This window comes from Onychostruthus taczanowskii, unplaced genomic scaffold (genome assembly GCF_017590055.1).
Source record: "Onychostruthus taczanowskii isolate IOZ18803 unplaced genomic scaffold, ASM1759005v1 scaffold2, whole genome shotgun sequence".
Lineage (NCBI taxonomy): Eukaryota > Metazoa > Chordata > Aves > Passeriformes > Passeridae > Onychostruthus > Onychostruthus taczanowskii.
The window spans coordinates 5,581,665-5,653,753 of NW_024499239.1; the positions used below are offsets into that span (position 1 = coordinate 5,581,665).

Genomic DNA, 72,089 nt, shown 5'->3' on the forward strand with positions numbered 1-72,089 from the left:
AAGCCGAGAGAAGAAACACGCGTTATCTAAGCGCTGGTCCCGCCGGGACGTGCCCACTCGCCCCCACGGCCAGTCAAAGCCTGCGAGCGCGGAACCTGCGGTGTCTGCCGCGGCCGCGGTGCTTTTCTGCCTCGGGTTCGGGTGTGTTGTGCGGGCTTGCTGGGGGCATGTCTGGCTACTTTCCCGCCTACATCTCCGGAGAGGACCGGGAGGAGGGAGCAGCCGAAAGGAGACAAGAAGGGAAAAAGAAGAAAAAACCTAAACCCCATACCCTTGCGTTTTGCACGCCCTGGCGCATTTCACAGCGCAGCACGGCGCATCGTCCGCCTCCCGCCCGTCCCCCCGGGCGCTCCGCGGCCGCGCAGAGCCGCCGGCAGCCGCCGAGCCTGCGCCGCTCGCGTCGGGGCGGCGCGCAATTCCCGCGGCTGCCCCTGCGCGCCCGGCATGCCGCCTCCTCCAGCACGGCTGTAGGGACTGCGGCTGGAGGGGTGTGCTCCCTCTCCTGGGGACGAACGAGGGATGGCGGATGCCCCGTCCCCGCGGCTAGGGCCGCCCCCCTCAAAATCTCCATCGTGCCAGACGTAGAGACGCGCAGCCCCGCGGGTGTCCGTGCACATCCTCCTGTGCCTCTGCTCCCGGCTGCGGGTCTCCGCTAGGCAGGGAGGACCGGACCGGCTGCGTCTCTGAGAGTCGCCCTCTGAGTAGCTTCAAAAATAGAAATATTTAAATGTATATGTGTAGCTTTAAACATGTATTTAACATTTTATACATTTTGCCTATTTATATTTACATGTATATGTACATACGTAAGGTCTGGTCCATTTCCCTCTTTGGAGAAAAATAACCAAATCAATGCCACCCTTTCTCCCAGGCATGTTTCCCTTCTAGTAAAGGAGGCTCCACCTCTGCTAGGGATTGATTCGTCCAGCAGTTTTTAGGATAATTTATGAAGCAACCTGATGAGCCTATTGGGCGAGTTGCTCGGCCCTTGCAGAGTGGGTTTCTACCTGTTTGGGTGTTTTATTTTATTTTTTTTTTCCCCCTTCCCCTCTCCTCCCCTCCTCTCCCTCTCCCTGCCGTGTGCCGCGGGGTGGTGGGATCGGTAGGGTCGCAGTTTCCCAGGCTCTCCGGAGAAAACTCGGGCAAGGGAGCGCGCCTTCACGCTCATGGATGCATGGGGGGGCCCCGCGCCCCGCTGGATCGGCCGCCGCGGGGCTCGGCTGCTGCTGCTGCTGCTGACCGTGCGCCTGGGGAGCGGGTGAGTACGGCGGGGACGCGCCCCTGCCCCCGCCGCCGCTCCGTACCGCGAATCGCGCCCAGGCTGAGCCCGGGGGCTCCGGCCGGGGGCCGGGGCAGGGGCAGGGACTGGGGCAGGAGCAGGAGAGCAGGCGTGTTGCGCCGCCAAACTTCGGCCAGAAAAGGTGTCGGTGCTGCCGCTGTGGCTCCCGCGGGCGGCTGCGCCGGGAGCCGGCACCAGCAAAGTAAAACTTAAGCCGCATCCCACTTGTTCGCTGGGCGGGTTGCTTAGTCCCGGCTCTGCTCGGCGCTGGTAAAGCCCCCGGTGCCGAGGGCGGCCCGGTGCCCCGAGCCCCCCGCGCAGTGCCGCCCGTCCCCGCGGCGGCTGCGGGGAGAGGGGCCGGGAGCGCGGCTGGCGCTGCTGCGGCTGCTGGTGCGGGGCAGCCACCGCGGCAGTGGGACCTGTGCCGGGCCTCCCGCACGGCACCGGCTCCTGCCGCTGCAGCGCTCGGGAGCGGGATCCGCCTCGCGCGTGGGATGGAGCAGCGCAGCTGCTCAGGTCCCAGAAGTTGGAAACGTGCGTTTTAAGGGAGAGTTAGAAAACTGAGCTGGAGACCTCTGAAGAAACAACAGTATGGTACAGCTGTGGACATGTGTTATTAGTACCCATAACAACGAAAAGCAACGTGATAATTCAACTCCATTAATGATGCAGAGCTAATATGAACCATTCCACAGGTTTCACTCATAAAAATCACAAAGCAGCACTTTAGGTATAAATAAAGGATATTTGACTGTTGTCCAGTGTGTGTTTTAAATGGAAGACGAAGTTATCATTCTACAGGATATAAAAATGTGCAGTGTAAAGGCTGGCAAAAAAAAAAGGGAAAAAATCTATTAAAAATTTTGAAGTCCATCATACTTTAGACCCCTTCCTCACACTGAATAATGTTTGAGGTATGTTGATCTCATCACATCTCTCATCTTCAGAAGGCTGCTGTGTTATCCTAGTTGAAAAACCACTGATTATAATTTTCTTAACCTGTGTCTTTTAAAACCTTGATAAATTATGGAAATGTTTTTCAAAGGCATTGATGAAAATGATATCAGTGCAGCTGTGCATCTTCAGAATGTTTCTTAATGATCATAGTGTACCTCAGGTGTGAAAGAAATTATCAAGTGGTTTGAGAGAAAAGAATATGCATGCTAATTTATCAGTTCAAAGACTTTGTTACAAAGGAGGAGAACTACCTAAAAAAAAAAATTTGCTTTGCTTGTCAGACTGTGGGATTATAAAACTAGGTGTAGATTACTATGGATGCATCTCATTAACATTACAGTTTATAAATAAGGTGATAAGAAGTGAGAAAAAGAGGTAACTTACATGCATTGTTTTGTTCTGTGTTCCAGGACATCTCAGATAAAAGGGAACCTTTGCTATGAATATCCATGTATCTGAATCAACTGTTTTCGGCCTTGAAACCTTGACTTTTTTTTTCAGAGGCTACATGGAAAAATGCTGTTTGCAAGATTTCCCCCCCCTTCCTTTTTTTTTTTTTTTTTTTCTTTTAAGTGACCTCAGATGGACATGGGGTGCAGATCACGATTCTCTGGTATGTAGTGCATTGCAATTCAGGGGTGTTTCCGGGGATCTTAAGACCTCTGTCACTCTTTAAAGTCTGCTCCAAAGTAGGATGGAAATACTATTTATCTGCTTCTTTATCTGCCTCTCTATAGTTTCAGCCCAAGATTTTCCTTGAAGCTCAAACTAAAACAAAGGACTAATGCTTTTTCTCAAGAGTAGACCAGGCTGAACCAACTCTGCCAGTTTTTCTAAAACTATCTTGCAGGAACCAGTCTGCCTTTTCAACACATATTTTTAAAAGGATGCAAATTGCATCATTTTTAGTATGCATGTATACACAAAGTACTTTGTGCTGACTATGAATAAAGTTGCTTCAGCTGCAACAAATGGAGCTAAAGCAAGGATACTGGAAGCTGAGCCCAACCAAGAGTTTATTCTTTTGAGATACTGCTCCAGAAGCTGTTCCATGACATGGCACCAAACATTACACCAAAGTCTGGGAACTCTTTCCCATAAAGGAGTTGTTTACCTCCAGTTCTTCACCTTCAGCACTTACAGGTCAGAATGGCCAATGCACTTGATGTAATTTAATGGGTCAGTATTTTGAAGGACTGTGGTCAATAGCAGATATCTCTTCTGTATCAGAAATTGGGCTGTGAGCCTTTCTACAAGATGTGTGCAGGGAAAGAGTACTTACCCAGCAGTCACTGTAGTCCTAAATGTTCGGCAAACCCATTATTATTGTTGAATTCAAATAAACAGATAATTGATAGGCAGAGCATAAGAACTGACAATATAATTAATGTTATTTTCTTAGTTCCACCCATGCAGGTACACCATAACTGTAACTTTTCTTTTAATTTATACTTCTGTGCTGGTCAGCATGCCTAAAAGTATATTGTAAGCTTAACTTAATTTTGGCCATAGCTTCCCTTTCATTTTGTAGTCTGATGTTTTAAAAGCAATTATAAATGCTCTATTGAAATGCAACTGTCAGCAGGTACAAATGTCAACTGATATATTCTTTTCAAAGTATCTGTTAGGAAAATATATAATACAGCCTACGTTTTCCTCTCCTATAAATTTCTGGATCAGAGTTAAGCCTGTCATAACAGTGTTGGTTTCTTAGTGCTTGATAATAGTGATTTACTGTTTCATTTGAACATCTGTGGTGTTTATTCATTATTATCCTCACTCTTACGTTCTTTGTTCATGATGTGACAACAAAGAACTTGTTATTCAGCAGTCCCAGTGGTTTAAAATACAGTTTATTTTATTGAAAGTTTGTTAATATTTTCTTTTTTTGGTATGAAGTTTAAAGGGACCTAAATACTGAGAAATACTTCTATTCTTTGCACATAATCTTCTTACAGCGGTTTCAAGGAAACCTTCAAACTATGTCAATCTGTTAAATAGTCTCTCAGCAAATTGAAACAAATTTTCATTTACTTTTAACTTTCTGTTTATTAAATATGCCTGATGTTAAAAAAAAAAAAAAACACCTTTGCTGCATATTCAAGCTTTTTTGAGCTGGACAGAAAAGTTTACAGGTGAGCACTTGTTGAGCTTGTTCAGCTTCTTTTTCTGAATACACAAGTCTGTCTACAGAGTAGATTACAAGGGCATCAGGAGAATAGGTGTTTTTTCTTTGAAGCTCTAGAGGAATTGTATTAGTAGGGGTCAAACAGAACACCTAATAGGTAGGACCACTTAAATGGACTAGGTTTATGCACTGTTTGAAAGTGAGTTGCTTTGGTTTGGGCTATCATATATATAAAAACTAAAAGAGTCATATGTGTTGAATTCACAGAAAACCAAAAGTGACCGTCTCAAAGTCCTTTTTTGTAGTACCATTTATGATAGAAGAAAGTAGTGCTTTTTGAATTACCTGCATTACTCTTTCTTGCACTGCATCCTAAATTGATCATGTGAGTAAAATAACGATATCATAACTTAGTTGGTAAAGAGCAGCAGAGACAAGTACTAATTATAAGTGATTGTAACACACTGACAGGAACCTTTCAAAGGCTGGTGGATGACAATGACACTAACTTTTATTTCTTAACAAATTCTCTGAATAGTAATAATTTGTACAGAGTAATTCAGATGCAACTGAATTAATCTGAAGGTGACACAGAAGTCCTGATTTTGAATTTTTACTCATGTGAACACTATTTAAGATTGAAAATAGTGTGGTGAGTTCAGTGGCTTACAGGCCTATTAAAAAAATTGATTCTATATATATATATAAACCTAAAATGGTAAATCATGGAGCAACACTGAATAGAGGTTACTAGGGAGACTAGGAAGGTCATCAGGAGTTCAGCAGAACAGAACTTATTTCAGTAAAGGGGGAAATTTCAGTGACATGCATATGATGGAAATAGTTTCTAAAATATGCTTTAATTGGGGATTTTCCAGTCAGTAGGATTTATTGAGATAATCTGATCTTATATACGAATGTATAAAAGGCTGGACAAAACTAGAGATTTTACCCTGGCATCTCTATCAGGTTTGCTCCTTCAGTTTAACTAAATCCCTGCATACAGACTTGGTGAGGAGGAATCTGATGAAATATTAGACAGTATTTCTAGTCTGAGGTTTCCTCTGGCTCCCAGCCAGTGGATCTCCTGTTCCCAGTGCAGCCTGCTACACCTGGCTCAGCCACTGGATTCCCATGTCCATCTGTTCGTGGGGAAATCCATGTCCTCTTTTATACTTCTGGTTCTGCAGGGTAGCCTCAAGGTACAGACCAATGGCTGCAGCTGCGCTTCAGGAACAGAGTATGGTCTGCATCCATCTGCTCTTCAGCAAGATAACCAGTCATCAAAGCTCTCCTTGTTCTGATTGCCTCTGTCAAGTTTTGCCCTGACAAGAACTCAGAGCATCTGAAGTGAATCCTGAAAATTATTAAAGGAATCAGCATTTTGGTCAGAAAACATCCTAGTGCCTTTCTCTTTCCAGCCTAGTCTTTCATAATATGTTGTAGAAACCTCCTCACCTCAGGGTGACAAGAAGCTCCAGTGCGGTCAGATTCCAAGCAGTTGTTGCAGGATGAATGATGTAGTCCAAAATGAAAGTTCTGTACAGATGTGTCACAACTGGAGATGCAGAGTGGAAATGTCCAGTGAATTGGGTTAACCCATGCTATAGTCATACAAACTGATCTTCAAAGCACATCCTGGTATATGTAGTTTAAGAGACTCCTTGATAGCTGCTTACATTCTCCTCTCACATAAGTAAACTGAGATACCTGCATTTATTCAGAAGATATTTAATTATTTGCTTAACCAATTTTAAGTGCTTTCCAGTTTCTTGTCTGAAGTAGAAATACACACAGAATATTGCTTCACTACTATTTCATACTGCTTAGATGCTCTCTCGCAGGATTAGCTCCAATACTGTTGAGGTGTAACTCATGTTCTTTTTGCCTTGGTTGTCAAATCCTTTTCTGTGTCACTACATTCATGTCTGGTAAGGTGTGAATGGCTAATTCTGTGTTTCTAAATTTCTATGCAGCAATTTTTCTTTGTTTCAAGGAAGAGAGACAGACTTAGTGGGTAGGAAGAATTGAGGTAGAACAAGATACATTCCCTTTTGATTAAATTATTTGATGTCTCAAATAGATTGTTAGTCTTTTCCTTTAATACGGTTTTCTTCTTGTTTAAGGCAGTGTACCATGAGGGATTAAGTGCTATTAATATTAGTAGTAATGTAGTATTATTGTTCAGTTTTTCTTTCTAAATAAAATTCACCTGGATAGAATTTATATTAGTAAAATTTGTAGCATCAAGTGTCCATTTAGTTGGTAAACTGCCAATGTAAGTCACAGTTTTTTTTTTTTTTGTTTCATTGTCCAATGTTAAATTTGCGTGACGGAATAAACTATGTAGATTTTTTTTAAAGTGTCCTCAGTGCTTTCTCTGAGGGAGAACAGTTCTTAATATCATCACCATACAGCCATTGGATATGGATTGGGTTGTGTCAGACCTACTGCTGGTGACCTGTGGACCTTGGCCTTATGTTCTTGCTTGGCCAGTGAGGGCCGTCCAGCTGATGGCCTGTGGGTTGTGTCCAGCAGGGGACAACTCTGACTACCCTAAATTTTAGTCACCCTCTAATGAGAGGTGTAATTCTCCTGTTTTAAAGATATGTTAATGTAATACAAAATAAGTTACATCAGAGAAGACAATTCTGTGCATAGAGAGACACAGCAAGCTTTTGATTACATGGTTTCGGTATTTCCATTATTCCTTACAGAGTATATTCACCTTTCTATACAATTATTCATTAACTTAAGTGACCTTTGGATTAGTCCATAATTGCCTAATTTTACACTAAAATTTTGGTAGAACCTATTAATTTTATTTCTATTGGGTACATGTTGTCATTGCCTAGTTATTGTAGTTGCATGGCTTTTTCTGTAATTTCAAGCCAAATTTACTTATATGCTGCAATTACAGTGTGTGATTCAATGCAAGTCTCTGGTTCTGTTGCTGCTTCAGTCCATGCATATTTCTTTGGCTCTTGTGGGAGAAGGATGGTACCTGCTCACATGTGTACCAGAATTTGGATCTATTTCAAATAACTTTGGTTTTATGAAGGGTTGTAGTAGATTTCTTGTCACCTGAAGATTTTGCAGGAAATACGTGATTAATTGTGTTAGAACAGATGTTCAAATGGATATGATGAAATACCATCAGCTTAAGTGACTGGTAATGCCTTATAACGGATTGCTCATTTAATATATTTTTTGAGATGCTGATGATATTTTGAGGTAGAAAATTGACTTTGCAATTTGATGAATTTTATAGTTAGTGTGGGATGACATTTAATTATGTTAACTTCTTTTTATTGAGGTTATGGTTCTCAGCATTCATTTATCAAAGGTTTGTTTTAAGTCTAGTTTCACTGTGGAAATTGTATCTTGGATCAAAGCACTTAGCCCATCAACAGTGTATCTGCTCATTTTGAGTTTGATGACAATTAACCTTTCATCAGTCAAGTGTAGATAGTGTGTGAATGGTGTGCTGACGTGTGACACATGGATTTATGTGTTCCTGTCTTTGTATCTTTGTGTGATGATCAGTCTGAAACTTGCAGGAGATCTGGTACTGCCATGGTTAGTGTGTGTTTCACGTATCCAGAGAAGTTATCAGCGCTGTGTCCTTCCTTAGCAGTTTGGGCATATTTTGACCTTTCTTTAATACCTGTTGTTCCTCTTCAGTTATATGGACTTAGGTTCTATAATTTGATTTGGTTATCCTCTTACCTTCTGTTCAAGTCTTCATTTGTTTCCTGCTGCTTTGTCTAGATGAACAGTGGACTGTGGCTGTTAACATTGTGGTTATTTGATTGCATGGTATGGTCAAAACCCACAAAGAGGGTAAAACTTACCAACTGAGAAAACAAGATTGCACCTCAAGTCCTGTGTTCAGTTCTGGGCCCCTCATTATGGGAAAAAACATTGAGGTGTTGGAGTGTGTCCAAAGAGGGGCAGTGGAGCTGGTGAAAGATCTAGAGGTTAAGTCCTGTGAGGAGTAGCTGAGGGAGCTGGGGTTATTTATCCTGGAGAAAAAGAGGCTCGGAGGGGGCCTTATCACTCTCTACAGCTGCCTGAAAGGAGGTTGTAAAGGTGAGGGTCAACCTCTCCTCTCAGGCAGCTAGAGACAGGACAAGAGGAAATGGCTTCAGACTGTGCCAGGGGAGGTTCAGGTTGGACATGGGGATGAATTTGTTCTCAGAAAGGGTTGTTAAGCATTGGGAGGGACTGCTGTGCTGGGAGGTGGTAGAGTCACTGTCCCTGGAGGTCTTCAAGAAACAACTCTGTGGCTCTTGATACCATGGTCTCGTTTACAAGGTGGTGATCAGTCAAAGGTTGGACTTGATGATCTCAGAGGTCTTTTCCAAACTAAATGGTTCCATGATTCTGTGAAAAGAAGACATCATACAACATGTTCTTTAAGTTTGTAATCAGAAAATGAAATTGCTGCAAGGAAAGAGAAGTGAGAAGTGTGTCCTATTTTCTCCCTTGGGGTAGAGCAAGAACTGCTCAGAACCTCAGGAATGATGATTTTAGCATAATGTTTCTTGAAGACCTTTTTTTTCCATCGTGAAATATTACTTTTTTACCAAGTGCATGTGTTTGCAGATGGGGCTGCTGTTCTGAGGGAGCAGGAGAGCCTGGGGTAATGGGTTGACAGGAACATTATAAAATTCATCAAGGGTGAGTGCTAAAGTCCTGCACCTGAATGGAAAGCCCCCCTCAGCAGGACTGGAGCTAGCTAGCTTGGGAGCAGCTCTTCCAAAAGGACCTGGAGTTGCTGTTTGAGAGCATGGCAGCTTGGCAGCAGGGAGGGCCAGCAGCCTCCTGGGCTGTGGGATCAGGTACACATTCAGGAAGTTGAGGAAATTGACTGTCTCCCTCTTCTCAACACTTGTGAAACTGCATGGAGATACTGCATCCAGTTCGGGGCTTAAACTGAAGGGAGCTCAGGAGAGGATACCAAGCTGGTCAAGCAGGGGCACCTGTCCTAAGAGGTAAGGGCTGATCTGACTGGAGAAAAGATGTCTTTGTGTGGATTCAGCATCAGTCCCCATCATTTACTGGGAGATGATCCAGAAAACTTAGGTAGGCACTTCCTAGTGGTGCATGGTAAGAAAATGATAAACAGTGGTGATGAATTGCAGCAGGGAAATCTCAACTAGATATAAAGAAAAATATCACTAGGAAGATCATTAAACAGCAGAACAAGAAGTCCAGTGAAGGTTTGGGATGTCTTTCCATGGAATTTTATATACCAGCTGCATTAGGCAAGCACCCTGGTCTAAATTCAGAATCAGCCCTTCTTTGACTAGAAGTAAACTTCTCAAGATCCCTTCTAAATTTTATGTGAAAACTAATAATTCCTCTGGAAAATTACACAAATCATCTTGTATTTTTTGTTTTGTTTTGCTACTTGTGCAAAGTGATTGCTCTCTATAGTGTAGGACAAAAAGAGGGTTTTAGAAACAGGTAGTTTTCTGCCTCAGGTCTACAAAACTGAATATTTTTGTCATCACATATGGAGATAAAGACATGGTCAAAGTAAGATTGCTATACTAATCAAGCTCAATATGTTTTAGAATTCAGCAGCTCTGAAGTGGTGCAGAGAATTACCTGTACTTCTCTAGACAGATGTGAGAAAAATTGTCAATTGATTTCTGGACTGCAGCTTGATAGGAGTAGAGGCAGCAGTTACACTGATCTGACCATATCAGTGTTTGGATGAACTTTCAAGGAGAGAAGGTAAACTTTGAATTATGTCAGAAGACTGATGGATAAAGAATATCTGAGATGCTTTGAGTCTTTATGACAGTTTTGTGAGATCTGTAAAATCCATTTGAATTAATAGCATTTGACCAGTGTAATTTCAAACAGTATGCAGCATTATGTGAAAATTGACTTGGAGAAGAGCAATTTGTGTTGATCTCAGAACAAAGTTGTGCTCCTGGAAGATAGCTTTAATAGTATTTGTTGTTCTTCTTGTTGTAAATCAACATTTCTATAAATATTCTTTGCAGTCACATTGTGCCTTTATTAAGTGCTCAGAGTTAAGTTCTTATTCTGTTATTGCTATGATTGTTCATTTTTTTGCAAGAAAGCTTATTTAATACCAAGGGAACTTTCCTATGTAGCTTGTACTTCTAATCTAGTGTTCAAGTGTTTCTGTGTAGGAATTCCTAATATTTTCCACACTTTTCCCTGATAATTAATGTCCAAATTAATCCCTTCACTAAATACCAAGGAAGAAGAAGGGAAAGAAGAAGCAGAGGAGGAAATTATAAACAGCCAGACAAATATGAAATTAAAAAAAGAGCATAAGACACTATATGTATTCAGAAGAAGAATCAACCTAAGAGTATGTGGTCAGTGTACTGGAAAAAGATACAGAGAATAAGGAAAACATACTTCAGTGGGAGAGAGAAATACATTTTGACACACAAAAGAATATGCCCAAGTCTGGCAAGGCAGAAAGGGTGGGAAATTGATGAAAACATTGGAGATGGAATGGGGAGAAAAAAGATTTTTGTCAAGATAATGTCTAAACCAGTTTAGGAAGGATAAAGAGGAAGGACTATAATATCAGTGGCTCTATAGTCCACAGGATTACGGGGAGAAAGTTATGCTTTTTGGACACATATTTTCAGTAGCTGTATTTTTTTGCTTGCAGTTACTTTTATTTTCCCAGAAAATTTCTGTGACACATAAAGCATATCAGTGAAGATGCTGATGATGAAATGCAACAGTTCACTTCCACAGAATTATAACAGAACTGATGACTATGAAGTCAGCCATAAAGTCTGAAAGATAAGTCTTGAGAGATGTTTAAACATTCACTACTGACAGCTAGCAGTGATAGTGAGCTTTCAGGAAAGTCTTTTCTAGAAAAATGGAATTGAGTTCTGTTTTATGAGTCATGACTATGTGGTCCTAATTATTTTTGCTATTTGAGAGCAGTATTTGCATACCTAAAGAGATGCTGGTAACTTCTCATCTTCTGACGATACTACAAGTCTATCTGACATCCATGTTTTATCTTAAGGAGATTCAAGAACATATGCAAATATATAATTTAAATTTCTGACATGAGAGTAATTATTCATGCCTTCCACATTGAAGTTGCATTTTTCTCTGTATTTAAGGAACTTTGCTCTGCTTCAGGCATTTCTTAAACTTACCATCCTGCCAGAGTTCAGATTTTCATCTGCACTTGGTCCTATGCCTTGGTCATTCACATGACATGACTGAGTACTTGCATTTTTGTCTTCTGTACCGGAATCATCACCATCCTCTGTACAAATATCTAACTCTGGACACAGGTGCATCAGTGACGATGTTTAGCTTTTCAGCAGAGCTTTAGGTCTTTTTCCATGTGTGGAATTTGGCTAGGTCAGGTGAGCTCTGACCTCACATTGATGGGGCCATGAAATACACTTTACCACATACAGGCATATAATGCTGGGTGTTCTGGAGCAAGCTAGTGTCTGATTAGATGATCTGTTGGCAAACTTCCCTGGGAACCTTACCTGGTTTGACTGACTTGTTATGAAGGCCAGTCTGGTTAAATGCACTATTTTGACAAACCTGCGAAGCAGTATTGTTGCTAACAAAGTAATGTTATGTTAAAGTCATGTTTACACTTAAAGAAACATTTTTGTTTGTTTTTTGTTTTTTTTTGGTTTTTTTAAGCAATACAAAATAAAGGTTAAATTGTATTATATGTAGACAAAGGACGTATCCTGGGGAACACAGCCAATGAATAACAGCTGTCTCATGGCATGTTTCATCATTTAGGTAAGTGTCACTGTGCCCTACCCATGCTGGTAAAACTCCTGAAGCAACTGAAGATCCTCAGGTAAACGAAGTAACACAACTAACCTTGCTGTTTTCATTCACATATGTAAGGTGACAAGGAAAGAAGTGTATTTGTTTTAGCTCTGTCAGCATAGAAATTATCTGAAACACTTACTTTCCTCCTTATTTGTTAACTAAATAATCATCAGAGTATTTCTTATACAGAAGAATCACTATCTCCAAATAGACAAGGCTCCTGTGAAGGTTGTCTAAACCTCATAGATACCAAGAGCTTGACTGAGTTGCTTGTGCACAGACTTAAAGCTTCAGCAAAGATAACTCAGGTTCCTTGACAAGTCTCTTATTTTCCAGATGTATAGGTTCCCTATAAATCAGCCCATCTTGGAAGACTGGATATCCTTGTGTGCGTTAGATAGGAATAGGAGCCTGGGAATGGACAACTAAATTGATGCTTAGCCATATTTAAATACTCTCACTTATGCCATACATGTACTTCTGTGTGTAATACTTTGACATGCATGATCCAAATAGCAGTCAGAACACTTCCACTATATTCATTTTTCCTCCAGTTCATTGCATATCTTGACATACGTTAATTGCAACACAAAGGTCACCTGACTGATTTTTCTCATATTTAATGGAGAACAAAAACCTATGATATTAATGTCTGAAGAGAAGCATGTTGCCTGATATTTAAAAGACTTATTTAGTCCTTTGTCATTTGTGCCCAGAAATTTATTAGTCATGGTAATGTTTCCAGTTAGTTGAAGGACAGAGAGCATAATGGGGGCACTTTTTGCCTAATTGCTGGTAGCTGTGTACATGCAGTTTACTGTTGAGTTTATGAGGGTAGCTGAAGTATTACAACAACAAGCTTCTTAAGAGGTGAGGTCTGTTTCTTATTTATAAAATCATTAAAATCAGAATTAGCACCTGCATTAATAGACATGAAGTAGCACTGTGCCATGGAACGGAAATGTTTTAATGTTTGATGATGTATTTTTTTTCTAGATCATAATCTGTCCAGACATTCTGAAAAAGACAGTGAGTGAACTTAGCTGGAACAAATATATTTTACAGTAAATGGAGAGATGATCAAGTATTATGTTCTGTGTATAGTGAAATAACCTTTAGATGAACTTGGAAAGGAAAAGAATTCCTCTTTAATTAAGCTTGCCTTTCTTCTTGGGGTTGTGAAAGAGACAGGATAGTGCTACCATTAAAGTGGAAATGGAGTTAATTGACATTAATCTTCATAGGTTTCTTAGATTTGTTTTAATGGCAAAGAAGTAAAAAGGTCCTCAGCCCAAGTTAACTGTCACTAAATAATTGAATGGCATACCTGAATTTAACATTTTGTTTTCTGGTTTGGAATGAAGTTTGCTGCCGTCTGTTTTTTCTTCTATCCTGTTCCAAACCATGGAGAAAATGCTGGAGATACCCAAAAACTTGGTAAAAGAATAACAGTTCTGACCCATCTTGTTTTCTAAAGTGAGTGTTTCTTTATAGAACATGGTCAAGCAAGGTCGATTAACTGATAACAGCATCTCAACTGATTCTGCAGAGTTTTTACATCTGAAGGGATTTCTATCTTTAAAACAAACTAATTCAAATCTGTTTAGCATGGCAAATGTTGGTAATTCAGATTCCTAGAAGTGAATATGTACACAGTGCCTGTCCTGTTGCCTTCATATGACTAGGTGCTCTTTTGAGGGAGCTTTGTGCAACTCCTTCCAAACCAACTGGATTGACAATTCAAGTTGGCAGGTGGTGTGCTCTGCTTCATTGGAGGGTGTGCAAAAGACTTTCTCTATATTCTGGTCACTACCTTATTCCATCTAGTATCATTCATTCTTAGCACAGTCTTGTTGCGGCACGTCAGTGGCTGTGGTTTAGGAATGTAGAACTGGGTGCCATCACGTTTCAGAGATACTATAGTCTTTACTGCACACTTGGTGGTCTTGGGCATGTTTTAAAGACAAGTTTAGAAGATGGTATTCAGCTAGTGAGATCGGTTGATCTCAGTCGATCACCTGTGAAAAGGCTGGTAAGATAGGAATAGAGTAAGAATAGCTGTTTTCACCATGTAGAACAGCAATAATTCAGGTCTTCCACACGTTTGGTTACATCATTATCTGATTCATGTTGGTTCCTTTGCCAGTTTAGCAAATGGGTTAGTGAGTCACAAGCTCCTGTTGGTCTTGTGTAGTAGTATAGAAGTCAATTGTGTTTCTTTTCATGCGGTTGGCACTTCTTTCAGGGTACAATATTTCCTGGATAAAATCAAGTAGTTCCGTGTAAATAGTCAGAAATGCGCATTTTAAATCAAGACTTGTCAGACACCAAGTAAAGAAATGTTGCCTCTAATAAAACTATCTTCTTAAATGGATTTATTTACTGGTGCCTGAAAAAAATCACTCAGATGTTGGGATGGAATTTTTCCCTCTCCCCCTGGAATTGAATTAATAGCTTTCTGTAAGCCGTCATTGTATACCTATTTGTAGTTCAGAGTTTTAAAACTGGAGGAGGACTAGAGATACTCCAATTCACTAAGACAGAAAGTTAAAAAATGAAAAGTAAAAACCTGAAATCTGTTTTTATTTGCATTTTTTCTTCTTGTTAATTTCCAGTTAATTTAAATATATTAAATCATTGAAAAGAGCCAAGTGGAGATCAGGTTGCTCAGAGAGATTTTGCAGCTTCCATTTTTGGATGTCTGCAATAACCAACGTGATCAAGCCATGAGCAACCTGCTGTGAACTCGGAGCAAGCCCTGCTTTGAGCAGGAGGCTGGACTAGAGAGACCTCTCATGATCTCTTTCTGACGTGATTTGTCCTGTGAATCTATAAATAAAATTAAGGACTCTTTGAAATGTCAAGATATTCAAGTGACTGTGAGTTGAGGTGTTGTGGTTGTAACTCCTGTTTGGTTTAGGTGGTCATGGCTTGACCTCTTGTACTTTCCATTTTGGCTAAATGTCTGCTGTTCTTAATAGCATTGTGGAAAAAACTAAAGCAGAACAAAGTAGTGTCATAATCACTTCAAATTCTCTGCAAATAACTGGGCTGATCCAGAGAATCAAGTGCCCTGTATATGTAAGGAACTCTGTTAATTTCACTATACTTTCTACTGTTTATGGGATGGAAGGCAAAAAGAGGAAGGTCAGTTTTGAGGTGGTTATGTGTCTTTCCTTGGGGAGCTAGTTATAAATTAACTTTTAACTCATCATCATCTTAATGCCTCTGGGAAAAGGCTGGGATTGCCTCTGCACTCTGAGCAACTCTAAGCTAATTTATAAAGTAATTAGGTGCCAAAAAGTGCAAGCAGACCATAAATAGATATAATAATAATAATAAAAAAAAGATGTGTGGCAGCAACACATGAAAGAAATAGGTAGCTCTGAGGGAGAAAGAGTGTACATTTACAAAACTTAGCTTCCTAGTTTTAGTGCTCCCATTAGTGGAATCCTGCTAATGGGAAATGTTAAATATTTAATATCTGACATTTCTCTATGTAGTGCAGTAAAGATTAAGTATTTTATGGTGCATTTCAATTTAAAAGAATGAAAGCACTTTTCAGGCTGTTACAGGGAAGCTGTCAGTGAGCCTTGTATTTAGACTGCATATTACTTTCTGCTATAATAGACTCTTTCAACTTGTTTGCAGCAAGCTAGGTATGAAAGCTCTGATATCTGAGCAGTGCCTTTTGTTCATCCTCTGGAAAACTATTGAGCTGTGGCAAGGTTTCACTTCCCAAATTAAGTAGGCATGCCAAAACCACTGAGAGTTTCCACAGCCATGACAGTTTTGATTTTCAGTGAGACTTGCTAGTGTTATCCAAGAGGTGATGCCTTTCTATTACAGACGGGTTTGAGGCATTCCCACAAAGGGCTGCAGTAAAAGGCAGGCATGCCTTCTCTCACTCTGTCCTTGCCTGACTTTTTCTGTCCTTTCTTCACATGGAACATACTGGTGGTCTTCTTTCCTGTAGTAAATCTGCTGAAAATTTTCACTCTTAGTTTCGAGGGCATCATATGTCTGTGTAATTTAGAAGCCCTTAATAAAGCAGTAACATTTTTAGTTTTGGTGTACAATGTGAATTGGCACAAGGATAGTAATTTAATTCCTTTCTTTTACTGGAATATTGTGCTTGTGTTAACATTGGATCTGATTTACAGGGGCTGCATATTTTCTGTAATTGCTAGCCAGTGCCCATTTGTGAAGGTAGGTTGTGTGACTGTTAGTGCTGTCAGTCTTGAGTAGTTTGCCTGACCTCAAGCCCATAGCATTTCCTTGAAATAAACTGGATGAGTAATATAGGTTGCAGTTTTTAGCACTGGAGGAATACTGAAGTCCATACTCATTTGATTGAAATGGGAAGAAAACTACTTTCAGGCATTCTTTGACCTTCTGGTGATATCTGAGTGAATTTTCAGATGCAACCAAGGTATTGCAATTTTTTTTAATGATCTAGGGATTAATTGTCTACTGCTGCTTATCTAATTAAAAGATAGGTAATAAATGAATGTGTAATTATTTCCCTTGTACAATTGTTTAATCTTGATAAAATAGGTAGCTAACAAATGGTCTGAAAATGGTGTACCATTCCTTTCAGTTAACTATACCATGTATACATACAGATATATAATTTGCATATGACTGCAGCTTCTGCTTCTGCTAATGCTTAGTTGTAGCACATGGGTGTAATGTTTGCTTGCTTAAAATGTGAATGGAGTTTATTAAGTATACAAGTCTTATTTTTTAACATCATATAACAAAGGCTACTAGGAAGGAGATTCTGTTGATGCTCTTTTAAGTAGCATGCAATAAGTATGCTGTTATGAAGATTAAGCATCTCTTAGAGCATCTCTCAATATCAGCATCATTGCTTGGAAAAAAATGCATGTAGGGAAAAGCTTTGGAATAGCACTTTTGTTTTAAAACAGGAAAAGGCTGACGGTAAGATGATGCCTGCTGCTGCTTTTGTGGGTTTGACTCATGGCTTGAGTTTTTCTATATGGGTGATGTGTAAATGCCTCTATTAACACACTCTCCACCATCATAAAACAAAATGTTGGTAAATATATCTATTGTAAATAAGGGCCTGCTTCTTTTGGCACTAGAGTGCATTTGTGTTTGCACAAACTATTCTAAGTAGTGTTCAATATTTTTATCTCTTTCTTCTCCAACTCTTGTTTATTCAGTTTCACCGTGTCTTGTGTTTTTCCAAACCTTGGTTGTTTTTTTTTTTGTTGTTTTATTTTTTTGAATCACACAACATAGAGCTGATAAAGCAGATGATGAGGACGATGAAGATCTAATGGTGAATAAAACATGGGTCCTTGCACCAAAGATTCATGGCGGTGATGTAACTCACATATTGGACTCCTTACTTCAAGGATATGACAATAAGCTTCGGCCAGATATTGGAGGTAAGCTCATAAAATGATTCTGTGCAATAGAAAATGTGAACTAGAGATGGTGTGCATTTGTCAAATGCACTATGCTTATTCCAATATTTGAAATTCAATATAGCAAGCTAAATATAAGAGTAATAAAATACAGTCATTTTCTGGAACTAGTAAAAAAATGTTCTGTGCAAGATAAGACTTCATGTTCTATTTATAATATTTTTTTTTTTTCTTATGGAGGGTACTGGTTTTGGGGGACAGTGAGCAATCTGTAATAAGTCACTAAAAGGCAATTATAATTTGCTTTGTTTAACAAAGATCTTCTGTCAGAAAGAATTGTAGATATAAACCAGCCATGGTCATTTCAAAAATTTATCTTAAGTCTTTAGGGCTTCATTAAAGAATTATCCCTAGACATTTTATTCTTACTGTAAGAAATTCATTGTGTTTATTTTGAGCAAATATAACTCAACTCAACTCAATTGTCTTCTTCCCTTAGCTAAGCTTTTGAAAAAAATTTCAAGAGTCTAAAAATATAACTTAGGAGCCATTTTTTAGTGGAATATAGGAAGAAAAACTGCATTGTTATAGATCAAACTTTGCAGCTATATGAAGGCAATTTTGTCTTCCAATAGTCAAAGCTTCAATTTGCATATAACTATTAAGCATAAATACCTGGAAGAATCTTGTTTTGAAAACACGTAATACATGAAACTGTGCCAGCTCCTTGTATGCAGGATCAAATAAGAAAAACAATATATTTTCTCTTGGTTTGTTTCCTGAAATGTGAAGGAAGAGGTGGAGGACATAAGTATTTGTGATGTACCTGGCATTCCCTACCAAAGGAATGCCATGTAAGTCTGTAAACAGCACCACAATCTAGACCTGTTTCATTTATGTATGGGAAGAAAAAGACACAATCTCAAATTATGCCTCTTCCTTTGAAAGCTTCTGACAAATTGTTTTCTTTCCCAAACTTCTTAGTTCTGTTTTATTGGTGACTGTTATCTTAGAGATGTTGAAAGGCAATAATTCTCTCCCTGTCATAATATAATCACATATGAATCTCATAAAGTTTGGTTTAAGTCTTTTTCTTCATGTTCATTTAATTGAATTACTAAAAACATTTAGACAACATGAAAAGTCCTCCAGCATGTTTTTCCTTAAATTCTCAATGTGTGACAAATGTATAGCTTACTGTTGGTTTTTCCCTGTTTGATGCAACAGACAGAAAAGTGATTGTGAGGAAATGAACTGTCTCTTCTAGGATTCCTTCTAATGATTAGCTTGTAGGTGGGGATGAAAGAAAAGAGAATTCTTTTTCTCTTCTCTCCCCATAAAACTTACAAGTAAATGGAACAGATACAGAGGAGGAATTTATTCTGACATGTCAAATGCATTTAGATGGGCATGGAAGAATTTTGATGCAATTCTTGTCTTTATTTTTCTGGTTATATTCTGAGTCTTGATAGAACAAGAACTGTCTTTTTGTGAGTAACTCAATGTACAGCTTTTTGGATTCAAAATATCAGTTCCCAAAAGAAGACACTTAGTTCTAGCTTCTCTCTCATAGAATGTACCTCTTCTCAAAAGTTCTGTACCAGTGTGACCTTTGCTATCTGGGGCCTGCATCCATCCACTATACTGGAACATAAAGTTCATGAATAATCAGCCAGAGTATAGAAAAAAGGAAACATTTGGGAGTATTCTCTTTGTTTTGAAGAAATGTTAAGTATGATTCTGCCACAAGGAAGACATTTTGGACAAGATAAGATGAAATTTCTGACTTCAGGTGAAAGCACTGCATTCTGTCCAGTTGTTTGGGAACCGCAGCAGATATTTGACAGAAAAACAAAATCAGGCTATAGTTTATTCATCTTAATCTGCTTCAAATATGTGGATAAAATCTAGTGTCAGATTCCTTTCTTCAGAGTGTATGTCAGTTCTTGTACAACAAGGTTATTGAACTGGAATTTTCATTATCTTTCAAAACATTAGAATCCCACAGAACATTCTTACGATTGGATTACAAAGCTCATTTACAATAGCAACATTTTTTGTTTTGAACTTGGACTGTTTGGGTTTGAATCCGAGAGCAGAATTTAGTTTTCTTCCTGGTATTGACACAGAATTTCAGCATCTCACAGTGAGATAAGAGTTTCATTGTTGAACGTGCAGTTAGCTGAGGGACATGCTAAAGAAGAGCCAAATGAAAATTGGAAATTTGGAGGCAATACTGAAATTTAGTAGGGGAAAACCACTCTGTCATTTTCTGTTTGTCTCATTCAAATATCCATGAGTTGTATTAATTACTTCACTTCTTCCCTTTGCTGTGTTTAGTAATCTTACTGACCTTTAACTCAATTTATGTAGTAGACTTGAGGTGTTTGGAGCACAAATGTTCTAGCATTCTTCTACTCAGTATGGAGTAATAGTAGTTATCAGTAGTTAAACGTATTTATACCTGTCTGTGGTATAAATATTTTTAATTACAGATACAACCTTGGAGTGTTGATATACTAATAAAGCAGTAATATTCTTGCTGTAACATTACCTTCTGGGTGCATGATTTTATAACCATACTGTTTCAATTCTAGTCCTGCATCAAAGTAGCTATTATTTTTGAACTTTCCTTCTTAAAGGAAAGAATTCTGGCTTCTCATTTTTCACCTCTCTCATCCTCGGGGCACTGATACATTAATATTAGCCTATCAAGGTACAGATAATTTTTTCCAGCAGTGATGTGTGTATGTGTGAAACACAACTGCACTATCTGAAAATTTAATTAAAAATAGGAAACAGTCATCACATATCTACCACTTTAGTGAGTGTTTTCATTAACAGTTTAAGACAGCTCATCATTGATGGAAATTTGAAGAATGGTGGGAATTTAAGGATAATTACTCATGGACGTAGAAAAATTGAATACCTAGAGAAATGTGGATAGTTGTTACTACCCTATGAGCAGAACATGGGTAAATAATTACATCTCTCAAGTGCACTAATGTGAATAGTGATGTTCTATAAGAGATATAAAGAATATATGGAAAACACAGGACTTTCAAACAGAAGTGCTGATTCTCAAAAAATAACTGTATTAGAAAGTATTCTGTTGAACAGGTGCTCCTAGTGTAGCAGTGATGAAAGTATGATACAGGCAGAAAAGTAATAAGCACACAATGATGCCTAAAGAGTTTTAGATTTTTATATATTTTTCGTATATTTGTAACTTGGCAGACTGTTAATGCATAGTTATAACTTCTAGTACTTTTCCTAACTTCTCCCATCTTTTAGCTAACTCTTACTAATCCATTCTTGAAATTCTGTTTGTTAGTCTAGCAAGGACACTTTGTTTTGCACCATATACTGTAGACACAATAACATGCAGGGCTAAAACATTGGGGCGGGGTTGGGGGGGGGGGATGCTCCAGTGGAGCAGAACCCAGAGTAAATTACCTAACCAACTGTTCTTCTAATTGGACAATATTTGCTGGATATACTAGTTAAATAACCTTATAAAAATTGTAGAAATACTGCATCATGTGTGCATATCGCTATATTGTGTCACTGTGAACGCTTTCTGTTAAGGACTTGCTTTTACATTTGCATTTTAACACTCTTTGGAACGGTCTTAAGTTTTATTCCAGGCAACAAAACAAGTAACAAAATACGAGTTAGAAAGTAAAGAGAGATTTATTTTGAGTTTAAGAATATTTTCCAATAATTGAAGAAAATCAAAATACAAGAGCAAAATGGAGAAACACTTATTCAGGGAATGTTGAAGGTATTGGACATGTGCACTGCATAGAAAATCATGGAAATAATAAAAGTGGAGGGGCATCTGCAAAAGATGGATTTCTTTTAAATAGAAGGGTAAAAAGTTTAGAGGACAGGGCTCTGCCTTCATCAAAATCACTTTGAAAAAATTCTTCAGAGGTTGACTTGGAAGCCTGCTGTAGACACGTGAGGCTGAATTTTCAGTATAATAATCTTAGATAGCTGATTGTGAGAATTGTATTGTTTCATTAAAAACTATTAGAAATTGAAGGACTTTGTTATTTCTGAATATGGTAGTCACTAAATTTATTTGCTGAGTAACTGCTTTATCACTACAGGGGATGCTTCTTTAGGCAAGTAATGAGGAGTTATAGAAAACATGCTTAAAGAAAATAAGCCTGGATGAAGTTACAAAAGTGGTCTTAGTTAAAGTTAAAAAACATAAGAAGTATTAATTAAAAACAAAGGTGATGTTACTTAGACCTTCACTAGAAAATGAGGGAATTGTGGTAAACTATGGGGTTAGTGTATTTAGATGGACTACCATGCTCTAGGTTAATGTATTGAAGTAATGGATTGGAGGAATGAAAATAGCAGAATTAAGCAATAAAAAGTGCAATGTTCTGGACTTTTACAATAATGATAATTATTTGTGTCAGGAGATAGGTGTTTATAGAATGAGAATAGCTGATAAGAAGAGCTCTTAAGTGTAGCAAGAAGAGATATATCAAATATTAAAAGCTGAAAATTGAGCCCGTAAAAATATAGGCTAAAAACCAGGCACTTTGAACATCAGGGGCAATTACTAAAATAATTTTTCAATGATTGAGATAGATTTTTATTGCTATGATTTTTCTTATCAGGAATAAACATTTTTCAAAATTTTTAAAACCAGAAGAAGTTTAGTCTAGCAAAAAAAAAAAAAAAAGTAAAAGAGGGAAATAAAAAAGTGAGTATACCTCTCTATATTGGGCTTACCAAACAGGTTCCCTGTGTCCTTCAGCTACATTAGAAGCTGACCTTGTGGTCAGCTGTTCCTTTGTGCTCTTGTTTCTCTGTCTCCCCCTTCCTCTTGAGTATGCACTCTGTTGTCCTCTCACCTTCTTGCTTTACTCTAGCCTGCCTCATACTGTCTTTCAGTTTAAATATTTAAAGTGTTCAAGCCCTTTCTACTCTTGTTTAGAACACTGCTGCTCTGCACTTCATGCAGGACGTGTTAAATAGCCTTCTTCCTACTTGTGTTTTCAGGGCTGATAGCAAGTTTTAAAGTAAAATAGAAAGCCGTCAGGGTCGGAAAATCTTCTCAATTTGTTCTTCTCAAAGTATCAAGAAGGTATTTTCCTCCAGTGTTTGTCATTTTCATGAGCTATTATCACTTCTAGCTCAAGAACATGAGAAGTATTAATTAATCCTTCTAATTCAGAAGTTCCTTTCTCTGTACCATATAGAAGAACTAAGGTAACAAAATAAGCTTCTTCCCGTCCTCTTGAATTGAGTTTCTCTCTCTGGATCATTTATGTCAACTAAAATAATTTCAACAGAGGCAGATTTTTAAACTGTTCACTGGCTCTTAATACTTCTTATAATCTTACTCAGAGCAGTATGGAAAAGGCAAAATTAACTGAGTGGCTCACTACAGGAAAGCCCTTGTGGCAGATGAAGTACTGCATGATGCAAGTTGGAATTTCTTAAAATTGACACAGCCCCCATTAAAAACTGTGTCACTGACAGTTATTTAGTTGTAAATAAAGGATGCCAGTGGCTGGGATATCTATAGTGTGGTCTCATAGGAAGTTTTTGATCGAAAATAATGATATTTTGAATTATTTTAGCAATTAATTTTTGTAGTAAAGCTGGCAGATGACACAAAGACTGTTGGAAAGGGAGTGGCTGTATCTGCAGGGTATTTAGCTCCTTCAGTATAACTGGAATTGAGAGGGAAAGAAAAGGAGGTGGAGGGGAAAGAATCCTGTGAGTTGTATTTCAAGGAAGTATTCAACATTACTTGAGGAATAAGGCAAGATATACTTTGATCCACCTTCTTGTGTTCTGGTCTAGCAGTGGAGCTGCTGTTATAAAAATAAATAGGATTGCAAATTAAAGGAAGAGGATATCTGTTTGCAGAATGTGATATATGTCAAAATGATTATGTTACACATGATAAACTTTTTTCTTACTCTGATATTTCAGTCTGTGTGTATGAGTTCTCGTGCTGTCCCCCTTCCTTTATGAGCTCTGCAGAAGTTGGAAACATTTGCAGCTCAGAATCAATGAATAACAGAATTACAGAATATTTTGAGTTGGAAGGGACCCATAAGTATCATTGCAGGAAGTACTTATTTTTTTTCCTCCAGGAAATAAATTGGTTTCCAGAATCTGTTTAAACTTTCTCTGAAGCATGCTGGGGAAAGTATGGTGATCAAGTGACTCTGTGCTCTGTGGTCATACAGAAAATCCTTTGTGCAGCCTCACTAGTCTGTATTTCTGTCAGGCTTATGTTCACACCATTAACCAGACTTGGAATCAGGGCAAGTTTCCTCCCAAGTGAGCTTGGCAGGGAAAAAGTATATTTGGATATTTAGGAAATGCATCTTGCAAGTCATTGTAGTTGGCAAGGATGTCAATGTTACAGTCTTGCTTTCTGTATGTCTGTTAAATTTTCTGAAGTTTGGTTTGTTGTTAAACCCTTGGCAGTCTCTGAAGTTTTGCTGTATAAAAAAATTAAATCTGATGACCTAGGGTCCCTCTCCTATGAAATCAAAATGCCTTTTTGTTTGCACCTTCCCACTTTTTTTATCTGCAGCTTGAAAGACGTGCTTATTTTATTGTGTCATACCATAAAAGGACCAGCAGAGCTCTATTATTATTATCCCTCTTTATTCCATTGGGTACAAGGACACATATTCTCTTGTGTCCACAATCTGGTTCTCCAGCACAAACTAGAAGGAAGATGATTGGTAGAATGACGAAATAAAAATGCATCCTCTCCTCTTTCATTTGTGCCCTTTTTTTCTGTATAAATCCATTAGAAGGAAAAAAATGAACTGTCAGAGCCTCCTGTACTTCAGGTGTGCATTTTATGGACACTCTTAGACTTTGGGTCCTTCTGAAAATGCACAGAGTAGAGAGTATATTCTGTAATGGAACATATTTTTTAAAGTTTTTGATTGTTTGTCTGCACAGTGAGTGTTTTCCCATATTTAAAGAAAAATAAGTTTGGTAATGTTTACCTTTTAAATAACTTAAATTGATGAGCTTTCAATTTGGTTTTTTAACCAGGGTATTAATCAAGCTGATGAAAGAGCATTAGTAATCACTAGGTGTGCTATAGCTTTATGACTTGAAGAAACCTGTGGTGAAAAGTTATTTTTTATCTGTTACATATTCTCAGCAGAAATTGATAGAAAGCACTTCATATTGATTCCTTGCAGCTGATAAACATATTTGTCCCATTGCATCATGTTGTATTTTTCATACAACAAACCATTTGTCATGGTTTGTTGTATGAAAAAAATATTCCAAATTTGTTTTCTTTTTAGGACTGTATTTTTATATTGGAAGAGAGTTTTGGAGGTTTTCTGTTTTATTTGTTTTTCCTTTCTTCACCTTTGTTATCTATCTTACATTGATCAGATAGCATGGGCAGAGATTGCATGATGAACTAAAAAGTTCAAGTTGATAATTCTAAAAAGTCATATGAAATAAGAGAGCCAAGTCACCTATGATCCTTCACAAAATGAACAAATGAGAAATTTAATTATTCTGAATCTAATAAAAGAATACCAGATATGCTGTTTTTAGTTAAGTGAATTAAATTGCATTAACAATGCACAGAGTTAATTAAATATGTAATTATTATGGTTACTGTTTTGTTTAGTGAGAACTACAGTCATTGAAACAGATGTCTATGTTAACAGCATCGGTCCAGTTGACCCAATCAATATGGTAAGTTCTGATTATTGACAGAAAATATCATCTGCATGTTGCTATGGGTTAATATTATGAAGTAATTCTAATGTCATTCAAATTTTTCTTTATTTCTTACTGTATATTCTTATGCTGTTGGATATGATTGTAGTTACTGCAGAGATACATTTAGTCCCTCTGTTTGAAATTGTTGTAATTTTAAAAATAGTTTTTCTCTTAAAAAAGTGAGGTCGCATAGAGTACATTGTATCAGGTCCTTGTTTTAGTTTGTGTTGAACATTTCCACAATATTTGTGTATATCTGGTTTATCTCTGGCCTGGTTTGATTTCCTGGAGCTACTCTTCAGAGCCTAAGAAAAATAACAATTGACACAGTATTTGAACAAAACTGTTTTCAGTGAGCTATTGTTTGTTTGGCTTTTGTTCAAATTCATAAAAATCAAAATTTGGATTAACTTTTTTGTCCTTCTTTTTCCATTTAGTCTTCTGTGTCTTTTCAGTGTGTGTGTGTATACACAACTGGTTTCCTAGAAGTTAAGAAATACATCTCACTTAGTTTGTGGTACACCTGTTGGGATCTGACCTATCTGTTTAGTACCAACACTTATGGTGTTGGTACTTAACAGCATTTATGAGGAAGTTTGGGATGTGGTATTGTCTTAGTTCTCTTAGTTTGTGTGTTGTATGAAATGGTGGAGGCTTTAGAAAGGCCTTTTGGTATGACTTCTACCCAGGACTAATGCCCTCAGGTGATTTTGAGTTTACCTCCTTTACTTCCTCCCTACAGAATTGCTGACACTATTGAATTTCCATGACAGAGAAAAGTTTTGTTCAGAGGCTAGAGCATGCCAGTGCAGAGGACTTCTGAGAATTTCCAGAGAGTGCAGTAATTCTCAATTATTAGGGATCTTTTGGTTTAGACATACGTCATCATGTGGGGGTGGAGAACAGCGACTTTCAATGACGGGAAGCCAAGCAAGAAAATCCAGTGGTACTTAGATACTGTGGGAAAAGATGCAGGTCTGTGGCAGGTCATTCTAGCATAAAGGTCTAAGCAGCTTAGGGTTGGAATTGCGTGGGGCTGTGACAGGGAAGTCCATGTCTCAGGCCAGGACTGCATGTAATGAAATCTGTGATAGAGCATAAGAGTGACCGAGTGGGGAATATTTTCCAGCTTCCATGTCCGGTGTAAGTGGTGTCTTTGTTTTGTCTTTTGCTTCTCTCTGTCTAATCCTCTTCCGAATGAACTTACTGTGGAAGCAAACTGGGAAGATGTGTAAGGAGGATCTAGCAAGTGGTAAACTTTTCACCCTGTGGCCAGTAGGTATTGCACACACTGGAACTGAACATGAGCTATGCTTACAGCTTCAGTTTTCTAGTTTTAGAGAGCCAGCACATGGCTGGCTTTGCAGAACAACCCTGCCCCTTCTCCCATTCCATCCTCTTGTCTTTGCAGCCACTGGGCAACCTTCCAGCTATGGCTCAGCTATGCACCATGACCTCTCGTGTGCCCACAGCTTCCTTCTTCTCACTCAGCCCAGGTCCTGGGAGTATCAGCCATGGAACTATTGCATGTCAGTTGTTTAGGGGTCTCGCCACGTCTGCTAGTGCTGTGCTAGTCCTGGGTGGTGATGTCCTTGCCATACTGCTAGTAAAATCCAGCCTTGCTAGCTTATAGTGCAAGGTAATGACTGGCATTCTACTGAAAAGGCATATTATTTAATAGAGAGTGGGATCCTAATAGTTAATAATGGATGTTTCTCTCCAACCTTCTGATTTCTCTTTAAAGGAAAAAATATAATGAAACATGCCACCAAAAGGTAATAAGGTAAATGTTACTAAGACATAGAACTTTAAAAACTATTCTATGCTTTTTAAAAATTGACAGAAAGCTGCTTAGCAATTTAAATTACAGTCTAAAACTACTGTGGCCCTCATAAAAGGGCAAGTGCTTTCACTGGGTTTGCACTTCAAGAACATGACTTGTATGAGCAGCTAACCTCAGTACAGAGATCAAACCCTTGTAAAAATAAGTAAAACCATATACTTGAAAAGAATTTTATTAAGGTTTCCCAAAAAAAAGGTTTTATTCTGGGAAACAACAGTCTCAGTAAAATAAATAATAACAAATTTTACCCTGTAAGCTCCTTTAATGTGAGCTGTTGATTTCATTAGGAAGGCACTTTCCCTGGAGTCAGTATTGTTTGAGATTTTTAACTAATAATCCAAAATTTGCTTCCATTTCAAGAGCTGTCCTTAGCCCCTGATTTGATCACTTAACAAAGAGAATACATTTTCTGGGATTTCCAATCCCCATTGGATTACTTGGCAAATGATGTCCTTTGACTATCAAGTTTGGATACAATATGGCATGACCTAGAGGGTATTTTTTCTGACAGTGATGCTGAAGCAGCATATCTGGGAGTATGTTTGTCTGAAAGCTTTAGAGAACACATACTATGAGAAGAAACAGATTTGTTTTTGTAATTGTCTGTTTTCCTTTTGCTGTTTGATAAACTTTCACTTTCATAAATTAGGTCTATGCGTGGCATTCATTAGAGTTTGTTTTTGAAGGCTGTTGTATTTTGGCTTTTACTATTTAGCAAGATCTACACAACATTTTAAATTCTATAGTCCCCCCATGATTAAGACACATTTTCCTAGAGCTTGTGATCTCTTCAGGCATCTGCATCCTGAATAAAAACTTCAAACAAGTGTCTGGATCACTAGAGTATTTAGGCTTATAATACTAAGTCTAAAGATTTTTGAATCTGTGTTTTAGAGCTAATCTGTGCTATGTATTGTGCAACAACCATGTAAGATGCAGCTATGTGCCATTACATGGCACATTCAGGACTACCAGGGTATCAAGTCCAGCCAACATGGGCTTGTGAAAGTAAGGTCCAGGTTGATCAACCAAATCTCCTCCTATGACAAACTGACCAGCTTAGCAGATGAGGGAAAGGCTGTGTTCTATCTAGACTTCAGCAAAATATTTGACGCCATCTCCCACAGCATGCTCCTGGAAAAACTGGCAGCTTCCTGAATGAAAGGAAGATCATGAGGGATGCACTTTGGCCCATACTTGAGAATTTATGAGGTTTCCTAAAGGTTGTGTGGATTCAGTGGGAAAGCAACAGAAATTTTTGGAAAGTTAAGTATATGCACTTCATGCAAATTGGTTTAATTCTCTTTCAAATGGCAGGAATTCTGTGATCAATTTGTCCATAAGACAGAACAAAAGTACCAATGGGTCTTTGAATATTACCTGTTTCTTATTGTACAGTATCTTCTTTAAAATAAGTTAGAATTATATTTTTTTTTCCCCAGTGTACATTTTTATTTCAGCTAGGGAAGATAGATTCCAATCATTGTGGTGCCTGTCAGCACTGCTAGTGATCATGGTTAATTGGCTTACTCAGATGACTGAGATTGATGGATGCTGTTCATGTACAGCAGCTGAGTAAATATTTTTTTCAGTAGCTTTGAGCATTGTGGGTTTTTTTATGGAATATACTTAAAAGTCAAACCAAATATTTCTGGTAGCATATTTCTAGCAGAAAATTTCTTACGTTACCATCTCTAGAAATTGAGTAATATTTCACAAGTACAATTTAATGATTGTTCTCTCTTTTTTTATTTCCCAAAAAGATTGGCTTTAATTGATTAATCTGGTTCTTGAAATTTCATTACTGCTATTGGAAAATAACCTCAAATACCTCTAAGATGGTCTTGTTCAGGGAGAATTGGCTAAATACATGCAGTATCCTGCTCATACTGGGACAGCCTAGCAGTTCCTTTTTGGCAGTTGGTCCCAATTCCTGTGATCAATTTGAAGGGAATGGTGAGGAGTGAGGGAAAATGCAGTTACTGTACAGGTAATGTACTGAACAGTTACTGTACAGAAAATACATTTACAGTACTGTACTGTACTGACAAATATTGCTGTAGCCTTCTGAAACCAAAGCAGAGAACAGTCATCTTTTCAGTCCCGATTCTAAACAGCATTCAGTATTTTTCCTGTTTTCAGCTGCAGTTTGCCAGTTATCCATTAATAAATGGGAAGCCAGGAGAGGTACTGAATTTTCCACACAAGTGACTAGGAAAATCCATGCTCTTTGCTGTAAAATATGGCCTAATTTCTATGTGCCATATAATAGCATTGCTGTGTAAGGCCGCAGTCTTTTTTGTGCCGGTTCTTAAATGTGTGTTGGTTCTTAAATCTTAGATTAGTTCATGCTTTAGGAAATACTGGTTTCGTATTGTACCACTGCATCACTTAAGCCACAGCTGGCATGGTTGCAGTAATGATAATAATCAATGTAGTAGAAGTGGTACAACTACTACAACTACTGTTTATTTTTATTCACTCCCCTGTTTTCAGTAGAGTGTGCCAGCATACTGTTTGGAAATCCTGTTTGTTTTGTCTCAGATTCATAGCATTCACAGCCAGAGCAATACCAAACTGCCTCTGAAGTTCCTGAGATTTCAGACGTAAGTGCTCTGTAGTTGCACAGGGCCAGTCTGTGATTCTGTAACTTGCTAAAGAAATGGCAGGAGTGCTGAGCTGTGGACGTGGATAGGGTCAGACAACAATTCTGAAAAAGCTTCCTTTTTTTTGTGGTCAGTCTGTCAATGTGTCGTGATAAAGTCTCTTAGTTTCTTGTGTTCATAACAGTTGATCTATTTAAGCATTGATGTGAATGTATTTCTTAAAGCTTTTCCTTTGTTGCTTCTGCACAGTATGTCTTCCACGGTCACCTTTTCTTCTCCTGTGCTCAGTTCCTTCTTGGAAGTTTCATGCACAAATTTAGCCACCTTTCTTTGTCAATAGCTTGCTATTCTGTGTCTCCTTTTGTCCTAAGGAGTCTAAATTCTGTCCTGTGTCACTCATATGTGTTCACAGTTTTTTTGCTAGCTCAATATGGCTGAATCACAGCTTTAAAGCTTTCAAATTTTCACCTCTTATTCACTCTCAGTTGCTGTGAATAATCATTAATTTATGCCATTGAGGACTGAAATCTAAAAATTTTCTATGGTGTGATGAGTCTTAGAACCAGGAGTAGAGTCTCAGTTTTAGTCTTGCAAATTCTGAATACAAAGGGATTTTATATTTCTTTATTTTTTAGCCCATCTCTTGTCCAAATCCCCACTGTTATGCTAACGTATTTCTGTAACCTTTCCAGTTGCAATAACCACTCATACCATCTAGAAATGTCCTACAGGTAGAATTTTCCACATTTTCTACTGACTTATCTCTTGCTCAGGTTCTTCTTTTGTCTTCTCTTTCATTGGATTTCACACATAAACTGTTCTCTTTCACTTTCAAGGTACTTCAAAACCTGTCCTCAGTGATTTTTAGTTGGGTTTTTTTCTTTCCTCAAGAGGCCATTTTCTGCCTCAGATCTTGCTAGTTTCTGCTCCCATACTTTCAACTTTTTATGTCAGTTTCTCCCAAGCTGCCCTTTATGCTTGAAAGAAACTTCCTGTAAATGTGTGCAAAGCCACTTCATTGTTTCTCATTTTGTTTCTGTTTAAACTTACTTTTCCTTTTGCTCATTTCCCATTTTCCCCCCTCTGTGAAGGTTACAAAATATCACAAAGAATTAAGCTTGTGTTGTGCTAAAGCTGCTATCTGTAATTATGCCCCTGTTGGCTTTCCAAATCTTGTCTTTTATGTTAAATTCAAGCACCTTGCAGAAGTTAGGTATGCTGTACAAGCTATATTGAGTGCCTGCATAGTTCAATTGTGATCTGAGATTATCTAAACTAAGAGTAATGTTAATGTATTACATAGCACTTCATTGAGAAGACAAAGATATTGACTAGTGTTAAAGCTAACCCAAACAGCACTTTACTCTTTCTTTTCACCCCAAAGCTGCACAGACTACTTCTCTGCTCTGATGTAGTTTATCTTACTTCCTGTGCCCTAATATCCTCTCCAAATACTTCGTCTTCTTCAACTGTGTTGTGTCCCTTATGTCTACAGCTAAGATAAGATCCATTTAATTTTTTATCTGTACCTCTTACCTCTGTGCCAGCTAAAAGATGAATATTTTGAAGAGCATTACACACCTGTTCTTTAATTCCTTATGTGTCTGTCTATACAGACACATGTGCTGCATTCCAGTTGTGTGAATAATTCTGCTGGCCTAGATTTGAGCTGGGTTTTGGAGAAAAGGCAGAGGGTGTGCTTTGATTGTTGCAGTAGCTAGTACCAGCTTGTTGAGGTGCTGACCTCAGAAGTGGCTCTTACCACAGGGGTTTTTGTGGCCGCCTCTGTGGCTGTGTGCCAGCGAAAGCTGCTGTAGTTCACTGGCCCCTTGTCCTGGGTTGACTGTGTGATGCTTTTATCCCCAACTGTCTCTTCTGTTTATGCTGAATAATAAGTTTTGCACCTTTAAGACTTGTTCCAGAGAGTGTAGGGAAGAGAGAAGAAGCGCATAGTTTGTTTTCAGACACTGCACTCACTCCTCCACATTCTTCCTCCTGGACTGTTGTTTTCTGTGGATGGACAGACAGCAGGACAGGGCTCTCCTTTGTTTTAGTTAGTTTTAGCTAGCTGAGGCAAAGAAATTCCATGGGCTGTGGTTGTTTTCCTTTTTCTTGAACCAGTTTAAACCTGCTCTGGCCTGAGCACCGGCAGCTCCACCTGTGGCCCACCAGGCCGGGCCTGGGCTGCGGCATTTCCCGCGCCGGGGGGGCTGATCAGATTCTGGGTGTGCTGAGCAGCCCAGGGAGGGCACTTTTCTGAGTTTGCCGTCTCTTTTGGAGCAGAGAGAGGTTTTATTGTTTAATATTGTTTAGGTTTTATTGTTTAATAAACAGTATTCTCTACTTTTCTCCAAGGAGGTATTTTTTCCCCAACCAGTTGAGGGAGGGGCCAATTAAATCTGCTTTTCTAGAGGAACGAGCCCCTTTGGGTGTTCTCTCCCAAATTTGCCCTGAACCACAGCACCCCTACAAGGGCTGCTGTCAGCATGTGTGCTGACACTACAGAACCTCCTTCTCTCTAAAAGCCAGGCAACAATAGCTGGGTTTTCCTCCTCACCGCACGTGCTACAGGAAGTTCACTTTGCTGACAGGGGGGCGCTCCGGAAGCCTTGTCCTGCAGCAGCACCTCCAAGCTGTTCACCAAGAAAGTAACCCTACCCCTGGAGAGAGTGCTGCCTTGCTCCCTTGGCAGCAGGGCTGACTGCACTGACCAAGTAGCTATTAAGAAATGGAATATGCTTTTGCTGATAAGTGAATGCAACTTCACTGCCTGTTGATCTTGGCTTCCATTCTGTTCTGGTTTTGCCCGATTTAAATTTCACTGAGTCTTTCACATCTGGGTTCTTATTTAGACCACCATGGACAATGCACGTTTAAAATACTTTTTCTTGGGCTATATTGAAGTGTGTCAATCACAAGCATACAGTAAATACTGATTGAGATGTTGCATTTTTGAATAACCGTATTGTCTCAGTTGTAGAGGTTTACCCCACAACAGGTTATGTTCCTGAGACAAGTAAGACTAGTAAGTAAGTAAGTAGAGGCTCCTTTTAGGAAGTTCTTGATGGCTGTACATGCTCTTATATATTCTATATCTTGTATAGTGTAGCAGATGATTGGTGTTTGAAGCTGATTTCTGCCCCATCAGCCAGAAAACCAAATAGGTATACTGTATTTCATGTGGGACCATGTATTTTACAGGAGTCGCAAAGTAGAAACCAAGCCACAGATAAGTCTGTTTGCCATCAGTGTTGGGATTTTTGACCATGGCAGGAAAACCACGTACATTAAAGATCAAACAGTAAGTGTGCAATTAGTCTTGCTTTGAAAACAGTTGCACCATACTGAATGGTGAAGGATTCCCTTTACTTACAAAGAGAAACTACAAAACCGTGTGTGCTTGAGTAATGTAAGGCTTTGTTGTTAAAATTGCCTGTGAGTCCATCTTTGGCTAGAGTGTCTTTAATTACAGGGAGGTAAATGTAGCTACTTAATTTAGAAAGTGCAGTCAATGGAGCAGATAAATCACTACTGACAATCTTCCAGCCAAATCCTTAATCCATTTATTCCTGTTACCCATTTACATATGTTTGGTGATTGGTTTGTTTCTTTTTTTGTGGGTTTTTTTTTTGTTTGGTTGGGTTTTTTGATTGTTGTGGGTTTTTGTTTTGTTTTGTTCTGAGCTCTCTTCTCTTACCTTTATAGGGTTTAATGTCGTTCATGAGAGCTACTGTCTGTAATATTCAAATTTCTATTGAAAAGTAAATGAAAACTTTCTATATAATTTTTGCCATGAGAATGTATATAGAATATGTATATAATCTATATACATAATCCTCTCCTTATGTTCTCTTCAAATGACCAGAATCTAAGCTGATGAAATAAAAGCATAGATTTTGCTGAAGTGCTTTAGTTACTTTTCTAGCTAATCTTTTCACTATTGGCAAGATTTTAATGATAGTTCATAATCTACAAAACATTGAAATAAGTCTTGCCTTTTATTCATATTGTTGTTTGCATCTGTCAATTTGCATGTTCAAAATAAGGACTAGATTAGCACAGATGCAAAATTATGATGTGAAGAGTGAGATTTTTTTCCTGAATTGTGACTATGTAGGTCTTGCTGTACTCCCTCACCTTCTGTAGATATGATTTGCCATATTTCCACTTATCCTGTGCATATGTTCTCATAGCATCCTCCGGTGTGACTATCTCTAGAGTTATAGCAATCTGACTGATTAGAACTCTGGAAGCACACACTATGCACTTCTGCTCACTGCATTTCCTGCAGCCCTCAGCTCTTCCATGGCTGCAGCATCATTAATGTGGTATTACAGGTATGTGTCAGAGGCGCTGTGGTTTGTTGGGTCTATTAGGTTTCACCCTAAGGTCACTAAGTTCAGATGGCTTTAGAGACCAAACTGAAGTGTTTACTAAACAAAAAATTTTACTTCTGCTTTGGTTTCAGCCATGGGGATTTAAGTTCTGAAACCATCATTGGCCCTGAAGCTCAGAAAAAAATGAACTCTTTAAAGGGCTTCTAAAGTAATCTACCAGGCAGAGTAGCCACATTTTCAACATTTTGTTAATGGAGGTTATATATCAAAGATAGGTTAAGTATTTTAATAAATTACTTTATAGCCCTTTACTGATGTCCAAAGAAATTTGGGTGAGGGAAAAGGCAAAGGTTACGAGTGTTTATTGGCATCACTGTGGGAAGATGAAGATAAATTAGCTAATGCTTGATGCTTTATTTTTTGCTTACCTCTTAGGAAAGCATGTGGTTATTGGTTTTGTCTATGACTTTTTTTTGTTTCTAAAATCTTTTCGTCAGAATACTAAGTTGGTATTTGGTATTAAATAATATCTGTTATTGTGAAAACATATAGGCTGGTGGAATGCTTTCTTTAGTTTCCCTTTCTTAATTTTTTTTCTGAAAAATTCCCTTCATCACTGACATTGAATTCCAGTTTAAGAAATTAGAAGGCAGAATAGAATAGAATGATAAAATAACTGACTAAAGTCATGTCAACTTGTTAGTTGAACTGCTTTGAGGGGCTACATATGAAAAAGATTTCAGAATGTGCCATTACAGGAACATTGAGGTGCCCTTCACACGTTGAATCTGGAAGTAAAGCTGGACTGGGTTTCTGAGCAAAGATGATGTGACAGGAATGTGTTTTTATTTATTTTTCTATTAAATTCACTGGTCATTGCCTGCATTGTAGGTGTGTAGTTCGCAACATTTTTTTTTTGTAGTTCTGAGTTTAGTTTTGGGACTCTTCCTTGATTTTCTGTTTCAGAAAACAGAACTAGGCCACTTTCTTCTGTTAAATGCAACAAACAAAATGTGTTGCATTTAACATAATCCAGCCAACAATTTAGCTACTTGTTCCTTGCTTTCTCCACTTTTTTTTTTTTTTTTTTTTTTTTTTTGTGGAATATCAAATCAGTTGTTGGACTGTCAGGAAAAATATCCAAGAATTCTTTTTTTCTTTTTGCTACATTTTTCCTATCCGTATTGATATTATATTGGAATTTGTGTGATGTAGTTTATAAAGAGAAACAATTTTATTAGATGATATCTGCCTCTCTTTCTTTTACAGCTTTCCAGTAAAAAAAAACCAAAAAACAATCCACTACCTGTTTTGAAGTCTGGCTTTAATTGAACTGTTCATGACAAGTAAACATATTGAGGATTTTATTTATCCCCCTTCAGTAGCTGTTCCTGCTTTGTTTGAAGTAATTGTTCTTATATATTAAATGACTTCCACTCAGGCTATGAATCTGTCTGTCAGTAGTCACAGTTTGTGTCCTGCCTGGCCCTTTAATGGTAATCTCTGATTAGTCACACTGTTCCCAGCCTTTGGAGTTTGCTAAGATCTTTTAGAGAAGAAAGAGATGTAGGAGGATTGAAGTTATCTGTAAATAATTAGACAGGTGGGCACTTCATGCCAGCTGTGAAAAAAAAGTACTCAGCAATTTAATCAAATGCCAAATATGAGCCAATATGTGCCATTGTTCTTGAACCCTGTAAGGCTAAATATGAATAATTATGCTATGGCTGTGACTAACACAGCCATAGATGGATTACACTTTATTCTGCATGGCTATTTTGCCATTAGTTTAATTTGAAAGAGAGGGTAGTGAACCAATTTTTATGGTTGCCCAGTGGCAATAAATGGTGAGTTTAATGAAAGACTAGTAGAAGTGATAGCAGTGTTAATTTTAAATTTTGTAAGAAAACAAGGAGAACAAGATAGTTGTCTAGAAAGATTTGTTGTGCTAAAAGAATATTGTATAAATCTTGTTGCTGTTGTGCATGCTTATGCAATCTCTGAAAAAAGGAATTTTTTCATCTTGTTTCAGAAATAAAGTACTCTTGGAAAAGACAGTATGATGATTATTCTATATAATTTTTAATAAATTTTAGAGACACAGATTTCCCCTTCTTAAAAGGAAGTAGGAAATATTTTGGGCTAAAAATGTGATCCCATGTAAGATGCATTTTGTGAAGAATAAGTGCGAGCTCAGAATGTGTTATGTACCCTCAAAGAGAGGTCTTAGGGAGGCACAGGATAAATAGATATGCTGAAGAAGTAGGTAGTAATGTCACCAAGGCAGATGGTAGAAGTGGAATAAATGTTCTTGAGTGAAATCAGAGCACTGTCTCCAGGTCCCTGCTGAAGAGCAGGGTGAGCTGCTGCTGCTGGAATTGCCACATGAGGCTGCAAGTCCACGTCTTTCAGGTGGGATGCATGGTAGGATTGTGCCTGTAGTTGGCTGATTCCAGAGAGAGAGGGAGAAGGATATGTCTGAGTGCAGAAGTGTGAGCTTATACATGGAGGACAAGTCTCTTCAGGTATGTTACAAGAGGCTAGCACTTGGATCTCATTTGGCATTCAGCAAGATGCTTGGAAACAAGATGTTACTGATTTTCTGATGTTAAGTTATTGTGTACTGGCTTACTTTTGAACAGTTATAAATGTATCATGAAGAATTGTTCTTGGGGGTTTTTTTGTAGGTTTTTTTGTTTTCCCCAAAAGTTTTCCAAAAAACTCCTCTATTACATGCTGGTTTCATATGGGGTAGAAATAATTTTCTGCTTAGTAGCTGGCACAGTGCTGCTGTTTGGAGTTAACAGGATACAAACTTGCATATTTAATACTGAAAGGCAAAAGAACACAATCATCTGAGTCCGCTGAGGCCATTCCCTTGTTTTTTGTGTTCAAAATAATCTTCCTTTTTTATTCTAACTTAATAGGGTGCTTGGTATTCTGTGACAAGCTGTGTGTTCTTGCTTGGGTGGATTTGACTATAATGACTCTGATAATATTTTTTCTCAAACCAGAGAAATTATATAATTATATAATTGCTACTGTGAAGTGGCTGCTAAGAGTAGCACCTTCAAACTCAGATGTTCTTCACTTCTCATACATTTCATCATGTCTGTTGATTCTGCTTGCTTCTTTTTTCTTTCTCCTATTTGTATTGTAAACGCAATGCATAAATCTTTGTCCATTCTGTCCCATTAAAGCCCATTAAAACACTTCTCTGGTGCACTGCCTTGGGCTCTCCTTTAGACTACAGCAAGGCAAGTTTCGTTTTCAGTTGTAACTACAAATGAGCGCAGAAAGCTGAATTTTAAGGTTAAAAAGTTCCAGGGTTTTCACAGGTATCTGGAATTCCATTTACAGACAAAAAAAAAAATAGGTCAGAATCTTCCTCTGATGGCAGTGACTCTCAAGAAATACACAAAGTTTTAGAACAAATTCACCTTAAAACTGCATTTTTATAGTATTTTTGTTTTCACTGTCCCTCCACTGTTTGCCTCGTGCATTAGTTGTTCATAATCGTTGGAAAACACTGAGTTACCACAGTTCAGGTGGTAATCCATCTGCCATACATCACAGAGCAAGAGGAAACCTCCCTCTAGCATATCTGTTTCCTGAACTTGTACTTCTCCCATCTGGAGAGGTGGGAAAACTAAGAGAGATTAAGATAGTTTAGGAATATCTGCCTTGGTACTTCTGAAGGATGAAGTGCAAAATTTCTCAAACTTTCCTAAGAGATGGGTGGTATCAGTTGCTGAAACTCATAGTGAGGAATCTGTAACTTGTACAGTTGGCTGCTGGGATTGCTTAATAGGAAAATGAACAAAAAAATCCACTCCAATCAATGAAGCCTTTGGCTTTTATTTAAAACCAGAATTGATTGACTGCACTATGCATTTTTATTGACTTAGTAAACTAGTACTAACCTATGAGTGCACGGGCGACCCCCGATGAAGGGGAGAGAAAATGATGCATCTGACTCCATCATCAGAAGGCTAAATAATTACTTTATTATTCTATACTATATACATTGCATCTAAACTGAATCTGCCTTGCACTCACCCTTGCTCACAACTGCACAGAACTCAATTCTCTTGTGACTGTCTCATAACAGCCCAACACACACACACTTCTTGGCCCTGATAGGCCAAGGGAACAAAACATCCTCAGTTTGGGTAAACAATCTCAATATTGCATTCTACTTTAGCACAACACAGGCACAGCAAGAGAGATAAGAATTACGTTTTCCTTCTTTGCTTGTCTCACAGCTTTTCTCTGTTCAGAGGGCATGTGAACACCACACTAACCCCTTTGGCTCAAGCAAGAATGTGAACACTGTCTCTTCCTCACTTTTCCCTGTCCATTCAACCTGTAACTGAGAGGTGAACAACCAACACCAGGTGTTTCAGCTTGGCCTCGAGCTCTTTCCCTGCAGGGGAGCTGCCAAGTTGCTCATTGAAGCCCTCATGGGGCAGCTGTGCAGGAAAGATCACATCTGCCATCAGGTAGTGAGACTTGCCTTTAAGGTTAGAGTATGGTCTAGAGCTCTGACAACACCGAGAGCTGCTGCTTTACCCCTTTGTCTGCAGTGCAGAAACAACTGGCTGGATTCTTCAAAAAGAAGTATTCTTTTATGCATCTGTATTGATATCCCTCTCAACTTTTACTGTGTCAAGAATTATTTCATAAAATGGAATCTATTTATTTTGTTTTTCGCCTTTCTTTTCTGGCCATAAGTTTACGGAGGAATTTGATTTTCTATTACAGAAGGAGCTTCCTTGAGGCTTTAACAAGTAAAGTGGAATTTCTTTAGGGAAATTTCCTTCTTCATTATGATTATGTATACTTTTGTGTGTATGTTGGTAGGTGTACAAGGCGGATGGTAACAGTTCTGCAAACTGCCATGTTTAATTTCCACATATTCATGAATTCTTCATAATCTGAAATGTCTTGAAAAATGTTAAATTGTGTGTTGAAAAGTTTGGGGGAAAACACAGAAAGCTTGCTTTGTTTGGTTCTTAAAAATATAGAATATCTGTCTTAACACAGTCTAACCCTAAAGTACTAAGGTTGTCCTTAAATTTCTGTCCAGGGCCCCCAAAGGTGATTGCACTGTGCGGGAACCTCCAAGTTACACTCCCATCACATATCTTCTTCCTGAAGTAATCAGTGTGTGTCAGGGGAGAGGAGGTAGCTGTGTGCATCTTTTGTCTCTCATTCTGGGTTCACTAGCTGCTGTCTGCTATGCAAATGGTAATACAGAAGAGAATAGAGGAAGTGGCTTTGGATTTATATACGAGTCAAAAAACAGGTGGCTTGCAGACGTTGGTAAATGTAAACATAGATATGGTTATTTCTCTGTTTTAGGAATACACTATAGATATAATTTTTGCCCAGACTTGGTATGACAGTCGTCTAAAATTTAACAGCTCAATGAAGGTGCTTATGCTTAATAGCAATATGGTTGGAAAAATCTGGATTCCAGACACTTTCTTCCGGAACTCAAGGAAATCTGATGCTCACTGGATTACAACTCCAAATCGTTTGCTTCGAATCTGGAGTGATGGAAGAGTATTGTACACTCTAAGGTGGGTTTTTATTATTTGGGTAGACAAATAATCAAAATGCTGTTATGACCAGGAATATGAAAATAATGAGTATGAATCAAATTCCTGGCATCTCCTTTGTTATGGATCATAGGAATTTTCATGGAAATGATTAAAAAAGAAAATAAAAAAGATCATTCGATCATGAAAAAGATGAAATTCATAGTATTGAAATATAATGCAGAGATAACTGCCTAAGTACAACTGAAGGTGATAGCAAATTTTGGTCTCATTTAGGTACAGGCAAGATTTAAAAAAGGGTGCTATATGGTATATAGTATCATGGTGGTCTATCACTAATATATTGCAGATCAATTATTTTTGGTCTAAAAATTCATAATCTAATTTCCACTAAATTATATTCTGTAAGTAAAATATTAAATGCTTCAAATAATAAAAATTATAAGAAGTTTGATTAAAGCAAAGGTTCCAGTCCTGCATGTACTTCTTAACATATTTACACTTGTAAGCTATTAAAATCAACAGATCTGTTCATCCAAAATAGGCATAAACAAACATGTTGGTGATAATTCTACTTGGCAAATGGGAGATGCATGTGCTGCTTTTAAGCTTAAGGCTATCTGTACTGATTTTTGAGTCACTTTTCAAACAGTTCTTGAAAGGCTGTAGTCTACAGAAAGTATTTTAGGGTCATCACTGTCATATTTTCTAAATATATCAAAAAAATCTTGTAGTAAGAACTGATCAAGAAGTAGTCTATGCAGAAGATACCATAAATATGATTTTGCTCTTATTTGTTTATTTGATTTATCTATTTAAAACAAAAAGTGGACTTTTAATTACTTTCTTCTCAATCACTTATGCTGTGTATGCTGTGTTCATATGCAGCATATGTTGTATGAACAATGTATAAATTTCTCATGTATCAAATGTCAGAAGAATTAGAATGCTTTATAAGGATTCTCTTCACTGAATTTTTTCTTAGTATGCATCATTTGAGAGCATACAGACATTTCTGAAGAGCACTTTTAAAATGGTTTATTATGCCAGTTGGTGTTTATAAGAGTCTCTAGAGATCCCCTTCTGTTGACATGCTAATTTTTTTTTTCTTTTTCTAATTAGCAATTGTAGAGTCATACTTGGACTTTACCCTTCTGGTGTCCATTCATTTTCAATAAAAAAATTCTTCTAAAGAGATGCAAAGTAGCCAAAGGAAATAAATATGAGCAAAAAAATAATTGGAGCCCTCACAGAGCAATAGGTTAAGATTACTGTGTCAGAATATGAGAAATAAAGTGCAACGAACTGGTAAGAGAACAGCAGAACAGGCTTTCACCCTGCACTGCAACACACAAACATCTGTATGGGTAAAGATCTGGCCTGAATTTAACCTAAGGTAAAACAATATTGAGAGGTTCATGTCTGGCTTATTGAAGGAACAATAATATGATCTGACAGTGCTCCAGGTTCGTGGGCTCCCCTGTATCACCACTCTTTCCTTGTTGGCAATTCAGAGGGCAGACATGGTGAAAATGTTAACCAGCCTTACTAAATCTCCTCTGAGGGTGGCCCGTGGTCTGTCCATTGCACCATCAGTGATTCCAGATATAGTTGTGATGCTTTGAACATAAGGCTCAGCTTGTTTTCTTTTTCTTTGTGTGTTTAACTATCCAAAAATTGAAAACCGAAAATAAAGGCAAAAAATGCATACATCATAGTTGACAAATTTGAAAAGCATCTCCATAGCATTCTTCTTAAAAGTGTGGGGAAGGCTTTTTCTTCTGCTCTCCCATAGTGTATGCTAAGAAATACACTTTTACTTATAAACCTTTGGTCAGATCAGAGTGGCAGTTTGTGTAGAATAAATACTTTGTCCAGACACTTACAAAGCTATCTGGCAGCATGTCTCAGAGTCTTTTCCTATCTCTTGTCTAATATGTAAGCATTGCACACAGTCAAGTGTGTGAGCATTATGGCAATTTTTGAAGTTGATTTTAGAAGACATTCTGCCTTTCTATACATTGTTGTCAATAAAGGAGGAGGTATTTTAAATGCAAAGAAGTCAGTTTGAAGTCTAGCCCCTTACTCTGGCTTACTAGCAAAGGGTAGCAGAACTGGGTTTTGCACTTACTGCTTGGAAGTCCTGTGGAAATCTGTGATAGCATTTTCAAAAGCAGAAAGTGATCTAGTTCAGACAATTATGAATACTAAACCAGTTCTAAAATGTTTCTAAGTTGTGAATTATTTGAATACCTTAGATAGACATTAAACAGGTAGAAACATAGTTTGGTTTTTCCTATCCAAATACTGTTTTCATCAGAACTGTTTCCATGGTGTAGAGCAAGTCCAATGTACCCCACAATTTTTCTCTTATGTAAAGCTACCAGATACAACGATGCCAAATGCAATTTGACTTGATAAATGGATTCTACAAAAACTTCCTTCTTGTGCTATCATAAGCTCCTCTCCTTCCCCTGTCTTGAGACCCTGATTTTTATCCCCTATTTCTTGTAGAGCTGAGAGGTGCTCCCAAATCAATTGAAATTTTGGAAATGGTTTGAAATGCCAGTTGAAACAACACAGATCCTCAGGTTGCATGCAATAATAATTCCTGTTTTGTTCTTTGGTGCTAATGCTTGATGTTGTTTTTCTGATACACAGGAGGCTATTCATAATATCTATTAATTGGCAAAATTTATTTCTGTGCATGTTCTTTAATATGTAGTAGGAAGTGTCTGAATTCTTGAATGTAACCTATTTTCTTTTTCCCCTTCTTTTTCTAATTAGGTTGACAATTAATGCTGAGTGTTACCTTCAGCTTCATAATTTTCCTATGGATGAACACTCCTGTCCTCTGGAGTTTTCAAGCTGTACGTGGTAAAATACTTTTTTGTCCTCTTTACATTCAGGCTTTAAATTTACTTAAATTTTGGCATCAGAAGAGCAAGTGTTTACTTTTTAAAGCCTTGCAGCAAAAGAAAGAACTGACCATTCATGTTTTGAGTAGACTTACTGCATTGTTTAATACATTAATGAATGAGTTGAATCGCATGTATCTTTTGCAACTTTAAAAATAGTCTTTTTGCTTAGGAGTCTAATACAGTGCCTATTCCAGTTAATGGAAATGCACTGTCCTGGAAAAACTTTGTTTTCTTATGCCTGCAAGACTTGACAACTTTGAATTAGTTCCATATGGTATACTTAAAAGGAAGAATAAGATACATCTTCTTCAACTTGCTCCTGTAAATGCTGAATCAGTAGAAGAAGTCCTTTTCCTTTCAGTGGGACTTAGTTTATATGAGCAAAACCACAATCTTCAGGCTCTATTTTTTGATGCAAACTATGTTAAAAAAAAAATTCCTAGGGAATTGTGCTATTGTAATCATAAATCATTAATGTTGGAGAAAAACTCCAGTATCAAGTCCAACCTATGACTAAACACCAACTTCTCAACTAAACCATAGCATGAAGTGCCATGTCCAGTCGTTTCTTGAGCGCCTCCAGGGATGGTGACTCCACCATCTCCTTGGGCAGCCTGTTCCTATGCTTTTCAACCTTTCAGTGAAGAAATTGTTCCTGATATCCAGCTTGAACCTGCCCTGATGCAGACACGAGGCCATGTCCTCTCACTTTGTTGCCGACTGGGGATGGGACAAGAGGCCAGCTCCTCTCTTGCTACAGCCTCCCTTCAGGTCTTCCCTAAACCATCAAATTATGTATTAAGAAGTGTACTTTTAAGCTCTTTCTGATCATTTAATGATAATGTAATGACATTTGTGTTTTAATAGTGATGATTCTGAGCCAGTTTTTATTACTGGAGTTCGAGAATGCCAGATAGATATTTTCTAAATGTTTGTATTTGTACAGTTTTTGATTGGTCTTACACTTACCTAGGCTTAAAATTGAGGCTGTTTATTTTGTGGTTGAATTTTAAGTGTAGCAGAAGGACTATAGATGGTCTCAGATCCACTTTATTTACAGACCTGGTTTAGTTTATAAATAACTTCAGAGATCAGAAAACGTGCTTTAGTATATTCTGTGGCTAAATGTTTGATTTTTTTTTTTTGTTTGTTTCATTCTAGATGGATATCCCAGAAATGAAATTGAATACAAATGGAAGAAAACCTCTGTTGAAGTGGCAGATCCAAAATACTGGAGATTGTATCAGTTTGCATTTGTGGGGCTACGAAATACAACTGAAATTTCTCATACCTTGTCTGGTAAGGCAAAGTGTTGAGTTTTATTTTGTGCAATGTCTATTTAGATCCACACAACAGATGAAGATACAACCGAAAACCATATTAGATGTCATATAAATACTTCTTACTCTTTTTTTTTTAATTTTAGGTGATTATATTATTATGACAATATTCTTTGATCTCAGCAGACGTATGGGATATTTTACTATTCAGACATACATTCCTTGTATACTCACAGTTGTTCTTTCGTGGGTGTCATTTTGGATCAATAAGGATGCAGTTCCTGCAAGGACTTCTCTGGGTAAGAATGTCTTTTTTCAGCCTTGGAGGATCTGGTAGTCCCAAAGAAAACAAATGTGCATCAGGGATTGTGACTGTTGGTCATTCTCTCTTTTGAACTGACACATTGGGAGTAGGAGAATCCTGCTGTAGTTGCATGGCAGAGTTTAAGGAAGCAAAGCTGAGCATGGAAGTCCTGATCCAAGTTTGTTGGTCTGCTGTTGTTCACATAAATATGTTTTTTCTTCTTTATGTTTTTTTTTTTTTTTTATCATCGCCAGGGATAGTCATGTGGCAATTATTAGTCTGACACTTAGCGTCGTGGAACAAATGAAGTCATTACTATGTGACCAAAAATGGTGAAAATCTGGTTTAGTTTTTTTGTTGCATTTTTTGTGGTTTTGGCATTGGTTTTTTGGTCGGTTTGTGTTTGTTTGTTTGTGTTTGGTGGGTTTGTTTGGCTTTTTTTTTAGTAGAATGATTCAATTATTCTTTTAGACCCAGGATAGGACAGATAATTTGCAACTAAAGTTGCACTTCAAGAAGTTAAGCCTATAATTCACAAAAACTCCTGCTTTTACTAAAGACTGTTCTGAAGTGTGTTGCAAGTTCTAATACAAAGATAATTCTGTGCTAGTGTCATCTTGGTTGACCTGTTTAGCATGGTGTCAGTCTGCTAAGTTTGACTGTTCAGAATTCCTGTGCTGCCTTGGAGGAAAGTTGTAGTCCCCAGGTAAAGCCTGATAAACGGGTACACGGGGTGCACAGGACACAGCTTTGAGCTTAGCAGGGAGAGATACTTATAGGAGAACTAGTGACAGCAGTCTAACCTGTTTTTGGGGAAAGGTCAAGAGCTGAGAGTTGTGTCTTAGGAAGTTAGAGATGTGAGTTAATTTTCCTCATCAGCTGTATTGCTGTGAACACACCATTCCCACCCTACAAGATCATTTGCTACCAGAAGCATGAGCCACACTTTAACTCCCTGCCTTTCTCATTGAAACTGGACCACCAGCAAGCTGCAGGATTAATGAGTCAAGAGAGAAAGTAAGCAAGAACAAGCATGGCTCAGTAGCCTAATGGAAAGGTAAGGGAAGAAAATCTCAGTTTGCACCCTAACTTTCTGTTATTTGAAAGTGCTGCAAAATTTGGTGGAGTCTAAGGTCTCAAATAAATAAGTGAAAATTACTTTTGATAATTTTAGACCTTGATGTAGAAATTTAATCAGATTTCTTTGACTCATTGAACATCATTGTGGACTCTGACTAGTTTCAATACAATAGTTATAACAGAAAAAAAGTGTTCTATTGGTATCTTTCTAGTTCTGTATCCAGTTTTTTCTTTTTACAAAGTGCTTTTTATATGCCATGAACCTAAAAATCTGTCTTTGATGTCATGGTTAAGCTGAAGTTTTCAAGCTCTCACTTCAGCTGTACTAGCCTTCATCTACTCACGATGGAATAAAACTTTTGTAATATCTTATTTACAGCTCCCTGCAGGTAACTCTGAACTCCTTTCTTGTAAACATGCAAAAGCCATCACTTGACAGCTTGTAGGATGACTTTTCTTACATGCAAATATTCTGGAGGAGGAGAAAGAGAGTACCTGTCAAATAGACACAATTTTATGGAAAGAGAAATTAATACAAGAAGGCCAAAACTAAGCAAGGTTTGTGAGGACAGGTAGCTGTTTTGCTGTTGAAGGTTTGCTCCCTGTGACAGCCCCCTAATGCCTTTAACGTAGCAGACAAGGCTGGAAAAATTTGTGTCTCTTTTTGTACTCTCTGAACGGAAGTCAGTACAGGGAATGGTGGGTGCCACTTCCCACCTGGAGGGTGTGCTGGGGTCTGGTACCCTGAAAAGGTTGGACCTTTTTCTCTCATATCTGTTGGAAGATTCTGGAAGATTGTGGTTTCCCAGAGAAAAAGATTTGAGGAGATTACAGATATTTAAATCTTTGGTTATCCAGAGGAATGCCAAATCAGTTTTCAAAAGTATCTGGCGGGACTGAAGCACTTTTGAAGAACACTTTGGTTATCTGTTTGCCCCTTTAGGCATGTAATTTCGTTGGGAAATCTGTTGGGAAAACTCTGCTGCCTTCCTGCTGCAGGAACAGTCCATAATGACCAGTGATTCCATGCTTTCATTTGTGAGCCATAGACAGTTTTAGCGTGGTGTAATGCTTTTTGTTTGTTTATTTGTTTTGGTTTGGTTGTTTTTGTTTTAGTTTTTAATAAGCTTGTGCATGTAAATAACAAATTGTTTGTGTGTTCAAGTATTGCTTTTCAAAGGAAAGGTCACACTTAATTTTGGACTACTATGTAAATGGATTTGCATCACCCTGAAGCATCAAATAGAAGAAGAAAGTGTTAAAACCTTGTAAATGCTAAACTAATGAAGAGTGGTATAGGTGAGATTTTGAACACATAGCTATTAAGGCCAATTTGTTCTTTTAATTAGCTTGTATGTAAGTGAATCAAGGGAAACATTTTCTATCACTTAAGACACAGTGTTGAAAGCATATCTGATAACTTAGACAATGAGACCAGAAAGCTGTGAATGCCATCAAATTTGATCTTCTATGTCTTCTTCAGAAGCAGACAATTGGAAACATTATTCATTTTTCTTTTGTTTACCAAAAGCTTGAAATCATTGATAAATAATACTCCTTTTATTTCTGAATGCATCATTTTTAGCATGTTAATCGTTTGAGCTAAGGGACTTCCTTGTGCTTGTAAAATTTGTGTGCTTATTTGTACCCATTTTTCTACTGTATTTATGTGTACATTTCACGTCAGATTTATAAAACTTCACAAACTTAATGTCATTGTTTGTTCAGTGTGTGTTGAAAATAGGAGGGATTTAAAGGGAAGGGGAAATGTGCTGCTTTCTCTATGGTCCCATGGAGGATGCTGCATCCATAGGGATGGATTCTTGCCATAGCACCAATGTACGTGAACATAATCAGTGATGAACCTGCTGACCCCTCCTGTGGGTCAGTCCTTATATGACTCAACAATTAATTAAGAGCTAATATGATTACTTTTTTTTTTTGGTGACAATATGATTTATCACCTATACATTTCCCTCTTTCTGTCTTTCTTTCTTTCTTTCTTTCTTTCTTTCTTTACAGGGATCACAACAGTGCTGACTATGACAACGCTGAGTACAATTGCTAGGAAGTCACTCCCAAAGGTTTCCTATGTGACAGCAATGGACCTTTTTGTTTCAGTTTGCTTTATTTTTGTGTTTGCTGCCTTGATGGAATATGGCACCTTACATTACTTTACCAGCAACAGAAAAGGAGTCAAAGGAAAAGAAAAGAAGGCAAAATCTAAGCCATCAGTAAGTTTAGTCAAACAAGAAAAAAAATATACAGAGTGGTTTTTATTGTAGCATTCATTTTGAATGAATGCTCCTTAAGTCTAAAAGCTAATGTTCAAAGATAATGAACACTAAATTTTTTTTTTTTTTTTTTTTTTTTTTTTTTTTTGCAGTTGGGTGCTTGTACTAATTTTATGTAAATACAACTAGTGAGCAAAGGGTTTAGATGATTTCACAGATGTGAATGAGGACACATGAGCCTAAGGTGGTTTGATATACTATTCCATACCCTTGGTGCTTCTAGAACTGCCCATGAAGTGTGTACCCACAGATATGGTTCTGTAAGGCACAGTGCTTCTGAAAACAGCACCTGGCAGACAACAGCTAAAAGTGTAGCAGTAAAGATAATGTGCATGGACTGAAGGTATGAGGATTTCTTTGGATCCGCATCACCTAAGTCTTGCAAAGTTTTGAAAAGGAAGTAAATGCTTATTACTGGCCAGTATTCTGAATCCCACTACAGAAATTCTATCTTAACTCTTTTCTAAATTGGCTTCCGTGTTTCTTTCTGGTTAAATTAACCTTCTGCTTTTACAAGTTGATGTTTCTATTGTAAACCTCCACATATCTCAGGATCAAGTATTATTCAATTTTAAGAGTCTTTCTGTTTGTGTAGTAAGAATACTGTTTTGTCCAAAACATTTATTGTTGGAAGTCAGTACAAATGTTTAAAGGTAGTCTTTAAAGTAAGAAAACATTGGAGAAAATAAGAGAAAGGAAAATGTTATAAAGCCCCTTTCCAAATCTCATCAAAAGATGCAGGAGCATACCTGAACCATAATACCAGTTGCCTTTTCTGGATGAAGGCTGAATACCAGCTCTGTATGAGGTGAAACAGAAATTGATATTTATAAGTGTTAATACTTCCCTGTGCTGCCTTGGTCAGGCATCACTCTGATCCTCAGGGAATCCAGCACAGTCAGGAAAACTGGAAAATGGAAGCCTCAAATCTGCTTCCTGGTAGTGGTAGAAACACATGTGGGAACAACAGAAGGAGCAGAACACAGGCTTTGGCAAGGGCATAGCTGAGTTATGAGGGTAAAAGGTAACAGAGGATGTGGGGGCATCCCAGTGTTAGCACAGCAGATTCAATTTCAGGTTGCTGCTGCAATGAGGTCTCAACAACGCTTGGTGAGTGGGGAGATGAGTAGATCTGCTCTTGGCATGCACACTGAAGAGTAGGTGAAGATATCAGGATGTACTGCTGTATTCAAACCAGTTATTAAAGATCAGCTGCTGACAAATCAAAAGACACTGAAGCAGTTTGCAAGTATGTTCTATTGAATGAAATAATGCCACTCTGCAGAATCTGTTCACACATCACCCATGTGTGCAATAATCTGCCAAGTGCTTTGAGATTTTTAGGGCATATGAAAATTTTAAATGCAGAATAATGATAAGATAGAAACTATGAACTTACTGAATAAATAGCTGGAATTTGCACTAAAATTAAAATTAGCATTATTAAAATATAATGCTAAAATGCTGTTCAATCGTGTTTTACTGGGTTCTTAAATGATGCTTTTTCTTTCTAAGAAGTTGAAAAAATAAATCATTTTGAACAGAATTTTTTAAACATGTTACGGCTATAAGACCTTATAAAATAAAGAGATTACACAAAGAAAGGGAGAATTAAATTTAATATATGTAGATGCATGGATTCTAATTTGGTAAAAGTTTTTCTGATGTTTTATAAAAAGCTGTGACTTTTCTTGCTCCAAATAAATAAAGAAGGCATCTAATTAGTTAATGGGAAGTCATACCATTACAAATCCTTTTCTTTTTATTCTTTTTTTTTACCTTTTATTTTTCCCCCTTTATTTTTGTCAGAGACTTCTATTAATTCTTTTTGTCTTGTGGTTACAGATATGTAACTCAAAAAACCAATTTAATTTTTAAAGTCAGTTTAATTACTTCTGAAAACTCATTTACAAGTGATTTTTTCCTTGGGAAACTTGCTTTGCATAGATCTTCTATTTCTACTGCAAAATGCTATAAATGGTTACTATTCCAGGAACTGATGCCAATAAGCCACAATAAATGATCTTGTGAAAATGGCGAGATTTTGCAAATGATTACAGCAGTTTTATCTTAGAAAATATGTGCTGGCATCATTCAAGAAAGATAGTATGAATTGGCTTATACAAATCCACATTAGTAAGGATAATGAGTTTGGGCAGGAAAGATTTAACTTAATTAGTTGTGGATCTTGTTCTGATCATCATTTCACCTGAAATAAATGTATTACCTCTCCCATGATCTCCACAGACAATGGCTTCCTTTTGTACTTGTATTAGTGTTATTGCAGAATAATTGGGGTTTGATCTTATCAGACTGTATTATAAATGATATCACAATACATGCTGTTTTATCTACAGTTTCAGTAGGCTTATCCATAAAAAATCAGCATGTACTTCTATATCTACATGTTGTGGGTGTTTTGTTGTTTTGTTTTTTTGGTTTTGTTTTTTTTTTTTCAGTTTCTTCCAATTTATATAAAGGCATTTTCTTGTTAGCTGTTGGTCTTTTTTTCTCTTTTCCCTCTCATTGCCTCTTACACACATTTTATGTACTTCCTGTAGGTAGTTAAGCCTACAGCATGACTGTGTCTGCAGTCAAGCCACCTCTTCAAACATGTAATTCAGTAGCCACCTCCAGTCTTTGCTGGTGTTGAGAACAGTGGAAAGCAGTACTGTTATTTTTTCCTTCTCCCATCATGTTTCTGTGTTGAGGATTCCTGTTTTACCCCACTAGTAGAAACAATTCATCCCATAAATTTTACATGGGCAAAACCAACATTGAGCAGAGCATACTAGGTGTGAATCAGAAATAGGCATCTTTCCCTGTTTATCTTCAGCAGAATAAAGACTTTTTCTTAATTTCAAAAATAAATTGAACCTATTTTTAGTGTTTTATAAAAATAACCTCTCTTTGCAATGCCTCAAATTAGGACAGAAGCATGTAACTCCTGTTTCTTAGTATTGTCAGTATTTTATCATAACTGAAAAGAATAATGAGGTCCTTTAGGATGATAATTAGCTCCCTAGGTCAGCATGTATAATCAGTTTTGAAACAGCAGTCTATGTGAAACTTTCTCTAGTAGAGACACTTATTAAATAAAGCTATTTGAAAACATGGTGGATACTGCACTGCATTAACACCATCCCTTGGGATATTGGGTAGGATGCCCCTGAAGCAAAAGAATGTCACCTTAACAATATATAGAGGTCTGTGTACTGGCCAAAGTACTTCACAGGAAGTGGGACAACAGGACTTTAAAGGATTACAAGAAGCTAAATGAAGACTTCCCACTTTCCATATTTTTTTCATGTTCTTTCATTGTCTGTGATGTATAATTGGTTAATAATATCCTGTTATATTTTCTCACTGCTTCCTTTCCTGCTGTTTTATGTCCTTACATGACAAAATATGAAGAATGTGGAAAAGAGAGAACACAATATAAGAGCAGTGTTAATGTAACCCTTCTCTTTGGTCTGAAGATTTTAGAAGCGATGCCAAATGTGGGGTCGGGTGGGGTAAGTTGAAGGAGGATTATGGAATAGTTTAAAACAGCCATGAGATTTAGAAAGAGAAGATAAAGGACAGATAAAGAGAATATATTTTGAAACAATCAGGAAAACAAGGATGATGCATATAAAACTGTGGAGAAATGAAATAAAAGGGGAAAAGGTGGGCTGTGTTAGTATAAGTCAAAGGAGGGTGGAAATGCAAAAGTCACAAGTAAGGGAATAGCAAACAGTATATGTACTAGGCAATATTCCACCCAGATTTTTTCGATGAGAGTTATAACGTATTACACTGAGTTTTTATCAGATACAAGAAGATTGTTATGACCACAGAAAGTAAAAGTAAGAATTAAGAACTTAATTAATCGGTGACTTGAGTGGCATTCTCCTAAGGAGTCATGTCTTGGATTCTAAAGGGGGGCTGTATTGTTTAGGGATTTAACATTTCAGGGTTAGATGGCATAGCCTGGTCTTACCTGTCTCAGTCTGTTAAACTTCCCCAGTGATGCTGTGTTAAACCCATTCGCTTTTTTATTTTTGTGAAAATGTAGCTTCCAGAAACACATCTAGTCTCCTAAGGACTCCAAAAGATGGGAGGACCATCATTCCTTTTTTAGTGGTGATTGTAGCCTGCTTGTGGACTTGATTGTGACCCAGCTGTCAAGAAGTGACTGACTTCAAAATGTTTGTCTGTGTTGTGTAGATGGGATCACCTAACCCTGTCTGTGTAACTAATTATCTACTATTCCCAAATCCCAGCACAACCCAGTTTTCACTGTGGCAGGTGAAAGTAGTTCATGATCTTTTGCCTGCATGTGCTAATTACATATAGCAGTTCATAATTTTCGAAACTCCCCAAACTGTTTTCTTTAACATAAGAATTTCTGTATATTGTACTGAAGGTGGTTATGTTGCCAGGGAAAGCCTATGGAATTATTTAATGTGAGGATAAAAGCACACAAAACTATATTTCCTTTTTTTTTTTTTTTTTTTTCTTAAGAAACCACCTGCAATTGCTGTTCGACCTGGATCAACACTAATTCCAATGAATAACATTAATCATCTCCCTGAACGTGATGATGATTATGGATATGAGTGCCTAGAAGGAAAAGACTGTGCTAGTTTCTTTTGTTGTTTTGAAGACTGCCGCACAGGATCTTGGCGAGAAGGAAGAATACACATCCGTATAGCAAAAATTGACTCCTATTCTCGAATCTTCTTTCCAACTGCCTTTGCATTGTTCAACCTTGTTTACTGGATTGGCTATCTTTATCTGTAAATTTCAGAGGTTTGACAAACTCAGAAAAAATATTAATTGAATAGTCATTAATACTTTTAACTGAGCAAAGATTACAGCTGGTCCAAAATGACTCAAATTGTTTGTATGCTTTAAAAATTTGAAACAATGAGAGGAAATATGATGATGTAGTCTCCCTCTTGTGATCAGCTGTAGAACTGATACTGGTATTTTGAAGAGAACATTTTAAAATAAATATCCCTGAGATTTATCTTTCCTGAACGCACATACATACATTTTTTCCAGCTCTAAGAAAATGCAGAATCACAGGCTATGCTATTTAACTGAACCAACCTACATAAGCTCTCAATTTTAATCCTAAATGACAATGCAGAAGGATTTTGTAGCATCTCTTACACCTTTGCAAAGAAAGCCTTAATTAAATGGGATTAGTTACTCTCATCCATTTCATCCATAAGGTGATGATTTTATTAATCACTAGTTTTAAAAAGTTGAAATGTAACATTTCTCTTTTCAGTCAGCCATTTGTTCTATCCAGTATGTTAAAAAGTGTGATTAGATGATAATTAATCTATTCAGATTTATACAAAATACAGATATAAGAGCAGCTAGGAATGAATGCATCAAAACACCCAAGGATAATTCTGAGCTTGTCTTATCCTGACCATGGATAGAGACTTTTGGCTTTCAACCTTAGTTTACGTTTTTATCTGTGCTCCATTTCCTGTTCCTGTTTCCTGCTCATTGTCATGAGTTCCCCAAAATTGTCCAAGAGGTCTACAACTTTCAGAAATGCTTATCCAGCTGCCATTGCCTGCTCAGTTCATGGAAAGCAGACTGGTGTTGGCCCAGATTGTGGCCATTAAGCATAATGCTCTTCACATACTCAGTGTTGGAGAAAAAGTTATAACCCTACATTTGGAAGAATTTGTATCAGCAGAATTTGGAAGGCCTGTAATAGTGCTGTGGTCTTTGTACTCAAAGTCACTGTGTTAAATCCCCAGTGCTAAGAGTGCAGTGTGGGATCTGGTCCCCTTTGCACACAGTGTGGTTTTGTAGATCCGGTTTGTTACTGCACATGCCACTCACTGAGCCAAAGCCAAATGGTATTAATGTATGGAATGTGTGGTATGGATTGATGGGTAATTCCCTTCTTGACATTTGTTTGCTTCTAACGGAAAAGATGTGTTATGGAGGGGGGGTTAAAATAATCCTTATGCATTGCTGAACCTTCTCCCAAGATGGGATACATCCCCCCAGAATCATAGGACCAGTTGTCCATCCTTTCTGCAGTAAGAGCTTTGGTAGAAATCCTTTAGGAGTAGTTTTTCTGTGCTGACCCCTTGGTGTTGACTGTTGCTGCCAGAAGCATTTGGTATCTAATTTCTATTTCTAAATCCATTGTCTTCATTATGGAAAACTGCAGTCTTTCCTCCTTTCTTAAAGACAAATTGGTCTCAAGTGAGCTTGCAAAAATCACTGTAAAATTAAGATATGCATTAAGTAAAAGTCAGCATTACACAGAAGACCTTACAGATCTTTAAAGAGGATTAATGGGATTAGTATTTGGCTGTAGGTAAGGATGTTCAGTACCAAAGATATAGACATGATTAATAGCTAAGAATAGAAAATTTTACATTAAGAGCTCCCCTCTTCCCCCAATATTTTTGTTGAATATGCTCCCTCCTCTGAATTTCTCAGAAAGGATTACTGTATTTATAGTCTAGTTGGTACCAGGCATAGCTAGATATGATATACAATACACATTTCAGAGGAAATGTTATTCCAGTGTTGAGTCCCAAAGTTTAATAGAGAGTATGAGGTTATGTGCAGTTGTTATGGAAGGTGAGAGATGTGACAAAAGATCCAATTTTAATGAAAACTTTTTTTCAGTATTTAGGTGATGAATTATAGGAGTGGTTGAGAGAATCTGAAAGCCCTGATGATGAGATTGCCTGGCATTATTTGTGGTATGACCTTTCTGAGTACCAGCTCTTCTGACTGTTGGACTGAGTGTAGAAGTACGGTATCATTAACAACACTGATCTGTTATAATTTATTGGTTTTTTAGAGTCTCATTTTCATAAAATGTTCAGTCCAAAAGAAACATGTCAGTTTTTATTCCATAATGTAGGTTGATGCTTTTTGACAGCATGCTGAACACTTTCCTCTGTAGGAGGGATGAAGGTGGCTTCAGCAGTATGTTGGATGTGTGCTTGAAAAGCAGTCAGCTTGCTATACAATGCAAGGCCTAGATTCAGTGAGTTCCTGAGGTTCATTAATTCACCTTTAAACAAAGGAAACTTAAAGGAACTTGGCACTGCACAAGAGGAAATACAAATTTTGCAGCCGGCTCTGCTCTGGCTCATCTAGTTAGCTTTTTCTATTCATGTGGTTGTCAGTTGCCAGTCAGCCTCCAGTGACTGAATTGGAGAACTGAAAACATTCAGAATTGGCAAGGGATGGATAAGAAGTCTTTCATCTCTAATTTCTGTGGAACAGTGTAATGGAGTATTAAACCTATTGAGTGTTATGGCTGTTTGGCTTTTGGATACACTTGCTTCTGTCTGTTGACAAACTTTTCTGTGTACTTCATTTGTTTCTGCTGAAATAATTTTAGTTTCTCATAGTACTGTGAGTACAAATAGGAATGAGAATGTAGTGAACTGTAACATGGCATGTAATAAATTTGTTATTTTAGTCCTATCCATTTTCTTTCTAATCTGCATGTAAACATTTGATTCCAAGAATCAAATGATTCCAAGAATCAAATGATCCCAAGAATCAAATAAAAGTATCTAAGTGATACTTTTAAAAAACGGCAAGAAACAAACAGTATAATTAATTGGAGTTAGATCTGCAATAATTTTTCAAACTTAACTGGATAAAAAGTTTGTTTACTCTTACCTGAGATCATATTTTTTGGGAGTCATATTATTCTGACCATCACTTCATAAGCACACACTTAAACATATTCCTAATTAGTATTGTTATTAGACCAGAATTCAGAAAAGAGATTTCTTCTGTACTATCATAAAGAGTGATGCTATCATGAATTGATGCCATTAACACATGCTTAATTTGCACTGATTTCAATAATGAGTGTTCAGTAGCTCAAATAATTGAATATTAAGGATGTGAACCAGAGCGTTTTCAGTAAAAGATTTTCTCATAGAAAGGGAGGGACATAAGAGGAGAAATTGCTGTAAAGGCAGAGAGGGGGAAAAATCTGGGAAAACTGTTTTATACTGCACCTATCTTTGGCATATCTTGAAATGTATTTTTCAAAAAAAGAGACTTTTCCTTGGTATTTCTGTATTAGTGTTTACCAGTTGTCTGTTTTAATAGTGAGTACAGATCAGTGTGTTATTTTTTGGTAAGGTTCTGTCTATGATTGTACCTCACTGAACTTTAGTGCATGTCTTTTGCGTCTGAATAAATCTGTTTTATGTAGTGACAGTGCAACCAAAGCATGAACTCTGGGTAACGTATTTTGTATTCACATGTTGATATGCTTCAAAGACTTTAACCTTATCCAGTTTTCTGGCATTCAGAGATATAGGATTGTGTTAGACTTTGAAGGAGAATCACCTCCAACAGTATTTTTATAACTTTCTGTTCTTTATTTGGTATGGTAGTAAAACATTTGTTTAAAATTGATATATGAACTGTGCTTTGTAATTTGTGAACACCTTACAATCAAAAGAGAACAGGAGGAGTCTGGATTTAAATGTCTATCTGCCTGAAGTAAGATATGTTTAATTTGATTGTATCACTCATAATTTTTATCTGCTGTTTCAAAATAGATGAGAACTAGTGCAAATACATTTTTCTGTTACTATAATTATTTTTGTAGAATCCAGTGTAGTTTCAGTTATACCTTAAATGTCATCTTTCATGTTTATGAAATGATACTGTATTTTTTAGTCATTATAATAGATACAGAAGATAGAAACTAATGTACAATTCCACAGCTGAAAAATACAAAGCCAGGATTCATAATTACTGTACTTCTGTTCCTAAAAAAGCTCAGTGGATGTCCACATGCCTCATGAATGTGCTGGAGGGAGAGACTGACTCACAGGGAGTGGTAGAATAGTCTCCAGACTGTAGAAAAGGCCTTTGCATTGGTTCATGCCATGAATTTTCTACAAAAGCTTTTGAATGGAGGAAAGGAATAGATCTGTCCTCTTTTTTTCAGAGATCTCTTATTTCTGCTTCATTTCAGTCACCAAAAGCAGTTCTAATGCTCTGTTTGTTGCCAGATGAAACAAAACCTGAATAAATATCTTTATTTTACTCTTAGTTGGTTAATATTTCACACAGATGGGTGGGATCATCTGACTGAACACACAAGATTATGACCAAGTTTTTCTCCAAGGCGGGTGGTGGGAGCTTGCAGCTGGAGGATGAAGGATGGCTTGTTGTGATGGGCATTTTTCATTCAGTTGAGAATCTGCACTGAAAACTGGTGGGAGGAAAGGAAACAATGGTATGAGGGAAAGATTGATGGTGGCAGTGGTCCCAGAATCAAGTTACATGGATCTGAGCGACTTATTTTTAGTTCATAGGTTTCTCACTTGTATTTGTGATAATGCCCTTGATTTCTCTGCAACATAATGAAATATGTCTAATGTTTTAAATAAAAAGGAAAATATTTTGTATTTCCTATACATTAACTACAGACTGAACAAGCAATAGAAAGTTATCTTGAATGAACATTTTGGTGAAATGTTGAACAGAAAACAGAGATCAGGTTAAATGAGAAAAATATTTTTTTAAATCTCCTTTTATTATTAGAGATAAAACCAGTTTTAAAATTACTGAGTACTAATTACTGCAGTACTAATTAGTGCAGTAGGCACTGGGAAAGACCTCGTATCCAGTCTAAACTGCTTTTAGTCCCCTCGAGGGCTAAAATATTTGGGAATAGAAACCTGACTCAGACTGCACTCAGTTATCATCCTCTGTTTCCATCAGGAAGTGAGAAAGATGAATTGTGATTATGCCAGACATGAACTAGGATATCTGGGGTGCTCCAGGGAGGTTGGTTTCTGGTTAAAAGGAAGGGTCATTTCTGCCTGAGACTGTGATTTGAAACATTCTTCCCTCAGAAGATGCATCTGTGCTCTGACTTCCATGATGATGGAAAAGCATCCCTGCTTTAATGTTTATCTTTGCACAAGAGCAGTTCACTGAATTGACTGTCCTGATATGAGGCACTGAGATATTCCCTGTGTGGTGTAGAAGAGTTTTGGTGGCACTCGTGGGCAAAATGTTTAAATCTTGTCACAGGGATCAGTCACGGTTGTCTTTTGGATGTTAAGATGACTGTGAAAAGGCAGTAAATAAACTTATGATTTTACTTACTAGTAAACCTCACTGAGAAAGCCAGAGGGGTAATGAAAGCTTTAGCAGAAATCTCAGATGGCCCTAGGAGACAGGAGATTGGCTAAAACAAGCAGACCTAATGACATAGCCCTTTTTAACATAGATGGGTCCTGCACTAGTAATATGTTGATTCTGAAAAAACTGGGAAAGCCTCATGGTATTTTAAGGGAGAAAAATATCTGTAAAATTCTTATTCCCCTTCTCAGTGACTAACCTTGCTCTCCCTGCAGATTGTGCTTAGGGTACATCAGCCTCACTTAAGCTGTGTGAGGGGAGCCATGGGGGATGTAAGACAGAGGACCTGTAAACTGTTCTGGCTTGTTCTTTCTCAGTTCCTTTTCTTAGTCAAGAAAAGAGGTTCAGAAGGGTAGGCGTATGGCATGTGCAAATGAGGACAATTTTACTACTGACATCGGGGCCTGAGTCCCACTGACAGGATCAAGAGGGATGAGACTCTGCTCACAGTCATAAGGCTTGTCATTTGTAATTCTTTGTAGTAGCTATTTTTCCATACATCAATGCAGGCCTACCTGAGATTCAAAATATTTTTCAGGTTAGAAGTAATTCTTTTGTGTGTTTCTGGCTTCATACAAGGTCTTTATCATCAGGGTTTGAGCATTGCTGAATTCAAAAGGAAAGGTTTCCTCCTGAAGTTTCCTTGTACAGGCATTGCAGGTAGGAGATATCTTCCTGCCAAACATGGGAAAAGTGATTTTGAGTTGATCCTGATAAGGAGACCCCTGCTCTCAGGGGTGGCATTAGGATTCCTATGTCATTTAGACATGAGAATGTTGAAGGCTGTTAAAAGCAATGACCAGTACTGCCTCCACAGAGGAAGTATTACTTTTGCCAATTTGATATTTAAAAACAAAGTCCAAAACTGTTACCGTGGGTGGGACATGAGGATGAGTCATCATTTTACTACAGATATATATTTCCCTTTGAGTTGTTTTTCTTCCTTGGGAAGATGGTATATAGGAATCTTTTGGCTTCTCAAATATTCAGAAAAAAAGGGATGGTCACTTTAAACAATAAAGTCGTGTTAGTCCATCTGCCCAACGATGGCCTAAGAGCAGTTAAATGAAAGCACTTGCCTTATAGTTCAGATTTTCCAAGAAGGATAAATATGGACATTTGCATATTCATAGGCCCAGTATTAATATATAATCTATGTTCACACTTTAGTCACTGAAAAAAATCTTAATGGTTTGTGCATCTTCACAGTATTTTTTGTATTTCCCACTGTTGCCCACTACAAACACTTGGACTCTTTGTCTGAACATGAGGAGTTGTGTTATGATACATTAATTACAGTTTAAATTGCTATAGAATATACTTAAGAATCTGATAATCTCATAGTGATTAATATATTAAAAATTGAATATTTTTTCTTAATTTACTTAAACATAATACTGCTGTAATTTATATTTCCCTGCATTAAAGTTTTATAAACTATTGCAATTTATGATCTGAACACTAAATTTACAGAAACATCTTTGAAAAATAACACTTGTTGTTTTATGATATATCTCAGTATTTATTATATTGAGGGTCCAGTATTCAAATGCACTCTTAATCCAAATCTCTGTCTGGTACCTACAGTTCACATAATGTTTCAGTTACTCAGACTTTGCTCCTTACTAGTACATCCTTGTTTTTTATTCAATGTTTTAAAAAAATGCTGATATTTTTAACTACCTAAGTGAATATTTATACTATGCATTTCATTTGATAGAGTTTTGGCAGCATTGGACAATGTTGCAATATTATACATCAGTGTTCCTTTTAAAGTTATTTATTAATGCCCTTGTGGATAACTTACTGTAAGAAATATGGAATATAAGATAAATGTTGTAACTCTCTGTGCTGCTTCTAAGGTTTTTATATATAAGTACCTGATGATGAAGCAAATTTATTCTTCCATTTCAGTTTTCCTTTCAAAAACATCCTCAGTTGGAGTATTATTTTTATTTCTATTATTATTACTATCATTTCTATTATTATTATTATGTTGATATTTATAGTTCTACTTAGTTATTTGGTACTTTTCCAATAGTCTTGGAATGTATTCATCCATTATTAAATTAAATTACCTGGAAACATCAAGGTATCCTCACAGTCTTTCAATGTGATTAAGCCATGACTTCTTCAGCTTCTCTTAAAATGCCATAATCTTTTGTGTGCAATACCAAAACTAAAGCGTTTTTAGGTATTAAATTGAGTTTTACTTGCTTCTCAGTTTTGAAAAATTCTGTCTGCTGGGTTATAATGAAACACTGATAACATCATTTTTCTATTTGATGACATTATTAATGATCATGGCTGAATCAGAAGACTTCAGAGTTGATAAACAGATTATGCTCCTGGCTAAATCCCATGTACAGCTATAATGGGCATTATAGAAATTATAATGACAATGGCAACAACATGTGCGTATATATATATACTGGAAAGCAAGGTATGAGAACTTATACATCAGTTTCTCATTGTCATTTTAACGAGATTCCTCTTGCCAGTAAAATTTATATTCTAAATGTGACCAAAATGGTCATTAAAAAAACACTTAAAATTTGTACATTTGGCATGTAGGAGTGGTTCAGAAGCTTAAGATAACTGTGGGTCTTCATTTGATGGGTTTTGTGGATTAATTTTTAATTTTACTCCTTTTTACTGAAGAAGAAAGAAGAGATGGGCAATTATATCACTAAAGGTAAATATGAAAATACCATCCATGTGAATAGTATATTTTCATACATATCTGTAGGTAGGAGCAAATTTCCTCATTTTCACCTGCATTTGCAGAGTAGATGGATTCTGCGCTCCATTTTCAGAACTCTGTTGGTATCATGGTAAAAGATCAATTCATAGATTTGCATTTTTTATTATACTCTTAATTTTTGGATGCCTTATTTTCTGATGTGCAGTTTAAGACATGAAAGAAAAAAAAATCTGCTTTTCAGAAGTTTAGTCCTTTTTAAAAATTATCCCTTGAGCATTCAGCTTCAAGTCCTTAAAAAAAAAGTAACTAGGCATTACTGAGTGTTTTGAATAAATTAGATTGCTATAGAATAGTGCAGAAAGTTCAATTATGGTTCAAGGCTAGAATTTTGTAGCCTTTGGGGGAATTTTCTTTCTTTTTTTTTTTTCTTTTTTTGCCTTTTTTTTAATAGTTAGCTTGACATGTGGGGAGATGTGAAAGTAAAGGGACAGATTTCATCCTCTGGTTCCTTGGTTTTCTTTTGTTTTCAGCAGCACAGCTCATGCAGGATGGTATATCAGCTGCTAAAAGCTGATTTTATGGAAGGGCAAGCGAGACTTTGAGACTGGTAGCAAGAACACTTGTAACAGGCTCAGAATAGGAGATACTTGTTGCCTTCATTATCAGAAGGAGCTTGGAGGCACAAGGCTTTGGAAACAGAAATTCTGAAGTAAGGTTATGAGAAAGAGTTGGATTATAAAGACCTCTGGAGAAAAAATCTCAGAAACCTTTTGCCAGAAGACTAACAGTGGTTTGAAGGATAGGTTTTATAGTTCACAACTCTCCTGTGAATATTAACATCTATTGAATTTTCATATAAATGTTGCACTAGTCCTTGTGCATTGAAAGGAAGTGTTTTTGCACCCTGGTGCATGGTTCATACAGATGTTACTGCGATGTAATCTGTAATCTTCTAAATGTTAAACTCTGAAAGCCATAGTCTTCAAAAAAATAAAAATTATACCCCACCATTGAAAAATATGTGTTCTGTGCAGAATGAATAGATTAGATGTTTGTGCTCTGATATCTCTTAAATTGATAAGAATCAAGAGAGTTTCAACACTGAATTTTGTAAAGCAGTTGTAATGCATTGTTTATACTGTATCTGCTGTGAAGTTGATTAGTTACACTGTGAAAAAAATAAATAGTGCCTGGCTACTTACTTTCTTATGCTATTTATTTTCTATATGCAGTACATTGTTTTCTCTTTAAGACAATGATGACAATGGTTATTCTGGTGAAAATAGTTTTACACACTGCTCTGATATACAGCAATTCGTTATTTGCTTTAAATTTTTTCCTTCCCCTCCTTCCTTTCCCCTCCTCTTTCCTTCCTTTGACAACAGCTGTCATGCCACAGAAATAAAGCTCTGGAACTAAAATTCCACTTTTATTGGTCATTTTGTTTGGGACCAGTTTTATAGCTAATAAGTATGTCCTGCTTGTAACTGCCAAGAAGAGGGGTCTTGCTTTCCCATTCTACTCTTTCACTTTGGCCAGCACTGGTGCTTGGCTAATACCACTCTCTTTCCCATTCCAGAATCCCTCATGGCCATGATATGTGGCTCCCTCTTCTTTGTTCTGTCATTTTAGGAAAAGTTGTAATGCCCTATTAGATGTGCTTCAGGTCAAGGAGCAGGGCTCATGCTGAAGCAAATATCCAGGGGAAAATCACTCCTCATTATTTTCCTCAAATACATTCTGTTCTCAGCCTGACTGTCCCACCAGAGAATCTGCCTGTAAGTGTCATCTTCCTCATACAGTCAGTCCCAGGAAATGTTTTTAGTGCATTCTAAACTGAATGTGGAAAGGTGATGAAAGAGGGATTTAGTCAACGTGAAAACCCTGGGAAATAGTCAAAGATGTTTAAGTCTCTGGTAGTTCTGGAAAATGCCACAGATATCTGCAGTCTCTTAGATATCGTTTTCAGATTAAATTTAAGGATCCCTACATTTCCTTTAGCATTATATGGTTTTTTTTTTCCCCCGGTAACTACCTCCAGTATCATGTCTTGACAGCTTACTTAAATTATTATCTTTTCCTCTAAGATTGTTGATGTCTTGTCCATTGTACATACAGTGAAAAGAGCTGTGGTATTTCATAACAACAAACCTTGGAGTTCAGAATGTTTTGAATGGCTTTTTAGGCCAAAAGAATCAAACCTCTAGCTTCCACAGTACTGTTGATGAATGAAGGAATTAGGCAAAGCCTTTATGTACAGACTTCAAATCAAAATCTGTCATCTGTATTTTTAAGGTAAACATTTTTCAATATTATTGTCAGTGGGGTGAATTTCAGATATATGTGCCTGTAAGGAGCTAAAATGACTTCATTTCTCATGGAAAAGCCAAAGTTTATTATTTTTTACCAAACTGAGACTATTAATGACTTGGAGTGACACAAGCCTTGCTGACTAAAATTACTAAATATCAGAGGAGAGCCAGAACAATAAAGTTAATTTTAAGAGTTGCCAACTACTTTATCTTATTAATATCTAAGATAACCTTTTAGTTTGAAGAATTAGTAAATAAATATCATAATAAATGAATATTTCTTAGTAATACCCAATTTTATTATTTGCCAGTAATATCTGCAGTAGAAATTAAAGAGGTCTTCTAAAGTGTGTATTAGGAACACAAAGTGTATGAATGAAACCTGTGGATATTAAAAATCCTAGTCAGAAGAAATGACTGCTTTTCAGAACGACAGAACTTTTCAAAGTAGTATGTGAAGCTGTCTCTGCATTCCCTCTCATGCCCTGAGGTCCTGCACAGCATTTTTTTTTGTGAAGGAGTATCTTCGTCCACAATCCCTGAGACAGCCAAGAGAGCTTCTCTTGGTAGGGGACATCTGTGGTGCTCTCACTTCTCTTTTGGGAAGGGGACTGTGAACACAGAAGTCATTCCACACAGGCCAGTGAGCAGGCAGCACATGGTAACAGTTCTCAGCTACTGTTAGGTACATACTGGCAACTGAATATTTTCATGGTCACTGCCAGTTCCTCATGGATTGTGTCAGTTCAGGAGCTACTCTTCTGTTTTCTCCTGTGTTCCATCCCACCAGAAACACTTCAGGTTTCTTCATCCCTTCTCATTTTTTTGAGCTTTGGCTACCATCTTCTCATAACTTTCCTCAGCAAATCTGGTTCTCAGTTATTTTCCTCATATTATAAATCACTCGTGTTTCCTAAACTTCCACTGTACTGTCCATCCTTTTCTCATTTTCTGCACTTTTGTTTTCTCATTTTCTGTTATTGCTGGGTTAATTCACACTTTCACAGCGAGAATTGCAGAGGGTGAGAGATGATCACTGTGGAAGTGATGCTGGCATAAGAAATGGGACATTTCCTCACACACCACCAGCATCAGGCAGTGCAGTATATCAGCATCCTGCTGAGTGAAGAACACCTCAGAGATTTTTGTCTGGTATAACTCATCAGATAAGAAATAGAAAATAAGCAGTAGATCTTTGTTAAAACTCTCCTAAGGATGTCATAAGACAAAAAGGACCAAAAATCCTTGAGAATGATTTCTGTTTAGGTTGTTGATTACATGGTCCTGCTGTTGAGGTCAGGGGGCTCTGAGCAACAGAGCCTCCAAAAAGGTGCTTGGGATCCTGAATGCTGGGGATTCCTTACTAAGTGTTTGGAGGGATAACCTGGCAAAAGTTCAGATACTTTTCCTGCCAGCAGTACCTAAAGAAAAGGGTGCACCAACCATGTCACCTCAGCAGTGACAATATTTCCCTTCTAACATTATTTCCATAGAAATCCCTACTAGAAGACCTGGGGGCTGTGCTCAGAGCATGAATCAAAGGTTAGATATGAGCCTTAAGACTTGGAATTTAAGGTGTCCTTTTCCTATACTGAGAATGAATCTGCAAGACTCAAATATTTTCTCTTTTATTTGAGAGAAATAATTTTGTGTGTCTCAGTTTATATCTATGGGATATCAATAATGTTACTCATAAAGCTGTTAGAATTAACATTGACTTAATGAATGCAAAGCACTCAGCTTTTTTTTATAAAGAACTTGTCAGAAAAGTAGAACAAATTACATTTGTGAACTTCAATTCTGAGAAAGAAACATATGCATCCCCTTAGTCAGAAGTATACTGATGAAGCAGATGGGTGATATTTCTGTGCCTGGAACTTTCCTAAGGTAAACAAATAAGTAATTAATGAAGACAAATCCTCAAAATTTAGCAATCAGGGTTCCCCTCAGGAAGTAATAAGGAACAGAGCTGTCTGGCTATTAAATTCTGAATCTGAAAACTCTTTGGAAAGAGGTGTGAAACTAAGAACTCTGATATCTTTCTGTTATTAATGATAATACACAAGAGCAATTTTATCCTGCTTATCTGTTTCCTGTTTTGGGTCTGTTGCTGATAACAAAGCATGCTATCTTAATAATGGGCTTATTTGTGGTTTGTCCTATAGGCAGTATTGGAAGACTCTAAGACCTTCATAGTTGCAGTAAATTAAGCTGTAGTCACAAGTACAGCTCATCACTGCCTAGGTTTGAATGAGTGGGAAAAAAAATCTGTCAGCCAATAAATAAAGTTAATAGCAAAGTTTAGTTGCTGTAGTGAGATTGCTGATCTGATTTTATTTAAAAGTTGACAGGATCAGAGTCTTAGTGTAAGGCAGCATTGCTCCTCTGCAATCAATAGAACTGATTTACAGCTGCAGCTGCAGGACAAAAATTATTTTATAACTAAGAGCTGTATGTTCTGATGTGACTGAGAAGTATAACCAGTGTTTTTCATCAAAGTGTTTGATCTGGAATCACAGCCTTCTCAGCACATAGTAAAGTCACAGTGAGATCACATGGTCATCATTCAGACTGTCAGTGAGCATCCAGCACTGTTCCCATCAGAAGCTGCTACTTATTCCATGCAGTCAGTTGCACTGAGTACATACATTTGTGGCTTAACAACAGAGTCATCTCTGCTGAGAAATGAGTTTGATTCCCTATATTTGGAATTTCTACAGCAACATGCAAAAGGGCTTGGAAATATAATTTACTAAAGTATTTTCACCATGTAGCATTTGTTGGACTAGAGATTTTTTGCTGATAATCCAGAGTGCTTTAAAATTCTAACATAATTATTTAACTAAATGGGAAAATCCTGTTAGAGACAACCTTCATATTTCCCAGCAGCAACAATGAAGATAAATGTGAGTGTGTTATCACCACAGCATTCCAAAAAACACATTAAGGGAAGTGATACATCAAAGCTGACGTGTCCTACAGACTGCCAGGGATTAGTGGTCAATAACTGGGCAGCAGGGCCAGAAGAGTGCAGGCAGCCATGGCAGGTGTCCTTGCTGTCAGGAGCAGTGCCCTGTAACAAAGGCAGCAGTTAGAAACTTGCAAAAACTTGGAAGTTGTGCAGATGTTAAAAGTTGTGTTTCTGGGCCATTGCCATGTATGGCTGCAGGTCCCACCTCAAGCCCACGTGCTGTCATGTCCCTTAGAGGAGGACCCCTGTGAGGGGAAGGTGACTCTGGGCACCCACGGAGGCTTCCCCTGCCCAACTCTCCTGGGCAAATCACTGTTCTCTACTGCTTATACCTGAGTGATCCTTCGCTTTCTACAATTAAATTTCTGATACTTAGTGAAAATTTAGCTAATGTTTATGATGTTTTCACATTATTTTAATAGATTTTTCCCTCCATTGGTTTTTATTTTGATTTTGTAAATATTTCTCTTATCTTCAGTCCATTATTCCTGCAGGGTCTAGTATCTGGTGATACCATTGCTTCCCATCTCTCTCTTGCATTAGAGATTTTCATGATTTTGTTCTTTCTCATCTCCTCTTCCTCTCTCTAATACAAGTTTTCCCTTTGGGAAACTCAAGTGCAGCAGCTGAACTAGTACTCAAAAACTCTATCAACCTATACAGTGATGCTTGCATTGCATTTTGAGCTATCAGCCAGGTAGACAAACAGCTCAACATTTTGAGCACACAAAAAAAGTTCAAAGATAGATAAACAGGCAGGACTGGACCAAGAAATTACAGCCTACAACTAAAATAAAATCTAAACCTCAGAATTCTTTTTTTTATAACAAAAAAGGCACCTGCACAATCTCATTTGATCCTTGCTTCTCAGATCATGACAATGAGGGACAAAATGGATGAGTTCAGCATAAAATTTGGAGTGGTTAGAGGAACAGATGTGAGTTCCTCAGGACCCATAGGCATTATTAGGAGTGCTATGCCATGCTCTGCTGAGATGTGCTTTCCTGAGTGTTGTGATCCTTGATAAAGCTATGCTTATACTTCTTTCCCAGAGCTGGGTGGAGTTGCTCAGTTCCTAGCTCAGTTCTGTGATTAGAGAGGGAAGGGAGACTGGGACAGGAACCAAATAAACTCTTCTGCTTATCTGGTGATTTCTGTGGGCAGGAGGCCCAGGTGAGCCATTGACCTGGTCCCAGAGGTCCAGACCAAGGCTGGTGGTGTGCTGCAGGCATATCTGCTCCATATTGCACACACAGTCTCAGTGATGACTGCCCTGCCTACTGTGAGTCTTTCCAGCATCTCTGCTAATGCAGCAGGGAAAGAAGAGGCTTTAAAACCCAACAGGCAGACTTCCCATTATTGTTCCAGTATCCTTTCTTCTGTAAGAAACGCAGTGGTTCTGTCTACTGAGAGACTAATGGCTCACAGTCAGGAAGAAGAGTATTATCTTTCTTCCCCCACGCAAACCACACAGTCCATATCAGCTTTTTTTTTTGGTGCTAGTTGGTGCAGTACTTTAGAATGAAACCAGAAATGAGTATCTGAGAGAATATCTATATTCTTCTTTCTTGGTGAAAAGTTTGAACTGTTAATTTGGCAGAATACCTCCTGCCAGTGCTATCGGAGAACACAAAATAATGTATTTTACCTTTCTGCAGGGCAAGTTGTGTTTTACCTTTCTGCAGGGCAAGTTGTGTTTTTAATTACGAGTTTGCCCCAGTTTTACCAGTACTGGTGTTTTTTCTCTTAGTGTTTTATCTTGCTTGTCACCATTTCACTTTCAGACTGCTGCTCTTGAAATACCAATCAGACAGGTTCACAACTGCACATCTTAAATGGATTACAGCAGAAGAGCAAGTGAAAATTTCTATATTCAAGGTCTTTCCCACCCTTAGAGCCCCTGGATCTCATAGAGAAGGCAGAAAGCTTGCACCAAGCAGAGATTAACCTTTATTTGCTTTGTATTTATAAACTTTTTTGTGTTCTCAATTAAAAATATTCCCTTTGAAGGCTTTCCCTCATGAAACGGATTATTGCTTGCCTGAGAAATAATAATTAGCTGATCATTTAGCCTGAAAATAAATAAACCACTAGTTCATAATTCATAATACAGCAGGGAAATTATAGTTGCCTGTGAGGTAATCCAAAACTGCATTCTAATAGCCAATATCCCCTTTGGAAAAAGCTGTATGAAGGCCAGGTTTTACCTGGAGACACCTTCATTGGAAAATGGAAGCTAAGGGCTCCTCCTTGCTCCTTTTTCTACCCAGACAAAGCTTTCCAAGAATAGTCTCTTCACAGTTTCCTTCTACTGGGGAATTTCCTAGAAAGAGGAAGCAACAGAAGGCAGGAAGATTGAGATCCAAGCACTGAGAGATAAACAACTTTAAATATCAGAGGAAGACACTATACCTTTTAGTGCACCCTTAGATCATGTATCACCCAGAGTGATGGTGAATAAAGTTAAATCCTGTGGGTCACCAGTGGTGTTCCCCAGGGCTCTACAGAGGGATCTGGACAGGCTGGATTGATGTGCCAAAGCCAATGGTATGAGGCTCAAGAAGGCCAAGTGCCAGGTCCTACGCTTTGTTTGCAGCCCCAAGAAGCACTATAGGCTGTGGGAAGAGTTGTTGGAGAGCTGCCCAGTGGAAAAGGACCTGGGGTGCTGGTGACAGCAGTTGAACATGAGCCAGCTGTGCCCAGGTGGCCAAGAAGGCCGATGGCATCCTGGCCTGTGTCAGCAATAGTGTGGCCAGCAGGAGCAGGGCAGGGATTCTGTATTCAGCACTGGTGAGGCTACACCTCAAACCCTGTGTCCAATTCTGAGCCTGTCAGTACAAAAAAGATGTTTTGTTGCTGGATCATGTCCAGAGAAGGGCAACAAGGCTGGTGGAGGGGTTGGAGCACAAGTCTTGTGAGGAGGGCAGAGGGAACTAGGGATATTTAGCCTGGAGAAAGGGAGGCTCGGGGGGAACCTTATCACTTTCTGCAACTCCCTTAAAGGAGATTATAGCCAGTCTGGAGGGCAGTTGGCTCTTCCACATAACAAGTAAGAGGACAGGGCAAAATTGTCTTAGACCTCCACCACTGGAGGTTTAGATTGGATATTAGGAAAAACTTCTTGATAGAGATGTTTGTCAAGCATTGGAACAGTCTGTCCAGGGAAGAGCTCGAGTCACCATTCCTGAAAGTATTTAAAAGATGTGTAGAAGTGACACTTGAGGACATGGTTTAATGGTGAATGTAGTGGGTTGATCTTGGCTGGATGAAATGCCTTATGCCTCTGTGGGGGACTAAGCTCACTCAAAATTAACAGATTTTTTTGGAGTTGCACGTCTAGACACGAATTTAGCCTAAGCCTGGAGCAAGAACATCTGTAGAACTAATTAGAAAGAGCAATCCATTCTGTATGACCTGAATGAAACTCTCAGCTGGGTTAAATCTTGTTCCACATTGCTACAAAGTCTATGGTTTGAACAGAAGTTAAGAAATAATGGAGTCATGAAGAACTATATTGGACCTTATAGAGTTTACTTTGAACTTAAATTGAATTGCAGTCTGTTTGTAGGTGCTAGATGATTTCTTTAAAAAATTCTGTGGTTCACAAACAGAAAAATAAAAATATGGAAATATAATTATTAAGGAAGACTTCCTTTACAATTGAAACTGTGCTGTTTGGATAATATTGTGTACAGTCCTGCTGAAGATTACTAAGCTTGTTTACTTTGAGTCTTGATCATATTGTAGATTGTTACAACCTTTGGAAGTGTAAAGAAGTTCATTAAACAGAGACCTGAAGGGAAAGAATCTCAACTGCTGATGATGCTTCTCTTTGGCAAGATAGTGTATGAAATTCTATGGAAAATGCCTTAACAATTAAATTTTTAATTCCAACAGTAGATGACCTGTTTGTCAAGTAAGTTACAGCTGCTTGGGACTGCCTCTACGTAGTAGACAGGAAGGCTGAGTCATACTTTTACTGAATTAGCCTCTGGCCAGCAAAAGATGCTTCTAAACTGACTGCCATCCAGAGAGAATTTGTTATGCATTCTTGCTTTTCTTTGGGCTGTGCTAGAATAACAATCTTGTTCTTTCTGAGGTAGAAAGAAGAACATCCTGTACATCTAGAAACAGGAACTTAAGAGAATTGCTGCAATCTCATTATGAAGGCATAGGACTTTAGCAGATTGTTCCCACATTTATGTTAGGACTTTTTATGAGACTGAAGCTGGAAACAAAACAAAACACAGAAATTTAGGCATTGTTACATTTACACAAATGAATCAAGCTGTGAGGATATAGTTTTGGAAAACAATGGCTCTTGTTATTGCAGCATGGCCAGCCGTTGTTATTGATCTGCAGAACAGCCTTCCTGACATGCTATTTCTGTTACTTGTATAGTGGAAGTTCTAGCAAGCCTCTTTGAAATATTTTTCTTTTGTTGTGCTGAACTACCTGGTTATTCTTAGATGACAGGTAAAATGATCCCCTCTGTTTCCAGTGCTTCTGGAAAAATTATTTTGTCTGTGGTGGGTTAGCTTTGGCCAGCAGCTAAACTTCCACCCAGCTGCTTTTTCAGTCTCTCGTCCTCAGCCACTGGAGGAGAGAGAAAATAGGAAGGAAAGGGATGAGAAAACTCCTGGGCCAAGGTCCCTTGCCAGTTACCATCACAAACAAAACTGACTAGACCTGGGGAAATTTAACTTATTGCAAATTAAAAGAGATATCAAATTACTGATTTGGGTAGGATGAAATGAAGCAACAAACATTAAACTAATACCTGTCCTTCCCCCTTTTCCAGGCCCCCCTCTCACTCCATTTTTCCTCTGCTCTGGCTTTGTCTCTTCAACGGCTGCAGCTCTTTAGGAGTATCTACTTCATCATGGAGCACCTTCTCCTTGTCTTCTGGTCTTGGTGTTCCCACTGCTGTGTTTCACTCCTATCCGCACTCCACTGCCTGTGTGGTGTGTTCTGCCTTTTTAAAAATATGTTTTCACAGAAACGCCATCAGCTTGTCTTGTAGGCTCAGCCCTGTCCTGTGGTGGGTCTATTGAACCTCTTCTCTTCCCAGTGGGCAATCTTTCACAAATTCCTAGCCACGCCTGAAAATTACTTTAAGAAGTAAACTTTGTGAAGGTATTTTGAAACATTTTATTTTGTATTGTGAAACAGTCACGACTGTACTGAGAAGACCATTCTCCCTCTTGAAGTCCTCCAGGACCCAAGGATAGCTGTAGAAACCATACTTTTGTCATCACAGGAGGTTAAAAATCAGTCATTTATTTTAATGAATGACAGTTACGGTCTGAAAATGTAGGTTTTAATCACAATACAGAATATTTTCACCAAGTCTCAGTGGTTTAAACTACTTATTTAAATCAGTGATGAATTACAAATTCTGCAAGTATAACTCAGAGTTTAGAGGTAAATTCTGACAGTCAGTAAGCTGTAATCTTGTGCCCAATTTATATATGCTTTTCATACTATTAGATCATTCTAACTGCTTGAACAATGTTAAAAACACCCATTATCATATTAATGGTTGTTTTTAACATTGTTCAAGCAGTTAGAATCTACTGCTAGCAAAACTTTGCAATGAAGTCTTCTAACTAACTAAATTTTCCTTTGGCAAGGAGAATATAATTTATACCACCTAAATAGTTTTTCAGACTACATTGTTTTGATTTCTCCCTAAGTACTGTAGATGCACGGTACTTACTCTGTTTTATCCAAGAATAACATCTTTCATGAGACTGAATATTTACTGTTTGAAGTTCTAGCCCCCTTGATAATATTTCCTAGTATTATTAAAACATAAATGCAAAATTGCTGCTGTTCAGAGTACACCATCAGGAAAAGGCCAGACTGTTGATCAGCCTGATGCAGAGACATGCTGACAGCAGAATATTTATTTACCATTTCTAATTCTGAGCCTGCCCCAAAAAGTGTCATTTGTTTTTAGCAGTGATTCCAGCTGGCATTTGCATCACATTGCATTACATTAATCAGTGTTATGGTTTGGAGAAACACTAAGCTATGTAGGTAGAGCACACAGTTTAAAACAGCAGCTCCAAATGAAAGACATGGCTAACAAAAGGCCCTTGAGGTTTAGCAAAGCTGTTGGAGGAAAGCTGAGTGGAATTTTGTCTAAAAAGACTGGAAGATGCCATTTCAGAAAGATAAGTGGTCTCATCAAGTCATCAAGTCAACTAGAGCCCAGAGCTACTTTCTGAGGTGCTTAAGTTGATTAAATCTGCCTGAGAGTTTTTTACATGCATGCAAAATGGTTATTTCCCGAAATCGCTGCTAGTGTGGTCTCAAATTAACCAGCACTTTTTTTTTTTTTTTTTTTTTTTTTTTTTGT

General features: G+C 37.7%; 1 protein-coding gene across 1 annotated transcript; it reads left to right on the plus strand.

The window, feature by feature from the left end:
• The first annotated feature begins 1,166 nt into the window (after positions 1-1,166).
• Positions 1,167-52,353, plus strand: GABRG1 (gamma-aminobutyric acid type A receptor subunit gamma1). The gene is made up of 9 exons (XM_041402828.1): positions 1,167-1,258; positions 17,463-17,611; positions 25,245-25,312; positions 39,490-39,710; positions 42,477-42,559; positions 43,772-43,909; positions 44,037-44,189; positions 47,297-47,508; positions 52,075-52,353. Exons 1-9 carry the CDS (start codon positions 1,167-1,169, stop codon positions 52,351-52,353), a joined length of 1,395 nt encoding a protein of 464 aa, XP_041258762.1.
• The last annotated feature ends 19,736 nt before the right edge of the window (positions 52,354-72,089 follow it).

Bases quoted from the DNA above. Each gene is read 5' to 3' on its own strand.
- GABRG1 (XM_041402828.1), top strand. From the start codon at position 1,167: ATGGATGCATGGGGGGGCCCCGCGCCCCGCTGGATCGGCCGCCGCGGG. The intron at 39,711-42,476 runs GTGGGTTTTTAT...TTTTCTAATTAG, and splicing joins AGAGTATTGTACACTCTAAG to GTTGACAATTAATGCTGAGT. The intron at 43,910-44,036 runs GTAAGGCAAAGT...TTTTAATTTTAG, and splicing joins AATTTCTCATACCTTGTCTG to GTGATTATATTATTATGACA.